Source organism: Anguilla rostrata, chromosome 16 (assembly GCF_018555375.3).
Source record: "Anguilla rostrata isolate EN2019 chromosome 16, ASM1855537v3, whole genome shotgun sequence".
In the NCBI taxonomy this organism is placed as follows: domain Eukaryota; kingdom Metazoa; phylum Chordata; class Actinopteri; order Anguilliformes; family Anguillidae; genus Anguilla; species Anguilla rostrata.
Window position 1 is genome coordinate 12,646,754 of NC_057948.1, and position 72,089 is coordinate 12,718,842.

Sequence of the window (72,089 nt, forward strand, 5' to 3'; positions counted from 1 at the left end):
GTAACCCTAACCCTAGCATGAACCCTAACTCTAGCAGTAACCCTAACCCTAGCTATTACCCTAAACCTAAACCTAGCTATCACTCTTACCCTTACCTTAACCTTAACTCTCACCCTAATCTTATGTGTAACCCTACCCCTAACCCAAACCTTCTGCATAGCACACAGGTGTGTTTACTTTAAGTGGGGATTTTGTGCTAATAATGATAATATTCCACACTGTGCTAATAGACTACTGCGCATAATTAGTTCAGATCTGCCTTTTTAATTTGACCTATCTCTAGCAGCATTCCACATTTGTTTGCTTATGATAAAACTGCCAGAACTGCGATGGCTGAAGACACTTCAACCTTTATGCAGCTGAAACACTGACAGCCAAAAGCCGTTACAGTGTGTACTAATTTGTGTTGGCAGCATGGCTAAAATAGCTGACTGTTTCCACGATCAAAATTTAAATGTCTGAATCTATTCTTGCAGTAACTCAAATCGTCATAACTTAATTTGAGATCTGAAAATGTTCTTTTAGTTAAGAACCCTGTTCCCAAAATACTTCTCAACAACTCCAGTCCTGTGTATCTGTCCTTATGCAGGGGTCTGTGATGGATTGCAGCCAGCACTACTATCTATATTGATCTTTATTTCTTTTTGAAAATGTGTGGGTAGCATGCAAAGTCACCTTGTGGTTTTCATCCAGTTCTGATATTATTTTTTCCTGTAACCTTTTTCTGTAACTGTAAACTGTGGTGAAAGACTTGTGTGTGTGTGCATGTGTGCATGTGTGTTTGTATGTGTGTGTTTATGTGTATGAGTGCATGTGTGTGTTTGTGTGTGGGAGTGTGCGCTTCTGTGTGTTTGTGTGTGTGTGTGCATGCATGTGTGTGTGTGTGTGCGTGATTGTGTGTGTGTGTGTTTGTGTGCATGTGCGTGTGTGTGTTTATGTGTGTCTGTGTGTGTTTTATTGCCATTGCTTTTTCTCTCACATCGCTTGACCAGGGTACTATTTTAAAAAGGGAAATGTGTGCTTATTGACAATTGACAGATAAATGTAACACTATTTTAGAGCTGTTCAATTATTGACGGAGAAATAAAAACAACATTGCAGGGTAATCATGAATCATAAATATAGGGTTATGTATTTTCCAGGTTTTTCCACATTCTTCATAAATAAATGTCATGCTGCTTATTTTCTTGCATTTATTTTATGTTAGTCCTTCAATAGAAATTATTTACCATCCATTTGCATTAAAGGTTTTGTCCTGTTTTGGACATAAGACCCATCAGTCTTATGTATTTTGAAACACAATTTTCATCATAAATGTCTTCAAACTTACTTCCTTTCATGTATTTCGGTGTGGTTGAATAAATGTGATTTCTCATCTATCTCAATGGGGAAAAAAGGGACATTTATTGCATTTTTTGTAACTTTTTTTTAAAAAAAAAGAGGGTTATGTATATTTCATGGTTTTCCACGGCAACACATTCTTCGTAAATCATGGTCATGAAACCCATTTTCTAGTTTTTATCTTTAAATAGCCATGATTTTCCGTCCACCTCAATGAAAAAAGAAACATTCTGGAATTTTTTTTTCAGTGTTTGACTAATAGTTAATACTCTGATGTATTTTGCTGATTTTCCACTAAAACACAATTTTCATCATGAATTTCTTCAAACCCATTTTCTATCATTTCCTTTCAGTGTTTGTCCAAAAATGCATATTTTTTCCCCATCGAATGAAGGATAATAGACACCTTTTTCATTTTTGTACCATTTTGGATGAAAGACTGTATCATGTATTTTCACCATTTTTGCTAAACATCGGTTTAGAAAAACATTTCCCCTTCCTTGGGCTCTATACTATATTTTAATAACATATTTGGAGTGAAACATTTTCAGCTGTTACACAGAGAGAGTCTGGAGCACTTCCAACATAGGTTCCTCAGGCAGATCCCCGTTGTTTCTCATACAGTCATCATTTTTCACCACTTATTGTGCCTAAATTGTCTCCAATACTTTTACGGGGGTGCCAAATGGGTGTACTAAATGGGGATTATATATTTATGTTAAACAAAACAATGGAAGTCTTTGGAGGCCTTTGTGACCATGTTGCAAAAATGCAACATGGGGACTGAGTGGTACTATGGCCATGTGTGTATCAGGAGACAATGGGATGTATGTGACAGTCTGCAATATCTGATATCTTGTCATGTTATATGAGTTTTAGTGAATTTCATGTTTGCATCATCTTTGTGTTAGGTAGTGGGAGGGTGACGAAACCTCCCGTTGCATGCTAATGCACTGGCTACAAACGGCAGTGGACAGGTCAGGGGGCTTGACGTAAACGGCTTTTCAATTATTGATCCGCCCTTCGTGAGCCCCTTGTTATTTTGCGGTACCTGTTAAAGGGCAGTTCTTGTTCTGTACTAGTGCTATAGCCCCGTGCTGTGTGTGATAGTGGAAGACCTCTCTCCCAGGTGGAATAAATACTCTCCTCCTGCAGAATAACCTGGTTCTGTCTTTTCTGGCACCTTGTGTTTCGACTGCTGAGGAAGAATGTTGTGCAGTACCTTTGAACTCTGTTTTATTCACTCACACCCAGACCTGCTAATCTCACACACTTGAGTAGATTGTTTTAGATTATTTTCCTAATTGATATCATTATTACACAAAAGCACCTGCACCTCCCCAGTCCCCAAAAATACCACCCAAACACCAACTATACCCCCTATATATACACACACACACACAATGTGCAATGTGAAGGAATTTTGAATTGTATGTTAAATTCTAAATCCCTCTCATTGTACACATAGCTTAGCACACTGGCATCGGGAGTTCATCTAAATCTTTTCAGTTGACATGAATATTTTGACTTTGCTTCTCTTATTTTACATAATCATGCACATTTAGCAACTGGTAGCTGGGGTTTTTGTTTGATTCTTTTGCACACAGCCCATGTAAAGCATTTTAATAAACCGAAATATAATCTCATGGTCCTGGGGTAACAAAGTAAGCAGTCAAATATATATGCAATACAATTTAATAGATTGACTCAGAGTATTAAACAGCCCCCTCTGCATTTACAAGGAGAAGCAGCTTCCCTAGGGATCTGTGAGAAGCATTTGTATCCTTGGGCAAAAGCAATCTACTGAGACTGGCTGTGTAACCCATAATTCTTTACATCATGTAGGATGGCATTGAAAACCGTATTTGCATATGTTTGTTTGCTTTGAAACAAAAATGTTTAGTCAAGCCTTTTTTCATTGCCGTAAGCTATGACTTATGAGAATTTTTTTTTCATTTCTACAATTGACTGACATAATCGCATGACCACAATACCTGACAGGAAAACGCATTAGTTTGCAGCTTGTATTCATGATATTTACCTTGCTTTTTTTTTTGCATCAATTTTACATGGGTTTTCTCATGTTTTCAAAAGTACCTATGGCTTCATTTAGTGTTTAAGGACTCAAATTAGGGTTCAGCTAGGGTTAGGAGAACAGTAAGTCTGAGGGTTGAGGCAAGTTTACAGTTGTGTTCAGCAGCTTGAAGTAAGGTTAGAACATGGGTTTGTTAATGAGATTAAAATCCTAATGCAATGTGGCCTAAATCTAAAGCATCTTTGTCCAGGTAATTGTTCGTTTGAAAATTCTGAAGCGCTATATTTAGGCTTCAGCCAGCACATCCATTGGCATGATTTTTACTGTAAGATATCCCATTTTATTGCCAACTTAATTTTTCTCTGGACATGCTTTACTTGTATATGTAATAAACATTAAGTTATGCTTACTTGTCGACAATGAGACAATGACCTTTTCTAGGTGTCATGTGACTTGTAGCATTTAATTAACCTTTACATAATTCCTTCAGGCAACAGCTCTCAGTTAATGATTAATTTGTAGTCAATTATTTAGCCAATAAAATTATAGGGAGATAATAAACATGTTTCCATTGTTGTCTCTCTCTCTCTCTCTCTTTCTTCCTTCTGGGTTCAGATACCTCTCGGCTTGTTGCCATGGTTTTTTGACCCATCTAATACGAAGCCTGCCCCCTCCCTCTCAGCTGAGGCAGCAGCATGTGTATTTTTTCCCCCCTACACATTTCAAGCAGACCCTCATTACCTGAGCTGCCTCAGATACATCAGCTCAAACCCACTACAGAGATGAAGGATCCAGACACAGCGCTCATCAACCCCATCCCACTGAGTCAAGCCCCCCCCACCCCCACCCCCCCTCACTCCAGCTAGCGTCGCCTACTTCAAAGAGCCCCAAAATCACTCTTGTCATGCAAATGAGATGAGGTAGGCGCTGTTTTAACAAGCAAACAAAATAAGGCGATTTTAATTCAAGTGCCTGGCGGGGAATTTTCTGAAACAAAATACATTTTGCAAATACAATAAAAATGTCAAAGTGCTCTGTGACTGAGGGGTTCATTTGAATAATTTTTTTAAAATGTCAGAAACATGAAAATGCATGAAAAATATGAGAGGGAGAACTGCAAAAGGAATTTGTGATGAATGAGGCATTAGTGTTGGTCTGTTTCTCAAAAATGTAGCAGCTCAGACGAGGAGTCATAAAAGGAATAAAATTAACACAGAAAGTATATGAGGACTAAAAGGGGGTTAAAATTATAAATTGCATAGATGAATAGATGAATAAATGTTCCTTGTTGGATAAATTTGTAGCGAATATCAGATTTAAAGAAGGACCAGTAACGGGCGATACATGAGTCACGTCTTCTTGGTACAAAGAAGGCTGCCATTCAGTGAGCGTTTCTTGATCATACAGAACACAGAGAAATGTCCTGTTTCCCTCTCTCCCCAATTATCAGCCCCGAGAGCTAATTCCTGATGCTGTGTACTCATCAGGTGAGAGCACAAGCCGAAAAATGGTTTCGCAGAAACTCAACAACGTGATGAAAATGTCATCCCTCCGGTGCTTTGCATGACTGGGATCCAATTATTCCAGTGTTTGAGGCCGACAGGAAACTCATTAGGAGTCAGTTGACTGGAAATGTGGAAATGGAAAAGTCATCCTCGTATTTATCACATGACCTTCCCCCCCAAAAAAAGAAAAGTGATAAAAATGAATGTTTTCATTTCATCTAGTGTTAATTGTCCTTGCTATTCCTTCACTACTTTGGTTTGTGTAGACAACGTTTGTGCCAAAGCACTGATGATGCCACTGATTTCAGAAGAATGCTTCTATCATGGAGTCACAATTGATCAGTCTGTTCAAGGAGACTACATCTCCGCTTCGCATCCACTTTTCTCAGTTGCTTTGGGAATGATTTGTAGCAGTTTTTGGATGGTAACGACACACCAGTTGTACCTTGGTTTGCAAAAGCAGCATACAGTAAGCTCCTGCATTTGAACCAAGGTCTGCTGCAAGTGTCACAATGCAGCCCTCTCATTTCATTCATTTCATTTCATTATAGGCATTTAGCAGACGCTCTTATCCAGAGCGACTTACACAACTTTTTACAAAGCATTTTTACATTGTATCCACTTATACAGCTGGATATATGCTGAAGCAATGCAGGTTAAGTACCTTGCTCAAGGGTACAACGGCAGTGTCCTTACCTGGGAATCGAACCTGCGACCTTTCGGTTACAAGCCCAGTTCCTTACCCACTGTGCTACACTCCGTCCACACTCCGTCCATACTCCGTCCTCTCTAGCCATCATATTTTTCCCCTAAGACATGACAACTGTGGGTCACCCAGGCTAAGACTCAACTTATTACCTGAACAAACAGTTCTTCTACCACCTTCCACAGTTGTCAGTCAGACAGCAAATCATGCTTCTGAGTTCTGTAAACATAGAGTTAAGAAAGAGCGAGAGCGAGCAAGAGAGAGAGGGAGGGGGGGAGAGAATGGGATTAAGAGTGGTAAACCAGACTGAAATATGCACTGGGAGGAACAGGAGATTACAAGTAAGCTCCATAATGATACTGATCCAGTGGTGATAGTCCTACCTTTGTGTGGACTTAAAGGAAGCTGTGCGAGAGGGAGGACAGCTAATATCTGACATAGTTAAGGAGTAAAGGAAGCCAGGAGGTTCACTTCACTACCTGTTATCATATCAGGAGATATTTCACCTGTGGAAATTGCAGAAACCCTCTGGTCAGCCAGGCTTGGACATGAACATGAACAACACTAATCCAAGTGCTCATTTTTGTTTAGTTCATGAACTCAAAGGTACTCTCAAGCAGGGACAGTGACTATAGTGTAATTGTAAACATTTTCTTCTGGGTGAAATAAAGAAGAATGACCAGAGTCTGCATGGCGGTTAATCACAAAGTTAAATGTAAATGATAAATTATGAAGAATTCCTTGGTAATGGAAACCCCTGAAACCATACGTCATATTAAAACGTCTATGATCAAACCTCCGAACAAAGATTCAAATTAATATAACAGAAAAAAAATAGTAATATTGCAGAAATAATCGAATAGAAAGTTCCAATGCATGTATTCCCAATATAAATTGGCCAGATTTATCTTTATGAAAAAGAAGAGCCCACAGGAGCATGTCTGTGAATGAAACATACTTCAGATGCATTGTGGGTAATGGCTTGAGGCCTCTTTGATCAGTCATTGCTTGGGATTAATTTGTGTTCTTTCTCCCACTCTTCTCATAAAAGAGAAGTCAGGCATTGCCCTTAATGGCTTCCTTTACCGGGTCAGTGAGACGAACAAACCTTTATTAACCGTTCATGGTGCAAAACGGTTTTGTGTCCCTGTGGTCTCAGTTTTCAGTCTTATAGATTTTCTTGGTCTCAGTTGTTCGCAATCTCCTCATTTGTTTGAAATGCAATGCATTTTAATGTCATTGTACAGTGTTGTCATTGGAAACAAAGCATTATGCTTTTTTTCTACACAATGAACCTGTTCTATTACCTACACAGTATATTATCCCACCTCCTCTTTGCTCTAGAAAATGTGATCACATTTTGAAATGGCAGATGTTTTCTGATATAACTGAACATACTTGTTTGTGGATTCCACCAAACTTACCAGCAATTTCATCTACGAAAATTCAAATGAAAAATGAATTTAATGCCACAGTTATGACACCCCAAGCAATTAAACAGCATAAAATCTTAAAGACAAATCTCATATATCATATCATCAGACACTTTGATGAGTTACCATGAGCCACATGAATCTGATTTTGACACTGATTTTTTTTTATTTATTTATTTTTTTTAAATGAGAGATTCTCTACTGCATACAGATTTCAGTATAATTTAGGAAAGTAGCTTGAGGTCTTTAAAAGTGATTATGAACAGCTATTTCAAATTCTGTGCAGATCTTCATTTATATAACAGTGTTTTTTAAGCAAAGGAACATGTTTAAGCATGCCTCTTAGCTGACTAATGGGTCAAAACAAAAATGGAAATTGAAATGCATTAAAATGTGCAGCAGAATATTGAAGGGATCGGAGGCTACGTATACATCTAATTAAGCAAGCGTGTTTGGAACTCAGTCATCTAGTCCACTTTTGAGCTGTCTGTGACCAGGTGACTGATGCCATTTTTTGCTGTTCAAAGCCACTCTTCTTGTCTCTGAGGGGCTTGAAATCCATTCCTGCTGACACTTCGGCAGTGTGCATAATTATAAATGCCTGTGTGTTGAAAGGGTGGTGCTCTTGGGTGGGGGTAAACTGCCCCTTTCTATGTAGGGCTTTAATCTTGTGATACAGTTACCACTCTTTGGATGTCATCTTAACCGTTCATAATGCTATTCATTTTAGATTGAATTCATAATTAGTCTTCTACCTTTAAAAATAAATGTAATCCAAATACAGGGGACCTTACTTTCCTACAGGCAGGAAAGAAGAATTAGATTGCTTTTTAATGGGAGTACATTCCCTGGTGAATTTCAGGTTTCCAGAACGGCATCACATTTTTTATGGGAGCATGGAGGGGGAAATGTTGTGCATTACCAAATACCCCATGTCTTTTGAATTATAATCCCCCACCAGCAAATGTACAGCATATGCCCAAGTTCTTATGCACAGAAATCTTACAGGTACAGGCAATGTTCTGCTGGCACCTGTCATCCTTAAGGGGGTTGGGGACATGGGTCAGTTTGAAGCCATTTTGTTATTCACTCCGGCACAAGACAACCCGGAGAAATACACAGCATTCCAGCCGAGTGGTGACTAGCAACTTCTCTTCACACCGTACCAAAAAACAAGGGACTCAAGCTTTTTCCCCATCACTCTCCAAGATAAAATGTGTGTGTGAATCCATCCAGCGATCCTGAAAGCAGCATTCCAGTAAAGAAAGACAGAATGAAAAAAGTTGTCGGCAGGATTAGCCACAGGGCTTTACTGACGTTACCCACAGGACCGGTCGAGACAAAGAAGGCCCGCTCTGCGGCATTGTGATAAGGAAGTAATCGAATGCTGACGCAACAGGAGGACGAAATACCCCTCCCTGAGCAACCGAGGTCCCGCCACGCCTTTCAGGAAGCCCCTCGGAGGCCGCTGGGGACCGCCCCGCTCCTGAAAGGCGGTGCTGAAAGGAGCCGTGAGAGGCCCCCGCGAGCCGCATGCTGATCAGCCTGGCTCCCGGGCTCTCCTCTGTCTCTCAGCGGGACGTCCTCCTTCCAGAACGCGCGCGGGGGGCGGCATCCGCAGCCCCCCGGGACTCGCTGAAGAAGAGGCCCCTCCTGCCTCATCTATAACTCATACCAATCTTTTTAAGAAGGTGCTAGAGCGTCTACGCTTCCTGCATAAATTCAGATTTCTTCAGTGGGGACTGGTCTAAACAAACAATAGTCATGCTTTTATAACTTCAAAAAGCCTTCATTAACAATAATAATAATAATAATAATAATAATAATAATAATAATAATGAAGAAGAACAAGAAGAAGAAGATACATACCAGTATAATGAAGAAAATTTGAACTGCAATGCAAATACTTCATCCATTTTCTAAACCACTTGCTCCTTGTCAGAGTCGTGGAGGGCGGAGGGTGGGGGCTGGAGCCCATTGCTGTGAGGCAACAGCATTTCCCACTGCACCAGCATGGCACCCTAGTACAAATACTCCTAAACAATACTGACAACATGAGCCTTAACAAAGATTTAAATGAAAAGACAAAAGGTGTCATGCACAAAGCATGCATAACCAGGTACTGAGCATGGAATTGCCTCTATTATGAAACCGTTATAATCACATAGTGCTTTATGATGGCTGAAGGAGACTGATATTCCACATGGATTGTAAGATTACTGCACAAGGCCAATTGTTATCTTATTAATATATCCGTGATCCTATGTTGTCTTTAAAATTATATCAAAGGGGCTCAACTTACGTGTACCTATATAACAGCGCATTTTAGCACCCACTTATTACCATGCAAACGAATGCTTCTCTCTGAATACGGTGCAATCTCTGAAAGTCTGTCGTTTTTAAAATGGCATCGCGGATGATTCTGTTGTAATGACCTGTGTTTTCCCTCACATTTGAGCTGGGTTTAGATTAGCTCTGGGCTTCAAGTGGCTGCTCATCCCTCCACAGCCTTTTTGACAGAGTGCTTTACTGAATAATTATGACAGTGCGAGATCTTAATTATTTTGTAAAGTGGTGTGTGACAGTGTGGGCGCTTAGTCAGATGCCAGACAGGCATAAAGGTAATTAATTGTTCCTTGTGGGGGCACGATCGATGGTGTGGCTAATGCTGCTGTTTCACTAGATCCTGGCACCAGTTTGTAGTCCAATGAAAAATACTTTTTTTTTGTGTAGAGTACTTAAATTGATCTTTGAAATTTCAAATGTATTTAGTTTTTTTTTTTTTTTTACCCCAGAGGAATGTTTAAAAGGAATTTTTAATAAGAAAGTAATTAGAGACAGACTGTATTGATTCAATGAGTACTTGATTAAAGACCAGGGCAGAGGAACTAAAGGCCCTTTCACATTGGTACACAACCTGGATTGATCTGTTTTACTCTGTGTAAAGTGTCTGGGCACCTAATGCCCGGCCTACTCTAAAAAAGAAGATGAGACTGACAGCCTTGCTCTGTCTCTATTTTTCTATCTTACTTGCTCTCACTCTGTCCATTGTTGTTTGCATTTGAGAGGACTGCTACCACTGAGCAGGTAGGAGGCGCTGTCTTCTGTAGTGAGACCCTCTGCGCATCTCCACGAAAGCCCCCCTTATGCTTTGCCTTTGGGTTTAATTGCTTTAATTTTTTGTTTTGAGGTTTTTTCCAGCATCTATTGCATGCAGGTAGGCCTGGCAAATGTTTACACATTTTGCAGAGCGATTTTATGTATTGAATTCTGAATGCCATGCGGCTACACAGTAACACAATAGAAATGAAAGAACGTATGACTCACAAATTATATCAAAGAGCTCCCTGGCAGCCAACATTAGAGTCCTTACACAGCAGAGTCCATTATCAGACAGTAATACTATCCTCTGTAGTTGGCTATTGTTTGTCTAATTTCTCACACAAATTACACGCTGTCACGTAATCCTTTAACAAAGGAACGTCAATAGATAATGTTCAGAGTCGAGTGTTAAATTTCACTGCCTCTTCGCTCTCTATACTGCGTTGGACAGAGACAGCGGTGTACGTGATCCGTAGGAATTCTCCTCAAAATAAAATGACACGACAGGACATTCTTAGATTGGGGGGTCAGATAATCATTTTTCCAGTTATTCCCCCTTTTGGCTGGATATTCTGTTTTTTTTTTTTCAATTCCCTGTGGGAAACTGACCTTGCACTATGCTGTCTGACCGTCATTGTAAAAACGCACAATAACAAATACGTTACAATTTTGACTGCACATCTGGCCCATACCGTTGCCGAATTCCACCAGACATTTGCGAGCATGTAGATGTGAAAAAACACAACCCCTCTCCAGACAGACAGACATTCTTTCCCCTGTGAATTGGCATTTATAGAGGGCCAGAGAGCGAGATCTCTCCTCCAGGTGTTTGTCATTCCCACACCCGGCTGCCAGCTCTTCTGAGAATGAAGTCGCCAGATTGCCCTTCAGATCCCTCCTTTTGTGGATTAAAGTGGGCAATTGTAGGACTACTTTAATCCACAAAATCTACAGTAAACTTTAATACACATTAAGGGTTAGTTATATACATGAAAATGTAAATAATTTTGTTATGAAATCTCTTTCACTTCTGAGTAATCAGATGAAGACATGAAACCTCTCATTTGTATTCATTCAAAATTGGTCTTTAACTTTGACTTACACTTTGATCCCCCTCACAAACTCAGCTTGAAGAGTTTTAGTGACTGCTGAACCCGCCAAACTATGTGAAGGAGAAATATTGCTGACTGCACGTTAAGGACAGATGCTGATTGAATCTCAGCCAAGGTCCCAGGACCCCAGTCTGCTGAGTGTCACTCGGTCGCTTGTGACTTAAACGGGCGTGCTGTTAGCGCCCGGCTCCCCCAGGGGGCTCGCTGCCAGGCGAGCGGGAGGTTTGGGGAGTGCCACCTCCGCCTGCCCCCGACCGTGACCCGAACAAACCTGGAGGCCGGGCGCGAAACGACGGCACCGGGCTGTGATCCGGCCTCTCTGGCCTTTCGTGTTGACTGACGGGCGCTTGCAACTCGCCGGAGGGCCCTGGAGCAGACCGGCTGGGCCCGAAATTCCTGTGGCGGTCTGGCCTCGGAGCCCTGAGAGCTCCAGGTGGGAACCCGGCTTCTCGGGACGTGAGGGGTGTGGACGGAGCCTCTCCTGCTGCTTTTAGAGCTCTGCTCCGCAGGTGCATAGGGAAAATCAATGTTTTTCTTCTGCCCAGCCGCCTGTATAGTCACTGATGTTAAGTCGCTGCCTCGGCAATGCAGAGGAAAAGATTTAAGATTCAGCATAAAGTGTTATTATTTCATAGTGTCTGATTAAACGTAGCGTGAAGTTGTCCACTAAGGTTCACCATGGGATTTCTCATTCTCTATCTGCATGTTCAGGGGTATTACACATAAACTTTAAAAATTTCCAAATTTTGATTATAAATAAATATGTACCTTTTTACCAACTGACCTTTAGTTGGTTTCAATTAATAGATTTGAATTGAACTGTGAAGAGAAAAGCAAGGTTGCAATTTGTGCAAGATTAATAAAGCTGTTATAAAGCGTAGCGATAGGGATAGTAATGAGGTAGATATTTTCCCCACCACATGAAGTTGCAACATTCAATTAAATATCAGATCATGGCATAAATATGTTCATATGCACATATTCTTATGTTTGTATGTTGTGTGTGTGTGTGTGTGCATGCATGAGCACTTGACTCGTATATGCATGCAAGTATACACAGAGAATTTTCATTTCAAGGACCGACAATAATTTATTGAAGTTGTTTTATCTCTGTCCTGCCCCATATCTCCTCAAATCCAAAACGGCGCGCTTTGACTAAGTAATTCCAGCCTGTCTGTGGCGCGATAGTGAGAGGGTTCATTTAGCAGTGTCATACTGCCCGCAGGAAGAGCGATGGCTGAGCAGGCTGCCGTTCATTAATCTGAAACACATCCACTAGCTCTCCTTCCCTCCGATAACAGCCTCCGCCTCGCCACCGCCACTATCCAACCTGCTTTCATTCCCAAACCGTTCTGTGTAAACCAGGAGTCTCGAGTGCTTGTCCTAGAGAAGCTGAGAATGGGCTGGCTTTTCTCCTCTCGGTTGAAGCCATTAGTTAGCTCACCTGGTTTATTGGGTCTGAAATGGTTGTGTAATTTACAGGTTAGATAAATAACACAACCACAGCAAACAAAAAGCAACAGCCAGCCTACCTCGTGTCTCTCTGTGGCCAGGGTTGAGGCCTACAGGTCTAAACCAAGCCAACGTTTTAATCCCATACCTTCAGATCTGTTTGAACTAAATTGTCTTTTTTTAATACTCAACTGAGTATGTCTGTTTCAACCAACCCAGCCCTTAAATCCCAAAGCTGTACATCTGTTTTGACCAAACCAGCAGCTTTTTAACTTAAGTGTCCTAAGTGTCCATTTTAACCAAACCAGCCTTTTGATCTCAAAACTGAATGTCAATATCAGGGGGGGGGTGTGCTAGAGCACAGTCTTCCATTATGGCAGTTTCTCTGACACCAAACCAGCTGACAACCACTATGGCACAATCAGTCCTTCTTTATCTCAGATGACAGTACAGAGCTACAGCCCGTGTGACCATCTGTACAGCCATTCTGTCCAAAATAATGCAGTTTCTTTCCGAAAGTCAGTGCTATTTCTTCTTTCTCTTTCTCTCACCTTATCGTGCTATAAAAAACCCTGACAGCCTGTAATGGCCCCCATTCTGAGGAAAGGGTGTGTATTCCTGCTTTTTTATTTTTTTATTTCTTGAGGACCTTTCTTTTGTAAGCTTCTGAAAAGGAGCTGCACATAGTGTGTGGGGGTTGTCTTCTGTCTGTGCGTATCTGGGCTGTCTCTTCCTGCTTGTTGTTCTGAAGCTCTAACTGCCCCCACCCCCATCACTTAATGGAGCTTTTAATGGAATTTCAGTTTTTGTGCATGTTTCCATTTGACCCAGGCAGGTTTTGTATGTATTTATGGAAGTGTCTGTAGTTTCTCTGGAGGTATAGCATTACTGTACCTGCTGCTTTAGAATTACATGAAGTGCTTTTTCTTGCTTTTAACCACCGACTCAAAAATGTCCCAATACAAGGTCAAAGCCAGATGCTTCTCCAAGTATTGAAAATATCATTCAGTGCACAGAAAAACTGTCAGGACTTGCTGGAAACTACACTAAAACTGAAAAGATATTTTTAAAAACTATCCAGAAAGCAAACTCTCTTTAAATGACTATTCTGTGAGGGTGAGAAAGAGGTTGAGTGAAAGAGGAGTAATGGGCTCTTAAGGTGGCAGCCTTAAACACCTGTCAAGCAGAAAGCCAATTGAAGCCCATTTCATAGCGCTTCGGTCAAAAAAAGGGGAACAATATGCTATTACTATGAAATTCTGTAAGTCTTTTTTTGATATTTCAATTTTATATCTCAAGTCACAACAGCCTCTTTTAAAGTTGGAGTTTAAAGATTCTTCTTAATCCTCCAATTCTCGCTGGGGTTTGTGATCGGCAGTGGAACAGACACTGTGCACCGTTTTAGCGAAATCTGAGCCAAGGGAGGGAAAGGGAGATTTGTTTCACTTTATTCAAACTAAAAGAATAATGACACCTTAAGCCTGTGTTAAATTAATCCCTGCAGCACTGCCTAGTGATTGTTTAAACAGGGAGCCTCAAGTCTGCATACCTGTACAGCTGCTTCATTGCAAGGTGATAAATATGACATCAGTCCCCATATTGGAAGGATTTCTCCCCCTTTACCTCTCTCCCTCTCTCTCACACACACATTTATATTACTTGCGGGCCACTATGTGCTACATTCCAGAAAATGAATGATTCATAAGGATTAGCTTGAGATCCAAGATTGTGTTGCAATAAAAACAACAATGACCATGTCTCATGTAAAGATTGCTTCATAATCTTCTAGTAATGGTCATTTCTTCTCTCAAGAGAGCAGGCAATCAATGGAGTGCTTTAAGTAGATGACAAAAGATTCTTATTGTTACATGATAAATGAAAAGGTGAAATCAAGTGGGTCGATCAGTTTAAAGTTAGTTTTAATTTTCTATGTTTGAATAAAGACTTCTAAAGACGGTAGGTTTGAACATGTCTCTCCGTGCATAAGCAAGTACGCATAGCTGCGTGATGGATCATTCAACCATCATTGCTCTGCTTGCTCGAAGCAGCCAATCGGAACGGCGAATGTTCGCGGCTCTAAAACAAACCAGCCGCGCACGTCCCTCTGCAGTGCCGTGCTCCCTGTGCTGTAATCTCTCCCACCTGTTAATGAAGAGCAGCTGCCGCAAGCACGGGCTCTGCACATTCCACACTTTCCCCAGTTTTCATTGGAAAATGAGACGCTAATTGGTCTGTTCATGTTCTGGAAATCATCCAGGGGTTTTTTTTTTCTCTTTTTTTTTTGCCCGCATTTCCTATGCGAGTCCTGTGGAAGGCAATTTCACGAGCGCTTTTTAAATGTTCCTACTGTGATAATAACCTGAAGAATAAAGCATCCCTATTGGCTGCATTTAATGCCATTCCTGCAACATGATTGATTAAATACAAAATGATCCATTAGCGGCTAATTTAATTTAACTTGCTGTATTTTGTTGCCCAACAGTAATAAATTAGTTTTCCACCACCTGGCTAATCAGTTTATGTCCTGCAGGTAAATACAAATAAATTGTACAAACCAACAGCATTCAAACTGCATTTAGGACAGGAAAAGTTTCTGTATTTTTCTAAAGCATTTATTTCTATTTTAAAAGGTGACTTTTGCAGCTGTGAGTGTTCTTGAAGGTCATTACTTTATTCTTGGTTTCCTTGTGAAAATCCAGAAGCTTATCAGGGCAGAAATTACCTTGGACAATTAGAAAATTCCAACTCTATCAAATTTGCCAAGTCATATTTTTACAGTATTAAATTTGAGTTCCTGAGTTATTATAATTAAAGCCTAAGTAAAAAAAAAAAGTAGGTTTTAAAAAAGGGGATTCAGTTTTGATGGTCACAAAGAGTTACCATGGCAACATCTGTTGGGGGAGCGGGAGGGGCCGAGCGGGGGCCAGATCGCAGCGCTGACCCCAGTGGGGTGTTTGCTGTCCAATTTGCCGTGCCGTGCTCGGCTCCGGTGCCTTCAGCTGCGCGAGTCTGGCGACACGCTCGGCCCCGGCGACAAATGAAGATTTACCCGCGCGGTCCTCCCCTGCCGAGTCCCGTCCCCTGCGGGCCCCGTTTTAAACGGACGGCACGGGGACGCGGCGAGCACCACCCCGACACGCCGCCTTCCTGCTTTCAGCGCGGAGAGGAAGCAGGACCGAGAGCCGCTTGGAGCTCGCACCGCTCTTTCCATCTGTCACTCCGTTCGGTTCTTCAGCATTTTCATGCGCACGCATGCGCTTACGTTTGTGTGCTTGTGCATAAGCACACAATGCCTGCATGCATAAAACGTGTGCAGGGTACACACTAGGCGTACATCTGTGCAGGCACAGATAGCACACCTGGCAGCACATAATGAAGTGTACGCTTACCTGCACTTAGAGTGTGGGGTATTTGGAGGTTAATAAATGTGCAGTGTTTTTCATACACTGTGGCTTATTTACCTTCATTTGGTCTGCGGTCTGGTGCATACGCCCGCAGACCCAAACCGCTTCATTTCCTGTGGCCTAACCCCACGCCCCCCCTGCTCACTCGCGTGCCATTTCTCCTTGTCTGTGCACTTTCACCCACTAAGATCCTGTGAATGGACAATAGCATCCTTCAGAAGGCCCTGCAGTCTACGGTACAGGGCCTGTGGCCGCCCGCTGCACACGTCCCTCACTGTGACTCAGCTGATATGCGGTAAGCGTTCTGACACAAAATGGCTGCCGTCGTCACCTCTCAGGTGGGGGCCATGCATTGGTGATGGTTGAGATGCTTCACTGCACGGAGAGATAATGAGATGACCCTGATTTTAAAAATCACCTGATATTTGTTTTTCACATGTGAATATTGCTATTTCACATATGGATTTAACATTTTCAAGTGACTTGAAATATTCACGTTAACAGAAAATGTCACATGTAAACTGGACGCAATCACATGAAAATTAAATTAAATTAAAATTTCCATGTGTGAAAAGAAAATCCTTTGCAGATTTGCATTTTCACAAAAGTCACTGACTTTTTCAAATTACTAAAATTTTCACACGTGAAAACAAAACAAGACTTTAAATAGCACAGGTTACCTTTTCCCGCTCTCATTTCATTTTCATAATTCTCATGTGTACTCTTCACATGTCGGGTGTTCACATGTGGTTTTTGAACACGTGATTTTTTTTCGTAAGGGGAAACACACTATACAATCCATTATTATTATTATTATTATTGTTATTATTATTATTGTTCTTCTTATTATTATTATTATTGTTATTATTATTATTATTATTATTATCATTATTGTTATTATTGTTATTATTGTTATTATTGTTATTATTATTATCTTCATTATTGCTATTATTATTATTATTATTATTATTTTTATTATTATTATATCTGCATATAGCCAGGCAGCAGCAGCGTGCCCAGGCCCAGGTGGAGACCATGTGCAGAGCTGATGGGGTGTTTCACACAGAGGTGTGAGCTGCAGACGGATGGCACACACGTGGAGAATCCCAGGCCCACCCCGCCCCGCCTCATCATCTGCTGACGGGGAGTTTCCAGCAGGTGCTCCGGGGCCAAGTGCGGTGGAGGGACACAAACAGGCGGGCGCCGGCGTAGCGTAGCTACACCCCCGCGGTGCGCGAGGCCACACAGCTCGCGCCCAGGCGGGGAGGCCAAAGCAGAGGTCTTCCAAGGGCAGAGGGGCAGGGCTATTCTGGAAAGGGCAGCCTTTTCACCCCTTGTACTAATTTTAGTTGCTCTTAATTGGAGTTCAGCATTGTGGGTTTTCAGTGATTGTTACGAAAAGTTAGGTTTTAACATGTTCTTTCTCTGTCTTTCTTTCTGTCCTGCTGCTTATATCTGTCATCCTTACGTCAGTTCTTACATCTGTCGTTCTCACCGGCCCTCCCTCCGCATCGCTGGCCTCACCCTCAGTCTCTTCCCCGAGCGCCCCTCCCCGCACCGCCCGTGCACCGTGGAGCCCTAAAGGGTTAAAGGCGCGCAGCCCCGCCGCGGAGAGCAAACAGCAGACGGAGCGGATGTGTGCGGAGGGCCGTGCGCCGCCCTGCCCCCTTCAAGACCCCCGCGAGTCTTTCCCCGCGTCCCCATTCAGCCAGATAGAGTGACAGCGTAAGTCAGGATGAAAGGGGCAGGCATTAAGGGCTCAGGTAGAGAGGCTGACCCCGAAGCCAGGAGGCTCACCTGAAGAACACTGGCTCTTTTCTTCTCAGGTAGCGGATTAACCCCCGCGAAACGCCCTCTCCTCTCCTCTACTCTCTTCGGCCCTGTGAGGGCGGGGAAGGGTGAAGACCAGACGCGACCAAACAGGGGATCTATAAGTTACCAAAGGGCACTCCAGTAACCACTGAGTCTCGTGAGAGACGAAATAAGGGGGTGCTATACTCCTAGGGGACGTATCCCAAATAATGACTAATAAACCCCTAAACGGGTAACTGAGGAAGAAGGAGTATATAAGGAAAATAAAGGAATAGGGAAAAGAGAAATGAAAAATAAACAACTTCGAACCGAAGCTGAGAAAAAGAAATGTCTTTTCAAAAACAAAACGGAAGAAGTTCTGAGGCCAACTAAAACCAGGGGGGAAAACTGGTTAGTAAAGGGCAGAAAGGTTTGTGCCCCAACGGTGACACAATAACCCCTTAAAACCGCCGGCCTCAGAATCTGGACCTATACCGTCCTAATACCTTTTTCCAAAAAACAAACAAACTGAAGTCAGAATTCTTTTTTAAATCTCTTTGTTCTTAAATTCCTTTTACCTTGCTCAGGAATACGACAGGGAACTGGCTAGAGCAAAACACGTTACACTCAAGCACCGTTCCACTGCCTACTGACGCTTTAAATACCCGGCCACAGGTGTGGCTGGTAATCAGCGGAAGGTGTGAGCAACCCCCAGGTGAAACCGATCAGAGGTAACCCTGCAGGAATGCATGGAATGTTCAAGCAGGAACAATCCTCCCACAGGAACCAAAAATAACGATTAGCCGAGTGGCTAATCTGCAAGCTCGAACTAATCGTCCCCACACACCAAAATAACGATTAGCCGAGTGGCTAATCGGAATGCTAACCACTGAGCCGGTGCAGGCACAGAAAAATGATCTACCTGCACAGAAACCGTGACAGTACCCCCCCTCTAAGGACCGGCCCCAGACGGGCCCTCGGACCCACGAGAGCGGAAATCCCGGATCAGTTCAGGATCCAATATGTCCCTAGAGGGAACCCAACAACGCTCCTCCGGACCATAACCCTCCCAGTCAATGAGAAATTGTACCCTACGGCCCACACGCCTCTCGGCCAGAATGCGACGCACCGTATAAACTGGTTCCCCATCCACGAGTCTAGGCGGAGGTGGGGGTTTGTCCACAGGAGCCAACGCGCTTACTAGAACTGGCTTAAGACGAGAGACATGAAAGGTAGGGTGAATTCTCATGGACCGGGGCAGCTGTAGGCGAACTGTGACCGGGTTAATTCTCCGAAGGATCTTAAATGGACCAATGAAACGAGGAGCGAGTTTACGAGACTCCACTCGTAGAGGGAGATCACGAGTAGAAAGCCAGACACGCTGACCCACCCGATAGGAGGGCGCAGGTCTGCGGTGTCTGTCGGCAAGCCTCTTTTGACTGGCTGACGAGCGTAGCAGTGATGTACGAACTCTCCTCCAGGTGGACCGACACCGCTTGACAAATGTCTCTGCGGAGGGCACCTCGATGTTCTTCTCCAATTCAGGGAAGAGTGGAGGTTGATAACCACATTGGGCCTCAAACGGTGAGGTGCCCGTCGACGCGTTACGTAGCGTATTGTGCGCGTACTCTGCCCACACGAGTTGACGGCTCCAGGAGGTAGGATTGGAAGGGACCAGACAGCGGAGAGTGTTTTCCAACGTCTGATTTGTGCGTTCCGTCTGTCCATTGGTCTCCGGGTGAAACCCTGATGAGAGACTGACCGACGCCCCCAGAAGTGAACAGAATGCTCGCCAAAAACGCGCGGTAAACTGCGGGCCACGATCCGATACTACGTCTTGAGGTAACCCGTGTAATCGGAAGACGTGGTTAATAACTAACCGGGCGGTCTCCAAAGCCGACGGAAGTTTAGGCAACGCTATAAAATGAGCCGCTTTCGAGAATCTATCCACAACGACTAAGATGGCAGTGTTGCCATCAGAGGGTGGCAGCCCAGTGATAAAGTCCAGCGCTACGTGACTCCAAGGGCGACTAGGAACGGGCAATGGACGTAAAAGACCCGACGGTGGAATGCGAGAACCCTTGTTCCGAGCGCAAACCGAGCAGGCCGAAACATACTCCCGCACATCCCTCTCCATGCCAGGCCACCAAAATCGCCGGGATAAAAAATCCTTGAATCTGTGGATACCCGGATGACAAGTCAGATGCGTGGAATGTCCCCAACGCAACACCTGGGCGCGTACCCTAGCAGGGACAAAGAGACAGTCAGGCGGACCTCCACCCGGATCCGGCTCAGACCTTTGAGCCTTCCGGACCACTGACTCAATCCTCCACATAGCAGGAGCTACAATCAGAGTGGAGGGAACAATGGGTTCTGGGGAGCGGTTGTCATCTGATTGGTCATAGATTCTAGACAGGGCATCAGGTTTGATATTTTTTGAACCCGGACGATAAGTAAGGATAAAATTGAATCGGGCAAAAAACAGAGACCAGCGACCCTGCCGTGAATTCCGTCTCTTAGCGCTCTGAATAAACTCTAGGTTTTTATGATCTGTCCAGACCGTGAAAGGATGTTCCGCCCCCTCCAGCCAATGCCGCCACTCCTCCAGAGCCAGCTTGACTGCCAAAAGTTCACGATCCCCGACGTCATAATTCCTCTCCTGTGGGAAAGGGATCGCGAGAAATATGCACACGGGTGCACCTTGTTATCTAAAGGGGACCGTTGAGATAAAATGGCTCCCGCGCCAAGCTCAGAGGCATCCACCTCCACCACGAAAGGAAGTGCCGGGTTAGGCGTGATGAGAATGGGCTCAGAACAGAACATAGACTTTAAAACCCGGAAAGCCTCGTCGGCTTTGGGTGTCCAAGAAAAATGAACACTGGCCTCCTTTTTGGTCAGCACAGTGATCGGTGCGGCTACTGCACTAAAATTGCGAATGAAACGCCTGTAAAAGTTGGCGAATCCCAAAAACCGCTGCACCTGTTTAACCGATGTGGGTGGGGGCCAATTCTTAACCGCAGAGATTTTATCAGGGTCCATTTTAATAGTACCTTCAGAAATGATAAACCCCAAAAAAGAGACAGATTTGGCATGGAATAGGCATTTCTCTGCCTTCACGAACAGTTTAGCCTCCAAAAGGCATTTCAAAACCTGCCTGACATGACTGACATGCTCAGCAGGAGTGTTGGAAAAGATTAAAATGTCATCTAAATAGACAAACACAAATCTCTCCAACATCTCCCTAAGAACGTCATTGACTAAGGCTTGAAATACCGCCGGGGCGTTCGTGAGGCCGAAAGGCATAACTAAATATTCAAAATGCCCGTTATGCGTGTTAAATGCCGTTTTCCACTCGTCCCCCTCTCGTATTCGCACTAAATTATAGGCATTCCGAAGGTCAAGTTTGGTGAATATAGTCGCCCCCTGGAGACGTTCAAAAGCCGAATTCATAAGGGGTAAGGGGTAGCGGTTCTTGACCGTGATATTATTAAGACCTCTGTAATCTATACAGGGTCGCAGACTCCCGTCCTTTTTCTTAACAAAAAAAAACCCTGCCCCCGCCGGCGAAGTGGAGGGTCGAATAAAACCATTGGCCAGGGACTCTTGAATATATTCCCTCATAGCCTCGCTCTCGGGAATCGATAAAGAATATAAGGAACCCCTTGGTGGAACCGAACCAGGAAACAATTCGATAGCGCAATCATACGTTCTGTGCGGAGGTAAAGTAGTGGCCTCTTGCTTGCTAAATACCTGCGCAAGATCTACATAATCATTGGGGACATTGACTGGTAATGGAATAGTGGCCGTACCCACTGTAACCAGATCCTCCATACTGGCGGAATAAGGATATTCCATTTCATCTTCCGTATCTTGTTCGCTATGGCTTTTAAAAGAACCCCCCTCACCCGAGAATTCCTCTGTGGCGTAATCGCAAGGAGAGAAAGAGTCAAAACACGGATCCCAGACTAGGCTCTCCTCCCTACCTGAAGAGGGCGATGCCGCAAACTGACTGATGGGAGTAACGGTCTCCTCATCACAGTAATCAAAACTGGGCTGGGAACTAGAACCAACCCCAGGAGCCTGCGTAGTCTCCTGCTGACAGTGAGACATGCATTCCAAACCCCACTGAAGGATGGCCTCCCCAGTCCCGCCCCAGTTGATGTAAGGTTTATGCCTAACCAACCAGGAATGCCCCAACACAAGGGGAAAGGTAGGTGATTCCACCAAAAAAAATCTGATATGCTCCACATGTTCACCAAAAGGGACGCGCATCTGAATAAAAGCGGTGGTTCTTTCCACTAGGCCTGTGCCTAAGGGACGACCATCAAGCGCAGTAATCACCCGAGGCTGTGGCAATAGACGCACAGGTAATCCGCGTTTCTTTGCCCATTTTGTGTCCATAAAACAATCCACTGCGCCTGAATCTAAAAATGCGTTAGTGTTAATGATCTGTTTATTCCAGGAGAGTTCAACGGGGATACAGGTGCGAAAGACTGATAACTCACGTCTCGCCAGTGGCTTACGCTTCACCGACGAGACTGATCTTTTGCTGCTAGCACTGGACAACTCTTTATGCGGTGCCCTATCTGTTTGCAATAGTTGCATCTCTTGGTTCTTGATCGAAAATCAGCATCCCTGCGAACGTCCACACTGTCCACCTGCATAGGTTCTGACCTGATTCCTGAGTCTTGGGAACGAGTGGAGAAAATGGGCGTACCCAAGAGAGGTGCGATGTAAGGAGTCGTTCGACCTCTCCTTTCATCCTTATCTCTCTCTCGTTCCCTAACCCGGTGATCAATGCGGATAGCTCTCGCAACCAATGCCTCGAAAGTAGCGGGTGGCTCACTCGCAGCCAGTGCATCCCTGACCGGATCTGACAGGGCGTTGGTGAATAGTGTCATAAGCGGTAGTTCGGGCCAGCCTGATTCGCCGGCTAACGATCGGAATGCTATAGAGAATTCTGCAACACTATTCCTTCCCTGCCGAAGACGGGTTAACCTAGTGGCCGCCTCGCTGCCCGTAACATCGTGGTCAAACACCCTTTCCATCTCCTCAATGAGGCGGTCTGAACTTGTCATTATGGGCGAGTTTGAACGAAAAAGTGGGTCAGCCCAGGCCAGGGCTTGGCCCTTAAGGAGACTAACAATAAATGCCACCCTTGATTCGTCCGTAGCATATCGTGAAGGGTGAGCTCGAAACTGTATAAAACATTGCGTTATGAACCCCCGGCATTTGCCGGATTCACCTTCAAACGGAGCAGGGAGCTGAAGTTTAGGTTCCTGATTACTCGTGAGTGCTGGTGTGTATGTCTGGGGAGGAAAGGATTGTGCTTGAGTACTGGGAGCGCGAGCATCGAGTCTCCGAAGAAACTCAGTTTGGAAACGCCTTGTCTCCTCGCGTTCAAGACGTCGCTCCTCCTCTACCCGGACCCGGTGTTCCTCGAAACCTCGCCTAAACTCCTCAGAAGCCACCTGCTGGCGACCCATAATCTCTAGCAGGCCGGTCAGTGTAGCTTCCTGGCGGCGTGACGCCTCCTCTTGTAGGGCCAAACGCTCGCACAGCTCTGCCTGTTGTGTAGTGGTGTTCACTTGTTGACTGTGCAACATTTGTAGCCCCTCTGTATGGGCCGTCAGGATGGCTTGTTGAGCCGTAACAGCCTGATCCAGGCCGATGGTCGCTGGTACTTCCATTTGGCTTGAGTGTTCTGTGAGGGCGGGGAAGGGTGAAGACCAGACGCGACCAAACAGGGGATCTATAAGTTACCAAAGGGCACTCCAGTAACCACTGAGTCTCGTGAGAGACGAAATAAGGGGGTGCTATACTCCTAGGGGACGTATCCCAAATAATGACTAATAAACCCCTAAACGGGTAACTGAGGAAGAAGGAGTATATAAGGAAAATAAAGGAATAGGGAAAAGAGAAATGAAAAATAAACAACTTCGAACCGAAGCTGAGAAAAAGAAATGTCTTTTCAAAAACAAAACGGAAGAAGTTCTGAGGCCAACTAAAACCAGGGGGGAAAACTGGTTAGTAAAGGGCAGAAAGGTTTGTGCCCCAACGGTGACACAATAACCCCTTAAAACCGCCGGCCTCAGAATCTGGACCTATACCGTCCTAATACCTTTTTCCAAAAAACAAACAAACTGAAGTCAGAATTCTTTTTTAAATCTCTTTGTTCTTAAATTCCTTTTACCTTGCTCAGGAATACGACAGGGAACTGGCTAGAGCAAAACACGTTACACTCAAGCACCGTTCCACTGCCTACTGACGCTTTAAATACCCGGCCACAGGTGTGGCTGGTAATCAGCGGAAGGTGTGAGCAACCCCCAGGTGAAACCGATCAGAGGTAACCCTGCAGGAATGCATGGAATGTTCAAGCAGGAACAATCCTCCCACAGGAACCAAAAATAACGATTAACCGAGTGGCTAATCTGCAAGCTCGAACTAATCGTCCCCACACACCAAAATAACGATTAGCCGAGTGGCTAATCGGAATGCTAACCACTGAGCCGGTGCAGGCACAGAAAAATGATCTACCTGCACAGAAACCGTGACAGGCCCGGCTCCCCGTTCCCGACGACACCGCGGGGCTTAGGGCACATCCTCATTCGCCGGCCGTTCAAACCGAAAAAGGAGCAGGAGAAAATGCCTCAAAGGCCCCTGCTGGGGGAAAGAAAGAAGACGATGTTGATTTTGCAGCACGGGCGCCACTTACCCTGAATCTCCCCGCCGGCGAATTTCGCGCTCTCAAACACCCTGTAAAAAGGCACAGGAAGCCACCCTGGAGAGAAAGGGTGGGGAACCGCACTGAGGCAGGGTTTTGAGGAGAGGGGGCAGCGTTGGTGTTCTCTATGCTGCTGTGCTGTTTAACTCCGTCAAACAGACGGAACCTTTCCCCGTTCATTATCTGATCTCTGCCGACCAACGCAAACAGGACGGGTGTGAATTCTGTACTGTGTGTGTATGAGTGTGTGTGTGTGTGTGTGTGTGTGAGTGTGTGTGTGTGTATGAGTGTGTGTGTGTGTGTGTGTGTGTGTGTGTGTGTGTGTGTCTGTGTGTGTGTGTTCCAGACTGCTGATATCTGTGTGTGCTGTTCCCCGATACCGCTTCCGCCCTGACAACAGTGTGTTCAGTCTCTAGCTGGCGATGTCGTCATGCTGTTTCGGGGGCCTGGTCAATACAAGTTGCTGTTCTTATCTTAATAAGAGTCACTTGGCTTTGTGCGCTGGCTGTCACAATACATTCCAGCTGAACCGTGTAACCCCCCCACCCCAACCCACCATCCCCCACCCCTTCACACACCACCCACAACCCCCTCCCCAAACCCCACCACCACCCACCATCCCACAAATGGGACATTATTCCCTTTCCAGACTGAGAAATTTCAGTTTCAAAAAGAAGGACAAGGTTTTAAAAATTGAGTATTTCTAAATCGTTTACATTAGGGTTTTTCTTATTTTTAATAATTAGTTGTACTTGCTGTACTTTCTCCACAGCTTGCCTCTAGAATCAGTGACTACTTTCCACAACTCAGGCAACATGATACCAGGGGAAAACTAGAAGGGACCACGGGGAGATCTTAGCACGCATTCGACATCTGTGCTTCCATACACACGCCTACACAGTTGCTTCCAAATGGCCCGCATTATCATACGCATACGGCACACTGGGGGTTACTTGTCCACTCCTTCTGTCTAACACCACCGGGAAATGTAGAGGTCAGCGGGTTTGTTCATGTTTGCCCAGCAATGTGAAGAGGGGTGTGGTTGATTCACAGGTGAAATATTCTGTGTCTCATTTTGACTATTCAGTCAAGCAGGTGTGCACAGACGATACTCTGAAAAATGACCTACAGTCATTCGAACTATAGGTGATACCTTTTCCATTGTTTGTTACCAACAAAGATATTGTATAGGTTACATGCATACACTTACACTACCGACAGTAGCACACACTTATCCTGTGCAATTGTATTGTAGAGCATAAATTTGACTAATTACACTATATTTATGTTATTTATCTGTTCGTAAAGCTTGGGGGGTGGGGTGGGGGTGGGGGGGGGGGGGGGGGGGGAGCAGTGTGGGTTTGTCTAAAACCACATTAAGCCAAAGTTTAAAACCACATTTCCCCACCTGGGATTCAAACCTGCAACATGAGTCATAAGTTCTGGGGCATCATTTTTAAATTCTGGCAATTCATCCTAAATGTCAGTGCATGATCATTTCCTAAAATTTCTTGCAAACGGTTTATAAAAAGTTCATGTGCACGGACACATGTTCCTAAATCATTCCTACGCATGATCTGCTTATAAATCACAGATCGTCCTAAAATGTGAATGACTCCAACCACTGAATACCTTTAAATATCCTCATATGGTCGGGTTTTCTGATGTATAGCCCTGAAAAACCATTGTCAGATTGATATATAGCTATTTATGCCATTTTATTTATTTAGTTATTTATTTATTGATAGTTTACAGCATGCTAAGGAATCATTTCAGGATTGCATAGCTTAATATTTGTTATAATTGTTTTATTTCAATTGAGTCATCATTGACAGCTGTCAATACCAGCCTTCTGTTTCTTGAATTTAATACACATCTAACGTCTCTGTTCTGCTTGTTATTTTATTTGTATAACACAATGTTACTATTGTGCACAACATTATTACATTTTAGCTTTAAAACATATTTTAGTGCAAGTGAATGACAAAACTTGGCCATGATCTATATAAAATTTCATAATAAATCATATTTTATGTACACAACCAAGGGACGAGACGATGTGCATTTGCCAGACAGTACTGCTTCCAGCAACAAGCCCTGTGGACGAAAATATTAATTATGCTGCCAATTGTTCTATCTCCATTCACCTCCGAGGGAAATTAGAGACTTCTATTCTCTCTAACGATGTGCATCCAGATGAATTATAATGAAGAGCTGGGCTCTTGGTGATTGGCCAGGTGAATCATTTCCTGACCCCGAGGTCTCACATTTTTAACAAGGCGTCAGCAGAATAATTGTGAGCGCTGCCTCATTGTGGCTTTTTTCCCTTTTTTCTTCAAAACAAGCAGGCGAGTCAGTGGGCACATCCAATTCATTTTAACTGCCATGCTGCGCAAAGGGGGATTTGCCAGTCATTATTCCATTGTAGTCGGGCAATGATTTGCTCTTTAGCTTCTGTCCGAAGCTCCCTGGATTATTTTTACAGCTATAATGGGATTTTGATTCAAGCCTGGACAGTGTACCGTCGCAGCATGACAAAATATACAAATATAAGCATGTGGGCACGGTCATATTTTAAGGCTGTTTGTAGCATGCCCTATTGATCTATTCGTCAATACACACACTGTGTTAATCATTGTATTTCAAAGTACTGACACAAGACAGTTTTATGACACGTGCGTCGTGTGTATTTGTTCATCTGGAAACTGTGAAGTTATCTGATTGGTTTTAAGGATTTTTTCCCCCGGTGACTAATACAGCCAGAATACCAACGTCAGGTTTGAGGATTTGAAAAGACGGCTTTTGTGCTCTAACCGGCTTGTCCCTCAGAGAAATGTGCCATGTGTCCTCAGAGTCCTGAGAGAGGAAGGCTGTCTCTCTCTCTGCAGGGCACGGCGAGCTAGCAGGCTGTGAACTAGCCAGCCGGCGGGGAAATTTGTATTCGAGCGCGGTGCTCGTGGCCGTACCTGGCGGGCCCCCGCTTTGCCTCTCCGCGGTGCTCGCGGTAATTGGAATTTTAAACGATAATAACAAATACAATGCAGCAGAAGACTCCAGAAATGTACAGGGAGGGAGAGACGAGGAGGGGGAAACGTTGTTAAAATTCATGTGTGGTGAGAATAAATATGTCGACATCTACTACTTCGGCAAGGATACCAGGGGTCACAGTTTTGTCAGGAGGAGTGTGTGGCAGAAGGTGCACATTATAATTCATGACACTGAAGCACTACACAGATTTTTTGTATTCAAACCACATATACCCTTGGTGGTGGACTATTATTATACTGAATTATTTGATGTGGGTGGTTTCATCCAATCGCACTCAGTTTTTTATCTGTGTCCCTGGCAACCAGACCTCTACCATCCTGGCAATGCTGATTACCGGGCCATACCCTTTCCTCTACTGATTAGTGTAGGTGTTGTCTCAAAGGGGCGTGGCCTGCCAGCTTTCCATACCAGGTCATTGTCCTGGATTACATATTTATGAGAAGAATTTCTTCCTTCTCCAGTTTCCCAGCCTGTCCATGGGTGTGGAAATACAAGACGAAAAATTGGCCCCCAGTGATCAGGGTGGAGGAGCCCTGGTCTGGACAAATATTCCCTCCCCAGGGACTGTTCTGGGACCAGTTTCAGATTTGTTTCCATATAATGGTTTAGTTTACGATTAGGGTTGGGTAAAATAATTTTTGGTTGGGTGTTCAAAAATTGTCCCAGAGCCCACAGATTAACCAAATGACTTATTGTGAGAGCTAAATATCAATTCAAATGAAGGTCTGTATGGAAACTCAACTGGATCCAGTGTTCACTAATCAGGTCCTGACTGCCCTCTCAAACACCCGCACACACAGGCACACACACACACACGCGTGCACATACACATGCGCACACTACTTCCAGTGTTCGCAGGAAACATTTCCCCAAACTTTAGACGTTCAAAATAAAACTCTCTTTCTGCCTCAGACATTTTTTCAGTGCCAAGTATGAGCCCCACCTCCACCAGAGAGCCTGTGCTCCGCCCTGCAGCTGTTCTCCCCTGGAGCTGCTCCCATTCCTGCTCTTTGCTGACCCAGGACGACTGCCTGCACCTGGGACAGGGGCCTGTCCCTCAGGGCGAGAAAGGCCTCCCAGCCTGTCACACCCCACCCATCACCTCAGCAGACCCACAGCAACTCAGTCGACAGGTGCAAGTCTGACGGGCATGCCAGAGTCACACGAGACCAGCGACTGACAGATCCTTTTCCCGTGTGTCCATGAGTGTGTGTGTTTGTGTGTGTGTGTGTGTGTGTGTGTGTGTGTTAGGGATGGTGCCGAAAACAAATACCATATTCAGCAACACTCGGATAATGCGTTTACCCTGAAAGTATTCTCCTCCTCAATTTGACCAATATTATTGAGATTCGGATCTATTTTCCCATCTCTTTGATGCGATTTGCTCAGAAGTCAAATTGTACATACTACTTTGTAGAAACTACTTTACGTTGTACATACAACTTTGAACATACTACTTCAATTTGTACATACTAATTGGTACATACTACTTTACTTTGTACATACTAGTTTACTTTGTACATAGTACTTTACTTTGCAAATACTACATTGTACATACTATTTTACTTTGTGCATACTAATTTGAACATACTACTTTGTACATACAACTTTGTGTGCATACAACTTTGAACATACTACTTCATACATATTACTGCGCACATACTATTTTACTAAGTATATACTAATTTGTGCATACTACTTAACTTTGTATATGCTGCTTTGTACATACTACTTTACTTCGTACATACTACATTACTTAGTATGTACAAAGTAGGATGTACAACGTAAATAGTATGTACAAAGTAATTAGTATGGACTAAGTATGTTGAATGTACAAAGTAAGCAGTATGCACAAAGTAAAATAGTATGTACATAATAGTAAGTACAGATGAAGTAGTATGTACAAAGTAGTATGTACAAGGTAAGTAGTGTGTACAAAGTAAAATAGTATGTACAAAGTAGTATGTACAAAATAATTAATTCTAAGAAGTATGTAAAAAACATAATGGACAAAAATAGCATTACAAAATATATTATGAACAAAGTAGTCTGTTCAAAGCAATATGTAGAAAATAAAAAAATATGTACAAAGTAGTATGTGTGTACTTAATGTGCGCTTAAAAGTATGTACTTAAATGATATACTAAAAAATAAAAAAAAACATTTTAAAGTTCAAATTATGTATGTACTTAAAAGTATATATACATATATATACACACACACATATATATATATATATATATATATATATATATATATAAATAAATAAATAAAAATCTTGCAGAGTCCCTCAGAATGGGGAGGCTGCTGTGTTTGAGCGCAGAACTCAGGATTAGTAAGGAGTGTCATTACTGAAAGGACCAATTAGAGAGCTGTTTGCACTGCCCTGGCTCCTGGGGTTTGTTTTTCCCTCTCTGTGTATGGTGCCATGGGGGTTGCCTAGCGCTGTTGTATTCATCACCGTTGTGGGGAGCTCCCCGACATCTTTGGCCACTGCTTCTCACGGATCCAGGGACAAGGGATCCAGGGTCTCTGGGATAATAGGGGCCCATGGATGTGCATCCACATTTTTGTCCTACCCATTATTTTCCAGAAACAAGTAGAGTGGGATGAAGGCCTTTTAAACAGACCCCACATCAAAAGTGCCCATGGTCCTGTCTAATTGGCTTCCTGATGTAGCTGAGTGAGCGCTGCCCTGTGCGGACTTCTAACATTCCAGTTCTTCTGTGCACATGTGTACGCACATGTGTGTACACACACACACACACACACCCTAGAGGATTTCAAACACAAGCTATGACACTTGCTTCCAATCTTAGAGAAGCAAAACCATTCCTCCACACCACTGACTGTGGTTTTTGTTCTCTTTTAAGAAAGGGTTTCATTTAGAGTGAAATTAGATGCATAGTAATGGGCCACGTCAGAAATAATGTGCCTCTGGCAGCTTTGTTTCCGGATGGTCACAGGTTTTAATTGAAAGCAATTGAGAACCTACTCTGGCCTTAAAATAATGCATCCATGTCTGAGGAGCACTGAATTGAATATCCTTGAATTTCCTGAATTGAAATTTGGTTTGAATTAAAGCAGGGTGTTGGAGAAAGTGACTCATTTTTGGGGCAGAAATTCAGGAGGTCTCCTTTGTGGAACTGCAGCGCATGACCGGGGTGAAAAACGCATGGGGGAGTTTGAAAAGAGAGGGAGGAGGAAAAGATGGTGACCTTTTACATTCCTCAGGAGGGAATCTCTCAGACGGTGGACGTGGAAAAAAAAGAGGAGAAAAGAGCTTTTCCTTGACCTTTGAGAGCACTGAAATAAAGAAAGGCCTTTAAACGGCCCATCTGTGCAGTCTTTGGGGTGTCCGGTCTCATCTGAAAAGGGCCGGTGTGGGTGCTGCGTATAAAGGTCTCGACTGAATACCACGATTAGTTCATCTGTTGAATCAGGGCCCTGTTTCACGAAGCAGAATTACAGAGGTAGTTGGATAACTGCACTGAGTAAAATCTGGAACCCTCCCAAATGTGGAACATGGACTGAAGCAAAAAAAAAAGCCGTTCCAGGTTTTACTCATCAGCAGATTTATCCAGCTAAGTCAGTAATCCTGCTTTGTGAAATACCTCCCCCCCGCCCAGGTGTCACAGTGTTGGGCTAAAACAAAAACTCACACTGGCCCATTTCAGATAAGATTGGGCACCCTTGGTGTATGCAAATGAAACCTGGGAAGCCCAATCACATCACGCTAAACCATTACACCCAAAACTGAACTGCAGTATGAAGGCTGGGCGCTTTTCGGACGCTTCATTGCAGCATACTGTCAGCCTGCTCCCCCATGCTCATAAATGTAAAAGGTACGCTAGTATCCCTCTTGTACAGTAGCGCACATGTCCGTGCATGAGCGTTCATCCTGATGAATTCTTTCATCTGCGCTCGTCGCTTGACTCACAATAACACACTCCTCCGGGAAAGTTAATCTTTCCGATTTATCTTATGAACTGGAATAATTTAACCCTTTCACTCGTTTAACAATGACTATTTTATTAAATAACAAACTTTAATAAAGAGAAGTGGGGTTTCCTTAGGAACCAGCAGCACGGCTGAAAAAGATTAGAATCGGGCGACCACAGCTATTATGGAGTACCTGCAATCCTAGCCTCTGATATTTTAAATTGAATTGTGTGCCTACGACTCACAAACCCCTGATAACCGCACGGTCCTGTATAGATATGCAAATATATTACAATAATAGAATATTAGTCTCTGGAAACTGACAAGAGTCATTTGTTTCACATGAGTGCTTTAAAAACATTAAATGAAAAATATGCGTTGACAGTAAATTAGGCTAGGGAAATGTGATGTGTTTTAATTTTTCATTTTCGCACTGTAGAATTTTTATTAGGAGGGCAGCCTCCAGTTTCGATATAAGATATTAAGCACCCATGCAAACATGAAAAATGTATGCACAGGCAAGAATGGCAATCATTTATGGTGGAAATAATCTATAATTCAGCTGTTATGCCTAAAAATTGAAAGAATGACTATACCTTATGATTGTCTGTATCCAGCACTTTGGGGAAAAAGCATTATTATTATTATTATCATTATTGTTATTATTATTATTATTAAAATGGTGTTCACAAATAAGTGTTTATTACTATACAATGTAAATACATTATACTATTGTACTTATTTGGCTAAACTTCTGACCCACAAACATACCATACATTATTGGGGCAAATATTTGTGGATAGGTTTGTATGGTCCAATATTTATTTTATGAGCCTAAATATTTGTATTTATTTACACCGCCCCCCCCCCCCCCCCACCCCCACCCCACCACCTCCAGGCCCCCTACCCTGGTTATACAGTAAAGTATTTTAACAACAGTACACGTAAGCAGACTACAAAGGATTAACCCCTAAGGTGTGAAAACATACGCAAAGCAACCACACACATATTAATGTGAACATGCATGTGGACATACAGACATATGCACACACACGCACACATGGCCATACCCCTGTATCCATGTACACAAAGCAATCGCACACATATTAATGTGAACATGCATGTGGACATACAGACATACGCACACACACGTGCACGCATGGCCATACCTCTGTATCCATGTACACAAAGCAATCACACACATATTAATGTGAACATGTGGACATACAGACATACGCAACACACGTGCACACATGGCTATACCCATGTACCCACATACACAAAGCAACCACACACATATTAATGTGAACATGCATGTGGACATACAGACATATGCACACACACGTGCACACATGGCCATACCCATGTACACAAAGCAACCGCACACATATTAATGTGAACATGCATGTGCTCGTAAATAAGCACGTACACAGTTCCCAGCTGCCATGCGTTCAGCCTCTCGTTATGGAAAATCAGTTGATGCAACTAACATTTCCAGAGTTTAACCTCTGCCATACAGTCACATCAGCTTGTAAAGCAAATTATCTCTGGCTCCACAGACTCTGCCCATGTCTGTGCATAATGCTAACGTTTGCCAAAATTGAATTTAAGTAAGCACTGATTCGGGTAACAGAGTCTAAGGAGAAACACACGTACGAATAAACATATGGCCCGTGTAATGTTGACTCCCCAATGCAGTTCTCTAGGTTGGCCATCCATAACATTTCTTCAGCCAATTATCCTCCATTAAGCTTAACAGAGGGGTGTGCGTGTTGGGAACATAAAGCAGTGGTATTATAGGCACCTGGAAAAACACAAACCCAGGAATCGATTTTTGTTGGACACACCAAGCTGTTGTAAAGCACTCTTGATTACAGCTGACCAAACACTCTCCTTGGGTTCAAGTTAATAGCGTGCATTGGCATTTTAAACTGAACTTAAAAATAGTTGATAGGAGTTGTCTTTTTTTCTTGAAATAACATTGTGAATTGGCTGTTTACCTGAGAAGATCCTTTTAAAGTCCAATGGTTATAGCTTTTATAGAGCACTCAGGTGGCATATTAAGCACTGGGTCTTGGTGCAGCAATGAAACCTGTGGACAAGAATTGGGATTGAACAGGCTGGTCAATGCATAATAGATTGTTGACTGAGCCAGGGAGGGAGGGGTTTGGTCAGCAGGGTATGGCCAGCCCCATTGTGCAGTAGCGGCTTCCCTCAGACAGACTGGGCCCCCGTAGCACGCTTGCGGCAGCTGCGTTAGCCACGCAGTCCTGCAGTGACTGCGCAGTTAAGCTGAGGGTTGCCACACCCACTCAAAGTTAAACAGTGAATAAAACAGTGGTTTTAAATTTATCAGTTAATTATTTATTTATTTTATTTTTTTTAATGGAATCAGGGATGGTAAATGTTTTGGAGTGTTTCAGAGAGTGCTGGTTTTCTTTGCCCTGCCAGATCTCCGACTCGCCCGGTTGCTGTGCTTATAATTCTCCCTAGCCACAGAAGCTTTTGTCACGCCAATCTTTGCGCTTCGTAATATCTTTATCACGACTGGACGCAGATTAAAAATAGGAAGAGAAATGGAAGATAAGCCAAAGATGTTAAAGTGAAAAAAAAAAGAATCCTTTCACCATCACATCTGAAAGGCAAGATAAGGATCTGGCAACACATCAACATAGATTCTGCCAGAACTTTTATTGTTATTCATTCACCTGACTGCACATGTGGAGGCGGGCCTTTTATAAACACCTGGGGCAAGTATTTTTTTTTTTTTTTTGTTACCTCACAGGTCGGTCACAGTGCTGATAGCCTAGTAGGTGTGTACAGGAAAGACTGAGAAAGAGGGAGGACTGACAGATCCCCTATGGGGTCAATAGGTTTTCTTCTTCCCATTAGGAAGTGTCTTTTCACAGACAGATACCAACGGCTTTCAGCTCTAAATAAGCACAAAAGCACTCCTCTTTTTTTGGGGGGAATGAAGCGGGCATTCTTGTGTATTCCTGTATGAATAAAAAAAATCAGCATATCTATAAAATTCTTTCAAATCACTCTCGCCTTCTCCACAGCAACAGCCCAAGCCCTGGCTCTGGCTCCGCCCCTCTGCAAACACTCACACTTTTCTGTAAAGTTCTGAGAGTGTGAGAACGCCGGGGATTGTGGGAAACGCTCGGCTGAATAGAGACGCTCAGAAAGACCGGAGGTCCTTCTGTCAGAGGAACCGGACATTTTCCACCCTCCCCCTCCTCCCCCCACCCCCCTGCAAACTCCGGGGTTTTTTCTGGAGGCGTTCAGCACAATGGCCACCTGTCACCAACGGAAAGCTCAAGTGTGAAAACCCAGCCTTCAGCTTATCCCTCCCCATGAGCGCCAGCCGCTGCCTCCGACATCGCCGTTGGCCTTTTTATTCGCCCCCCCCCCCACCCCCCGCATCTCCTCTCTCCAATGTCTCATTGTTATGGCTTTTTATCGGAAGCGGCGAATCGGTTGGGGAGACGGGGCAGCGATGGGGGGGGGGGGGGGGGGGGGTCGGGATGCTTTCTCCTGCGGCTGCGGGTCGGCCAGGCTGCTGCCTTTCAGCTCTGAAAGGAGCGGAACGGCGTTCCCACAGTGCAACGCTGCAGGACCAAACGGCCACTCTCACAGTCTGTGCAGCGTGCCATTGATCTCATCCACTGTGTATAGATGTGCGCTTTATAAAAGTGCCAAAGTGCACCCCCCCCTCCCCCCCCACCCTTTGCACCCCAATATTTGTCAAAAAAACTAAATAATGAAACACTCACTCCTTTTTGCTCAAGCTCAATTGCTTGGCATTACAAGAAGCAGCAAAAGCCTGAAGACTTCTTGTAATACCGTTTACTCATTTGTCAATGTTTTTCCTTTCTATGGTCTTCCTCAAACATCCCGCTTCTCTTCCTCCCACAACTGAACCTTGCTGTTTTTTCTGGATTATACATTTATTTTTCTGCGATGACCACAGTATCAAAGTTTCATCAAACCCCCTTTTCAAAACGATATTAAAGACTGAACTGATCGGTTCTCTCTATCGCTTCATCTCCCCATGCCTCTCCTTCCCCCGACGCTTCATGTAACAGCCTTTAATAAGATCCTGCACACCCTCCCAATGATATGAATAATGCATCGTGGAACTCTAGTCTTCAAGTCAATTTGTTGCCCTTATCCCCCCCCCCCCCCCCCCCCGATTTAATAATTCATAGAAATTTGCATTTCCAATATAGAGTTTGAAAGGCCCTCATCCACCGAGTCGACTGGAAGTGCATAATTTTAAATATTGTTATGATTTTTTTTGGTGAGATTTTTATTTCCTCCTGATTGCAGTTTCGCTGTTCGGGAACCCACCGCCGTGCCGTGAGGAGCAGGTCCGCGCTGATGAATCTCTCTGAGGATCCTTCCTTCCTGTGAGTCGCTGCAGAAATGACCTCATCAATCACTCTCGCCCGATCGTCGCCTGGCCGGTGACGCGGCGGCGGGGGAGACGCGCCCAGCGGCCCGGCGGTTTGGGGGTGGTGACCCCGTGAGGTCATCCGGTGCGAGTCATGTCACATGTTTCCCGGCCGGGGTCCGTGCGGTGCCAGTCACCGGGAACGACGACGCGTCGCCGCGGCGATCGGGAAGGAGCTGTCGGCATAAATCACAGGAGGGCAAAGGTCACAGAAAGTGAAAGAATGTGACTGTAAAATGAGAGGAAATCATGGGCAGAATTAAGATGAAAGCATACATTCTCTCCTATATGACTAGGCTGTGGTCAAAAGTAAGGCCTGTAATTTTATGCATGCAGACAAAGATATACAGTACCCTCCAATATTATCGGCACCCTTGATAGATGAGCAAAAAGGCTGTATAAAATTAACACATGCAATGAGTTTTATTGTGTGCTAAATGTGTGATATTACATCTTATACCAAAACAATTGCTCAGAGAGTTTTTTAGTAAGTAATAATTTAACATGCGTGTCTGTGTGTCTCTGAGTGTCTGTATATGCATCTTGTCGAAGAAAATGGTGTCCCAACTGACACTCTTTTTTCAGTACTTTGCGCCCCCTCCCTTTGCAAGGATAAAAACTACTGATATGTCTTCTATAGACAGATTAGGGAATATATGGGGGGGGAGTATTTAAACATAAGCGCACACAATACATGCATAGACACACATTTCTACACTGCACACCACAGAGCACCACAATTCACACAGCACGCCAGCCAATTCACAGCACGAATCTGACCCTGTATGTCCTCCAGCGGCTAAACAGAGAGCCCACCCTGCAGGAACTCCCCCCATTCAGCCACGAGGAAAGGCCCCAGCAGCGTCTGCCTCCTAGATCCGCTTCCATTCAGCCCCTAGGAACGGCCAGTCAGCCCAGCAGGGGTTTCTCCAGCACGAGAGCGCTGCTATTAACATTGCTGGTTCATGTGGGAACAGTGTTCAGCTGGGGTATGTTTAACTGGCTCAAGGAATTTATTTGAATCTCTGTGACATTAATCCTCTCAGTAATGTGCAGCAGAAGGGGGAGTAGGGGAGTGGGGGGGGGGTTCGTAAATTGCATGTGCCCGAACAGGCAGCACAGGCGGTAGAATGGCGAGAAAATTATTTAAAGATCGCATTCTGGTTGAAACACCATCCACTGTCCCTTTTATATCCATAATACATCCATTTCGAAACATCTGCAGACATACAGGAAACAACAAATTGGGTATTAACAGCTATGGAGACACAGTGGAGGGAGTGGATCTGAGCTAAATGTTCTGAGCAGTAGGTAATATTGGAGCTAATCTGCAATAAATCAAAACTGATAAACCATCCCTAAACAAAAAACAGACTGTTCTCCAAATTCAATTTATGAAGAACATTTTGAAATTCTCTTTCTTTAAAACATAAGTTAATTGCATTTAAATTAGTCGAGCATTTTGATAAAACTCAGTTAAAAAATCATTATTGGTAATAAGTTAGTGTTTCTGGACCTAAAATGGTAATTACGTCAATTACCCGCAAAACATTTTCCGCATTAGTCTCAGCCCCTTGTTTGGATATTAGAGGCTGTGTTGTTGGCTCTATATTTTTTGATGGAAATTCGCCTAAATAGATGCATTGAGTAATGTTGACTTCTTATTTAGCATTCATTAAGAGGACCTTACAATAATTAGCAAATATTTAGTAAAAGTAACGGAAATAATTGTTTATAGGCATGCATGTGCAAGCATACAAAATATTAAAATCACAATTTCCCGCTCATAAGCGGTAGGCCTAATGACAACGATTTCTCCGGAAGAAGCCATTCAAATAAAACGTGCGTGCGCCCAGCACTGGCGTTTCAGAGGTGGTCACCCAGGAAAGACGCTCGCGTGGCTTGCAATTGATTAGATCAATGAGGTGTGGCTGACGCTGGCTGGTTTTGCCTAACGTTTTAGTCACAGCAATGCGAGGAATTAGGGTCTCGGGAGAACCTGTTCTTACAAATCCAATACCAGACGCGCCGGGCTATTTGTTTTCTCATTTCGTGCCGTTATGGTTAATTTGTTAAATCTACTCGACTCAGGCATCGGATTTTCCCTGCTCATTGCCAGCCATGAGCGAATCTATGGAAGGGAAAAAATAAGAACACGTTAATTGGATTGCTCAAAATTGGTCTTCCGATTAACAGAACGGTAAATGCGATTAACTCGTCAAGACGATAGACTATTGGTGTTTCCCCCCTTCCCTGTCCTTCCTTATTTTCGTCTTTCGTTATTTGTGGGTATTTATTCGGAGCAGGGTCTAGATTCTCAATACTGTTGGCTCCTGCAGCTCGTTCGCCTGACAGGGACCAGGCTAATTAAAGTTTTTGGCATGGATTTGGTGGCTAAAAAAGTAACTTGGTCAGAGATGTGGAATGTCTGTAGTTGCCCGGCGTCTGGGCTGGACAGCTGTGGACTCAAGGAAGCGGGTGCACCTGGGGAAACGAGATAACTGGTCTCCGACCAAAATCCGTGGAACGCGCTGCCAGGGCGACGGCACCTTCCAGGCAAGCGCAGCAACATTCCGCGCTGAAACGTGCGTCGTCCAATTTATTCCTTTTCCGCGGTCCGTTACGCACGCAGAAACGTATTCGCAGATTAAAATCTTCTCTGCCGTTCATGATCGCACAGAGCGTAGCGCTCGCGGTAGGTTTTCACAGGTAAACAGTTTATTCACGGAAGGCGAGCCACAATTAAAAGCAGATTTATTTCCGTGCATTTGCGCTTGCGTCTCGGCCCCGAAAGGAGTAGGAGTCGGTTCATACATCTTAAAGAAGAGGAGGCTGTGAAGGTACTGAACCCGTCGACTCACTAAACAGGCGGTAATGACACTGAATCGTGCCGGTGAAACAAGGTGCTAATTTGCACTATTGATGAAAAGAATTCCTGTCCTGTTGGTTAGGCTGGTTACTAATGATATGCAGTAATGCTCTTCTCTGTCCAATGCGGGTGATATATGGTCAGGCACCTCAGGTCAACCCACACCTCCAAAGGCCAGAGCTGTCTAACACTTTTATGTAAGCCATTTACTCTCCTTGGTTGTTGTTGCTGTGACATTGCAAACGTTATTAGAGTCTCTGTCGTGTATACAGGACACGACGTTTTAAGGTGCCCAGGTTTAAGGCGGTTGGATGCGGTGTTCCTAATAATTTAGAAAAGACAAGCAGCGCTGCTGCATCTTATCGTATCCCAGCACTGCTCAAATAACGTCTTCCAGATAGGAGTCTGTCTCTACGTGTGGGCCTAGATCAATAAAAAGGCACTGATTTGCCCCTGTGGTGTTGGTGCTTTATCATGTACACTGACCCTTAGAACGACTGCTTTCATTCCATATTAATTCATTCATGGTTTATCGTTACAGAAAGATTAAAGTGTGTAGGCTATATATATAATTTTTGTGGATTATTTTTCATAAATCAGAGTCAGGGTTATTCTGGCTATCTCAGTGTCCTCCTTAAAAACTCACACATTAATGTTTTAGTGTTTGACAACCAGCCACTTTATATTGTTAGCTTCTTACACTACACGAAAATTCACTGAAGAAAGCTAACACTGAAACGTTCCTCATGGTCTTCTATTAAAACATAAAGCTTTAAGCGTGTTTGAGGCATCTTCTGGTGTGCGGAGCCTTCCTTTCTTACGCCAAACAGAATATGAAGCATACTTTGAAACGTACAAAAATATATATTTCTCAGAAGCCCCTGCCTCGGCTTGTACGTGCACAAGTGGCTGTTATTGAGGTTGGGTGTGGAGCGCTCTGTGATGGAGGGAATGGTGTTTTAGTCACGCTCGTCTCTCACTCTCTGTCAAACAGCCCTCCTCCTCCTCCTCCTCCTCCTCCGCTGGCTTCCTGCCCTGTGGGAGTGATGGAGCGATAGCACCGCGGGGTTCTCTCGTTGCAGCGCAGGCCGGGGCCCTGGGGTTTCCACAGCGTTTAGGCAACGCCGGCCCTCAGGTGCCGGCATGTCAGCACTCACCGCCTGCAGCGGGCGGGGGGGAACATTTCAGATACATGAAGGAAAGATGAGTCCGCTGAGTGATGACTTCTTTTAGAGAACGGCGAAAAACGCACGCCTTCATACACACGCAGACACACACACACACACACACACATGCACACACCTTTTTCTTTTAAAATCTTTCTCTCGCACACGTGAAAAATGGTACATGCATATAAATGTGTGCACACACACACACTCATACCTGCATGCTCTTTGTCTCCCTCACGCTCACACACACACACACACACACATACACATGCATGCTCTTTGTCTTGCACACACATACAAACGTAGCCACTGGAGGATCATTTCACAAAACCACAAGAGGAGGCGGAGGAGTGAATGAGTGAATGTTACTTTGATGTTTCCCATCATCCCTCTGGTGGTCTCTCTCAACGCCCCCCCTTCCCCCCCAGGCTAAATGTAGGTGTGGACTGCACAGGTGGGGGAAGCCACGGGTGACTGCAAACCCACACCTCTGAGGCCCGCGTGCATCAGGAACTGCTTGTTTTTCACAGTTGGTCTTTCAACAGTTTCATTTTCCTTGCTGCGGGGGAGAGAAAGCAGACAAGGTGAAGAGGAGATATTTTGAAAAGCATTGTGGGAAAAAAGCCGCCAACCTTTTCTACCTCCTGTCAAACCCCCCCCCCCCCCCCCCCTTGCCATGAGTCACATTAAAAATAACCTCTTCATAAAAGTCAACTCTTTCTACAGCCCAACACAAATACGGTAGAGAGGGATGCAGTAAATCAGACACCAGGCTCACAGTGGACAGAATGTACACACCATGTACAGAACACCTGAAAGCATCCATTACAGGATTATGACGCATGTTGATGAATGCGTTATTTCAGTCGCTCATGTTCATCCATGATAAACCACACAAGCTACAGAACTTGTAGTAAACCTTCATTATCTTATCCTATGTTGTTTCTTTGTATCTATCCCCTTTAGAAGTACGTCTGTGTATAACTGAAGACAGAGAATTGAAAGTGAATCGCACACGTTCTGTAAGACTTGGCCGGTACAGCACCGTGTGAAACAGTGAGCTCATTCCCCCCCGCTCGGCCCACAGCACCAGCATGCTTTGCAGAAGTCTCCGGCGTAACTCAAGAGCGTCTCATCGCCGCGGTCTTCCTGCGGCGCCGAAGGCCCGCCTGCCCGGGCCTGTCCCGCCAGCCCGGGACTCCGGCGCTCACAAAGACATCCGTAATCGACCTTTTGTGCTCGGGATTACGCGGGACAGATACGCCGAAGCTGAACGCGGGGCTAAACCGACATTATTGTTTCCGATTTTCCTGAACGCCCTTAAAATTTTGCCTTTTGTTCCCTTTTTTTTAAAACTTCAAAATGTTTCCTATAACTACGTGCTGAAACTTTTTATTTTTAACCTGAGGCACAGCAGGAGAATCCGATGTGATAGTTTTGTCATCCATTTATGGAATTACTGCTGCCTTCCAGACATTTAACCCATGAGGCATACAGATTTGTGTGCTTCACCAACTAATCACCCCATTCAACTGTAATTATGCAAATTTCTAACGATTGCGCTCTGCAATGCAGAATATTTTTTCATTTCAAATGTAATCGATGATTTATTAAAAGATTTGTTTCAGGCAAAAGATTTTAAAAGATAAGATTTAGAAAAGACATTATTTCATGCTATATGAAAAAGGGACAAGATTACAACAGTGGAAGAGCATACACATATCTTCCTTTGTCTCCTTAAATTGTACGTCGTGGACAGTTTATGGGTTGCACGCATGTGTGCTGAAATTACAAAGCCAGGACTGATGAGGAAAAGGAGCAGATTGTAATCTTTTGTCCGCCGATTGAAGATTATTTTGGTGTTGATTGAAAAGGTACAGATGCGTGTCTGATATAGATGTTATCCGAAAGGTGTCGCATTCATGCATTACGGTAGATACTGAATGTGTTTTATGCCGCAGGATTCTCATCAGTGTCACAGAAAGTTTGTTACTAGGCTTTTGCATATCTTAGATAATGTTGATCATGTGTAACAGTACTCATATTTCCAGAAAAACCGACGGCATTCCTTTTTTTATCATGTGTTTTGTAAGTTGTAGTTCAAGCTATTAAATAAAGGCAAGAGAAAAGCCATATTTAACACTATGGCTGTGCATTGCCAGTTCAGTGGCTACACATGATTCATGATCAGATGATATCATGCAGTGGTTACTCCTTCTGGTCTTTCAAGATCTTGAGATAAATGTTTTTTTTTCTTCTTTCTTTCTTTCTTTAATCCAGCCAGAATACAAAAATACAGTGTGTGGCCTGGAGAGTCGACAGTAAAACACAAACAGGTATTGTATCATATTCCGAGTGACACTGATCCTAAAATGAAGGCTTACAGCTAATTCCCCTACCCATGTACACTACAACCTACACACAGTGGTGAAATACTGGACATTAGCTATGCTATACAGGCGTAGCGTACTTCAGAGTATACAGATGTTTCAGGTGTGCTATACTGGAGACGGGTCTGGTATACTACAGATTGAGGTTGTGGAGGGGTATATGGTTTACTGTACTGGAAAAGCAGGTATAGTGAACTGTCATGTAGAGGCAAGTGTATAGTGTGGATTAAACTTGTCAAGGGATTTCAGGTTTACCGTACCGTAGAGGCAGGTGTTGTACACTGTACTGTAAAGGCAGGTGTAGTACACTATTAGAGATGCAGGTGAGGTGCACTGGAGAGGCAGGTGTAGTAAACTGTATTAGAGATGCAGGTGAGGTGCACTGTACTGGAGAGGCAGGTGTAGTAAACTGTATTAGAGATGCAGGTGAGGTGCACTGCACTGTAGATGCAGGTGAGGTGCACTGTACTGTAGATGCAGGTGAGGTGCACTGTATTGGAGAGGCAGGTGTAGTACACTTTATTAGAGATGCAGGTGAGTTGCACTATACTGTAGAGGCAGGTGCGTGTACAATAGTTAATAGAAATATTTGGGGTCTGGCTGGACTGGAAGACCAACTTGTCAAAATTCAAAGCTCACAGCAAGGAGGCAGAGTGCACGATTTTTTCCCCAAATCCCTGCTTTTGCATTAAAGAATGAGGCACGAACAAAGGAGATCAGCCAATCAGAATCAGAATTAATTCCCGCAGTCTTCCATTTGGCCATTAACAGCTGCGTTCTGTGACCTTAAAGTGGACGTGGCTCCAGATATTTCATAAATATCAGCACTTTTACCTGCCCTTCAATCAGTCAGCCAAACAATCAGTTCATTTTCTACAGCGACATCTACAAACAAATTGTCACACAGATCGGCAGAATGGGAATTTTAGAAGTGGGAATAAAAAAAATAACGAAAATGATTCCTTGCCCTCTTTAAAAGGGGTGGGATGTGGAGAAGAAAAGCACATTTAGGTGCTGAACACTACGAGAGGGAAGACAGGCCAGCATTTAGCTGAGCAGGTCACTCAGGTCCTGCGTTCGCCAAAGTAAAGTGAGCTATGAAGAAAGCATATGCAATGCCAGGGTAAGACCTCAGGATCTCAGCAATGAGGCCTTAGCAGCGACAGCCCTGTTTCTGAAGCATGGCGCCCCTCCCCATAAAAACATAATAGGCAATAGTGTAGAAAACATACAGAGTGCAAGACAGTAACTTCATTTACAAGACCATCATGAGCGCCATCAGTGTAGCTTGTGCAATATGTGTCTAGTTTCATATCATTCTCTCTAAACATGAATAACCGTTCATTATACATTTTATGGTCCCCTGCTTTTTCCAAGTTCAACGTTGTTTAAAGAGTGAAAAGCAAGCACAGCTTACATTTTTTGTGTGGAATATTTACTTAATATGTAGGCCAGAAGCAAACTGTATTTTGCTTGACCGGCCAGCTAATTAGTCAGTTCATTTGGAAGGCTGCATGTACAGTACAGATGATTAAACAAACAAAAAGCCAAGAGAAATTTATCCAGTCTCTTGGGTTTAATCAGGCCATGAGACCACTCAGGAAAGATAGCAGGGATAAGAAGAAATATTAGTGTTACCGAGTGCATGATTATCTTGCAGACTGTTGTTGTTTAATCAAACATCACTCTCAAACAACTGCATTTTTTCATTTTTGGAGAAACAACTGCAGGAAGAGGAGAAAGTTGTTTGGTAATAAGCTGCAGGACCTGTCTTCTGTCATCTCTCCCTGTCTCACTCAGTCTCTAAATCGCGCTCTAGCCATTGCCATTCCTCACTCGTCTTCTGCAGCTTCTCGCTCTCTCTGTCCCTCTTTTATTCTGTCACCTCCATCTCTCTTATTTAGATTTAACTGATTTCATGGTAGAACATACCAAAGCAGCTCTGACAAAAACACCTTCAGTACATTCAATATAAAGTTTCTATACAAAAAAATCACTACAGTATCATATTGAATGTGTGAGCAGAAACACGCGCAAAAAAGAAATTCAGCTAATATATTTAAGAAAATAAAAATCATAATTTAAAAATAGCAACAGCAGAAAAATGAAACCACCATATTGCAATTCAAGTTCAGAAGAGGTTTTTCTGCCCCTCCTTCCTTCTCTCTCCCTCTCCCTCTCTCATTCTCTCTTTCACTCTCTGTTTGCTTTTGCGGTTCTTTCCTATGCCAGAAGGAATTTCTTTTCTAATCACTATTGTGTGTGCAAAGCCCTGGGTGGCAGCTCGCTCACTGTCACGTACAGAGATCCAGCTCTCTGGCTCCGTCGTGTGTGTCAAAGGATTTGCAGGTGCTAAAAAGCAGATTGTGTAACTGAATGGAAATATGGGAGGTGGATGCGGGAGGAGACGGCCGGTGTGCGTGTGTGCGTGTGTGTGTGTGTGTGCATGCGTGCGGGTGTCCGTGTGTGTTTGTCTGTGCATGTGCGTGTGTGTGTATGCATGTATGTACGTGCACTTTTTTTTAAAAAGTAAACAAGCCAGCGAAGACTCATTACTCATTTTAGTTCTGGAACCTGCAGATGAGACCAAAGCCCAAAATAAGAAGCAGCAAGTCCGTGCAGGAAAGTTGGAAATGTTTACTGCTGAGTGCGAAAAGAAAAGGCCATTGGCTAAACTTTCAGCACTTAATATTTTCTCGTTAGGCGCATTCAGAGGAGCTGACTTACTCTTCATTGTCTGATGAAAACTAAAAAAAAAATTAAATTCTTTTTAAAACACACAAATTGACAAGCTGGCACACGAAACGGCACACAGGCGTTTGACGGAAAGAGGGAGGATAATGTTGAGAAGGATTGAGCGAGGCAGCTCTGTTCAGTCGTTCAGTCACAATCCGACCCCCCACCCCCAATGCTACAACTGCAGCCAAAACCCCACCGCTTCATCCCTCTGTTTGTGCAGGCGCTGGAAGATTCTAGAACTGCGTTGCATCTTACTTCTCAAGGCTTCTTAATAAATCTCAACTGCCCCCCCCTTAATAAATAGTTTTCCCATTTTGTGTTGAGCTGTTTTCATTTCTAATGGTCTGTTTAAGAAGGCCAATTTCAAGGTCACTTTTATCATTGTATCGATTCGGACTGTATCGCATTACTTTTTTTTCATGCTTGTTAAAATTCTGCAGGATCACCTTTGATGTTTTATTTATATTTACAGATATGCCTTTTTTCATGTATGCAGAAAACATTTGCATGAGCGCTCTGCCAGACAAAGTAAATTAAGCTTATCCAGAGCCAAACAGCTCTGGCATCTTGGCGGGGAGTGCTTATCTGAAATTGCCTCTGTGTGATCTGAAAATTCTTGCTTGTGTTGTCAGCGGCGACCGGCGCTTTGTTTTAAAAAGCTCCTTGCCGAGCCGGTGCTGGCAGCAGTGCCAGCGTGTCACAGGGACAGCTGTGCACACACTCTGTGGGAAAGCAAGTGTGCGCACAACTGGTCCCCTTATTGTTTTCATTCTGGCCAGCTTTCCCCCTTGTGAGAAAACACACAGGGATACATACACGCACGCATGCTTGTGCACGCGCACACACACACACACACAGGTACAGATACAATCACGCAGTCTCTCTGTCACACTGTCTCTTCCTCCCATGCTCAAACACTCAGTTAGTGGTTCTCTCTCTCTCACACACACACACACACACACACAGGTACAGATACAATCACAGTCTCACTGTCACACTGTCTCTTCCCCCCATGCTCAAACACTCAGTTAGTGGTTCTCTCTCTCTCACACACACACACACACACATAAATACAGATTAAGACAACCACCAGGTCTCTCTCTCAGTCTCTGTCTGTGCCCCCCCCCCTTTATTTTTTTTGGTGAGGAGTCAGAATTCTGTTCTTTTTTTTCCCCAAAGGGATGCAGAGGAAGGCAGGCCTCCCCAGGCCAGATCAGGCCGAAGTCGGGCTGAGGGAGATCTATGGAGTCCAGATTAAGACAGGCAGGGCACCGCTGCAACACCATAACTCTCCGTACGGTCTCAGCAGGGCTGTCTGCGGCAGATCCCCTTACCGCGTGAAAAGACCGATAGCAGCAGGAAAGCGAGTTAACGCACCGCCGCCGCCGTAAATCAATGATGTACGGCTTCATTTGAGACAAAGGAGCCCTTTAACGGTCAAAAACATTTAAACATTTGCTCTCTTGTTCATGTGCATAAGTATACAGTATGCTGTAAGTACATGCATCATTCCTATCGGTGTTCATGTGCATGGTGCGGTCTCAATTAGACCCCTTTCAGAGCCAAATTAGGCCAATTTTAGAAATTACAAATTACATTAAGCAAATCTATCCATTTTAAATGGTTCTTTACCATTTAAATTGCAGTTAATTTCAGCGGCAGCTAAATCTATGAGGCTTACAATGCATGTGAAAGTCGGTGAATGATCAGAAAAATGTGCGTTAGCTAAGACTGAACAGACGGTGAATGGTTTCTGCACAACAAGAAAACTATAAAGGCAATCATGAGGGATAATGATGGCTATCATTTAAAGAACATTTAAATAGTCTTGTAATGACAAAATATGTTTTACCCATCTGTCCTCTACTGAAAAACTTGAACAGTTGCTACGTATCCGAGAAAGAGCGCTTAAAAGGAATTAATTGACAGGCGTATTGAATCCTGAAACGTAACAATTATTAATTTCTCACATTGAGTAAGGACCATAAAATTGTTTAAATTGGTTCAGCAGGTCAACCAGCTTACAGGAAAAAGTACATATGTCTCACCTCAGTCTGAAAGGCAGTGGCTCGATGCATTTCACTGCAGGGGCAATTGGAATTGGGCAAAAGATGGTCCCTCCAGCTCATTCCTTAAGCTGGCTGATGTTTTGGGGTCTAAAGTGAAGCGCAGAACACTGTACCAGTTTGCAGAAACCTGTTGCATTGCTCAGCTGTGGGGAAACTTTGTTTGTATAGTGATGAGGGTGTGATATACAAACAGTTGTTTGTATATCACACCCTCATCACATACAAAACACTAGCAATTAAGAACCAGCCGGCGTGAGGATGAACACGGAGCAGGACACGACATCAGCAAAATCTGGGCCCCAGTTTTCTCCTCTGTGTGAATACTCCAGTGTAATCCAATTGGAGGAAACAAAAAGCTGTTTAAGGGGCAAAAGCAAAAGTTTTCTGTGGGAGAAAAGGCGAGGATAGTGTCGTTTTACATGCACACATACATGCATGCACATATATACATCTACGTGTGTGTTTAATTAAACTTGTGTGTGTGACGGGGGACGGGGACGGGGACGGGGGGGGGGGGAGCAGACAACCTGTTGGAACAGGAAGGAGAATGACAGTGGAGCTGGAGGGCACCTGTGAGTCACTGCTATTACTTATTATTTTGGCATCAGGACTGCAGTTGGCTTCCAGTCTCCTCTTGTTTATTAATTTTTTACTTTTGGTTTGGTGGTGGATTGTATACCTTTTTAAAAATCTTTCCCAGGCTGAATCCAAGGCCACACATCAGATGAAAGCTGTGGAACGGTTGCAGGAGTGAGTGTTGTGTTCTCTGCTCTTGGGACTCTGCCTCCATTTGCTTTGGAGTTATAGTAGCTATGTTTCCATAGGGATATTGCTGGGGGTTTACCTTGAAGCTACACAAACAATCACTTTAACCTCAGCCCAAAGCTGCTACTGAGACAGGAGTTTCGGTTTTGCTTTTTCTTACAGGAAAAGTGTTATCATGTCATTGAAACATGACCCACATTAAGTCACACCTGAAAATGAATAAACTTTTTATAATAGCAACAGACTACACGCATAAATTAAACATCAGATAAGTGTCCATATTTGCTATGGACACTCATTCTGTATAAACAAACACCAAGATAGACGCAGTAGTTCTACAAACACAGTTGAAAAGGAACTCATAATTAAGCAGTAAACATTACTGCAAGTCATTTCAGTCATTTTGCAAAGGAGTGAAATCACCTCCATACAGAATAGCATCTGCTAGTCTAGCATTTAGCCTTTCCACTGTACCTGTAGCCAGTTGCATGCAGTTCAAACCTCAGGTGGCTCCACCTGTCACCTTTGAGGTAGGCACTTAACCTGAAGTTCTATGTCAAACATACGCCATGCACAAGTGTGCGAACCGTATGCAACGCAAGTCTTCCCAAATAAGGGCATCAGCAAAGCAAACAATGTCCACTTCTGCGTCTTCACTTCAAAGACTGCAAGCGTCGGTCTCTGGCAGCTGGACTGTAGCTGAAAGCACGTACACCCACAGTGGGCGGGGCCTTCCTGCTTTCTGGGCGGGATGATCTAATTAAGGGCACACGACCGTAACCACGGCGGCGGAGTAATTACAGTAGAATTTTACTGGAAATGGTCAATGGCTGCGTAATTAGACTCAGAGGAAAGGACTCTGTGCGAGAGCGTGGAGGCGTGTCTCAGTAATTTACCCTCAATCAGGGGTCTGTTGGGGGGTCCCCTGTTAGCCCCGCCCCTGTGCTGGGGCTTCCTTCTGCTTCAGTAGCTGTCCTGGGGCTCATCTTTACTCATTTTATTAGACTAATTTATCCAAATTCTTTTCCTCTCCATTTTGGAATGCCCAGTCATATTAAGGGCGGGATAGCGTGTCAGACAAAACAGTGTAACGACAGTCCTGTTGGGAGAATTCAGCCCTTTTTGTGGACTTTCTCCACCTCTTTTGTTTTGCTGTTCAGTGAGCTTTTCTGCTCTCAAAGTCACACTGGACTTAACTGGCTGAAAATGAATCTGAGCACTCGAGCTGGGTGTCGTCTATATGCAAATGTTCTCTCTCCTGCACCTGAGTGGCTAAATTAATTTACTGTGTTGACACAGGCTGGGATTACTTGCCAAACTGCAAGTATCAAGCAAAAGGATCTTGGAATTAGGTTTATTTTAATGCATGCGAATAATACACACTCAAGCACATTTCCTTGCCTAGCACGTGTCCATCGTCTCAAATACATAGCTTAATATAGGCTTGTGAGTATACATAATCTCATATGCATTATGCATGACATGTGTGTCACATTATTATGACAGATTATTCTAAGGCTATGTCTGAATGTAGCCTCAGAGCACTACCCAGTTATAAACACCCCACTGTACAAAGAGCATACAATTGAAAAGTTGCAAAGAAGGGCAACAAGACTGGGTCCAAGCACAAAAGTTATGAAGATTAACTTCTGACTTCTGATAATGGGCTATTCATGGGGCAGCTGCAACCACCATGTGTATTCTAGTTCATACAGATTGGTGACCAGGGCTTGTTTAGTGTTTGTCTCACTTCCAATTCAACTAACAGAACATGCCCATTTTTACATTTGCATGCCATGAGGGTGATTCACAAACTGCAAATGCAAAGATAAAAATACCACCAGCACCTAAGGCAAGCAGATATTACCACCATTTCATGAATCGATGTGAAAATGGATACTTTTGTGCAGCTGGGTTGGAGAGAGATTAATAGTGTGCTTCATCATCTTGAATCACTTTTTGAATTGCTCAGAAATCCCTTCACAGAGAGCGATTTGTCCCTGGCGAGGCATTATGGGGCTCGAATTGCAATTCTCAATTAGGTTGCGATAGAAGAAGTGTTATAAAATAAAGGTGCTGCAGTATATACATTTCCCTCTTCAAATATCGTGTTCCACAGAATTTTGACCGTCTCGATTTAATTTTCACAATCCCTTGCGCACGCAAAGTTGGGAGCAGCTGGCAGGTTATACTCATTTCGTCTGTCCTTCAAGATGTCACCTACAAAACTCCGCTGCTCCTCTGATACTTATATAAAACAACGGCGTCCTCATTCAAGGGTGCACTAACTGTTGTTAGCTGAATGGGTTCTGTAATAAACCTAGGATCCAATGGATGTGATTAGGCTACTGGATTTCTCAAGCTAAAATGCTGCTATCGCTTTTTTTCTCGGTTAATCCAGAGTCGAAGCCTCTGACATATTATCCCACAACACCAGGAGGCAGAAAACTATATTAATTTATTGATGAAGCTTGACATTAAATTCAGTTAGATAAGAGACATGAGCATATGAGCAGTAACTAGGATTTCAGGCTGAACATCGATAATAAGCTATAACCCCAGGAACAATCCTCAGTTACATTTTTTTTTTTTAATAAAATGAGATCACAAGAAATATTCAATCCTCTACAGCCTCTATGTAGGCCACAATGCATTTAGTCAAACACATTAAATGCAGCATGTCTAAATAGTCTCACACCCCTTCAGCACACCAAGCTGAAGTCAATTATACCTCACCCATGTAGTCTCATTTATAATTCACCCCGAATCCTCTCATTGGCTACTCACACCCCGCTGCCCCAGCACTGAACAACTGAAATATGTACAATTATACAGACATTTAAAATGCACCACCATGCACCCAGGCAATGAGACCCTCTGTGGGGCTCAGGTGTGTTTACCCCGTCTCTGGTAACAAGCCACATTTCTAGTCCCGATAGTTTGCCACAAAAACATTGAAGGGTCCAGGCAAACAACGAAAGTCAGTAGGCCATGCAAAGCACAGTGTATGCTTCTAATTGACAGTAGGGGAAACAGCTCAAGCATCAACAAAGGTGTCTGTCTAACCTTAGTCAGACTGTGAATATCTTGGTCAAGCACCAAGGTATCTACTAAGACGAGGCCTACTGCTCTCTATTAAAGATTACTAACTGCACATACCCTTCTGTTCATTACTCTTCAGCTCTGTTCTTGTCACGGTTGAGGAGGGTGGGACGCAATTGCGGACCGAGGGGATCTAAAAGTTAACCCTGAGGGATAACCACCAAATCGCTGAGCGATAGAAAGGGAAGGGGAAAAACCAATAATAAAGAGCGAAGTAATCGCTCTCTCCACTCACTGAAACTTTGTCAGCGGCTCAGAAAACTAAAAGAAATTAAACACCGCCGCAGCGTAGCTGCCAAAAGAAAACCCCCACTAGAAAAAACAGAGTGGGGTCACTTACAAAAGAAAAAGGATATTCGCAGCCCGGCGGGTAGAAAACAAAAAGAAAACTAAGAGACGAGGGCAAAATGTCCTCCACAGCGCAGAGAGATAACCAACTCGAGAAGAAACTAAACGGTGATCAAATCAGGCAGATAGGATCAACACGGTAACTTCTGCCGATTCTCACACCCCTACACACTAAGAGTCTGACAAACAATGAGTCTGCGCTGAACCCCAGAAATCAGGGGCTACATATAGGCCTCCTACACCTGACCCTCATCAGGGATAATTAGCTCAGACAAATACCTGTGAGGTGCTATCACCTCACCATAGAACTCATACACCTGCCCCTCGTCAGGGTCAATTAACCCACAGAAATCAGAGAGAGAGGTGCCACCACCTCACAGTTCTTCCTCCTAAGAGTTCAGATTACTGTGAGAAACTCATCAGGCAGGAGTCTCTAATTGTCTTAATTATATCACATGCTCCCTCAACACTCAGGATTAGTGGGAAATCCACCACAACACCATGACGAACAAGGCAATAATTCAGTGCTGCAGTAATTCTGAAGAAGCTACCTGGACGAATCCACTCAAAACTGCCGACACGCAAATTCTGCTCAACTTTTGTGAATAAACCAGTTACTCATCGCTCTCAGTAAAACAGCGACTTGCGAGGGATTTGACTGAGGATTTTACATTTTTACAAGGGATTAATAAAACGTGTTATAGACGACATGTGAAGTTGAGGTCTGTCAGCAGAACACAAAAACCTAAGGGGAAATGAGTTCAATGTGAATTTCACACGGGCACTAACTTACTTCAGCTGGGAACCAGAGACCTCGGGAGTGCAGGAGACCAATATTAAACACATTCCTGTTTGTAGGCAAATGATGAGCCTAGATGGGTTGAATTACAGCACCAAGCTATAATACAGAGGAATCTGTACAAATTAAACCATGACTGAGATAATACTTTTGCCTTAAAAGTCATGTATTCACAGATAGATAGAGTCTGACAAAGAGACAAAACAAAGTGTCTGTGTTTTCTGTCTAGGGAGTCAAAGTCCTTGCGTGAGTGTCTGAACAGCGTCTCAAACAATGGCTTAAATTATTCCACTGTGTGCAGAGGTGGGATGTTGCCAGAGGACTCTGAGGCAGTGACTATTGATTTGCAGCTGCGTTAAATTCAGACTTTGCCAAAGCTGGTCTTATGGGAAAGAAAAATCAATCAATCAGCCAATCCATCAATTAATCAGCCAATCACATTTTGAGTTATGTAGCACTTTTAAGACGTCTCACAGACTGAATTCATTATGAACAATCCACAAATGTCCAACCAGAACACCATATATAGTAAAATATAAAATACAGCATAAATAATAAATAATACATCGATATGAAAAATCAGACAAATTGCAGCAAACTTTTTTTTGCATTTTAAGAGCATTGCTTTCCCCCTCAAGTAAATTCAATCGCCACCATAATCTTTAAATTCAGTAAAAAAATGTTAACAGATGTCCGAATTACTTTGAGTGACATTAGAATTTATCTATGTTTGCCAGCACTTAATAAACTGCCATTTTACATTATTGTGGAAAGTTGTGAGTACCGGTAATGTATGGTTTCTTCATATCATTTTTTCCAAGCAAAAAAAAAGCTAACAATGGAATTTGTGTTAGACTGAGAGCTTGGTGATGACTGCCATGACATCACACACTGCTGCTAGCCTGCACTGCAGTCACTCTCTATGTCATGTGATTCCACAACATGGCAGCCCTTCTGTGCCTCGTGAATAGGGCCGTTGAAATGTTTTAAATTACTTTCAAGAATATTTTCTTCATGCATTATTCACTACACCGACACAATGTCAACATCTGCGTTGCTTTACAGTGTGAAAACTAACACTCATATGTACTCCAGTTCCCTTGATAATTCTGGACGGCCTTTCAGTACTTGTGTCCCATGTTTGCTGTGTGATGAAATATGAGGTTTCTAGATTGAAGCTTTGGAAAGCCATGATTTTTAAATTTATGACATTGTTGAATTGCAAAGCTTTGCAGTGGCAGAACATCAGCATTCTGTCAATGCTATTATATCTATAGCTGAAGGGACTGTGCCCAGGTTCTGGTTGTTTGCATTGTGAATGTAATACTTCTCTGATAAAAAGGTAATAGGGTTTTTCTTTCCATGACCCTGGGGCTACTGACACTATCATTCAATAAATGTGTAAAGGAATACCTCATTTTGGAATGCACGCTGAATAGACACACATGCAGGTGTGTTGTTTTCCATTATGAGACAAAATGACCTCTCATCACATTTTATTGCCTTAACAGCCAATGGCATGTTTGCGGAGAGTTAAAATGCGATTGTGTGACTGCAGACGGGCAGTGCGTTATGATGTGTGTGTGATGCATACATAGTGGGTCTTGGCTGCCTCTGAAAGTTGTGCGATTCACACAGCAGCACCTGGCCACAGGGAACGCGAGCGACCCTATGTCTGTTTTTCCTCCTTAAATGTTGCGTAAAAGGGCACCTTGCATTGTTCTTCAGAAAGACCAAAAACACATTGAATTCACAATTTTAAATCAATTCATCTATTTTGGATTATGACATCCTTTTCTTTCTCCCCATTTTGTAATAACTGCACTGAAACACGTTTTCTTCCACCCCTCTCATCTCTAGTGAATAAATTGCTTTTACAAATGCAGGTCCAATCAGCGCCTGGCAAGAGGATGCGCAGGATGGAGGACAGCTGGATCAAAAGCCAAACTGTCCGACTCAATGACGGACATCTGGCCACCCTAGTCTAACTCAAGAAACCCTACCTGGTTTAACAATTCTGTAGAGGCCTGGCTTACCAAGCTGCTGTGGGCTAATGATGTGTGGAAGAAACTGGCTGGACATTGCAAGGGACACGAGTGGACAGTGCAAGGCTGATTATTAAACAATTGGTGAGTTCAAGGAACACTTTCAATAGCTTTTTTTTTTTTTGCCCTAGAGGGGATAAATATTGTGTGTTTTGATCCATCAAGGCAATAGCTTCATCTGTACTCATCCAATAATCAGTTCTACAGTGATTAGAAATGGAATCAATTTTACAAATTATCACAGTACAATTTGAAGGAGTCGGGTTGTTTATATTATGCATGTCAGACAATCCTTTGATATGAAAACAGTCAGTTGCCAAGCAGACAGTTACTATGGTAACAAAGCTGAACATAAGCTACCAATTTGCTTTCAATTATTTCTTCTTAATTTCGGAGTTCCAGCGGCTTGATGAATATTTATCCTCCCTGTGATAATGCTCCAGTATCACATTAACACAGGGATGGCCTCCGGAGACCTTTCCCCCTCCCCTATCACAGAGCGAGACGCTCGCTGTAGCAATAATCCTCGGCCGCTGTGAGTGTTAATAAATAGAAATAGCTGACATTTTACCGCGTGAAAAGAATTATGGTGCCGACATGTTGTACTATTATTGGGTTGTGGTCTTCACAATACTGCAGGAATTCATAAAAATAAATAAATACACCGTAGGGCAGTTGTATCTCCCTGCAAATCCAGGAGGCGCCTGTTCTATAAGGCCACTTTAAGACCTGATGCCCTCCCAACATCTGGCCAGGTGATTTATGGTTCTAATAAGGATTATAAAGCGCATTGACCCTGAGGAGAGACTGCCTTTTTTACCCAATTTTCAGGTTAAGGTGTAAAAATATAGTGTGACATTCCCACTCCTAAGCTTTGGGTATGCCCTATGGCAAGGCTACTCAAATCAGGCCCTCCAGGCCAGTATTACTGCTGGCTTTCATTCTTCCCCTCTACTCAAGACTGATTTAAACCAGGGACACCAGGTGAGCCAAATCTGACCAATCAATGGCACAAATCAATCAACAGCAGAAAAACAGCAGTTTCAGCATGCCAGTCCTACAGGGAACTAACAAAACCAAAACACCACTGACTGGGTTTGTGTAAAGAGAGGGGTAACTCAACAGCACCATCCTAGTGTCCACTGAATAGAGATTTTGGGGAATAAGACAAAGCCAGAACTCAGCTCTCAACCAAAAGTAAAGAGAAAAAAGAAAGAAAAAAACAAGAGGAGAGCTTAACTGGCCTCATGTAACATACCTCTGAATCTTTAACTTAAATCTGCCACTTTGGGCTGTTATTTCACACACACACAAAACCTCATTTTTTCAAGGAATCAAAGAACTCAGGATACTTTAGCTAAAATCACCCATTTTAGGGCTTTTGCTAACATACAACTTAAATGCTGACACACAGTTCTTTTGCCTAAAACGTTTCATTTCCACAAAACTGCTTTTCTGAAACCACTTTCTTTCAAAAGAAACACAAATTACCAGGAGACTAAGCTCCTCACCTCACTCCAATCTCATCTCTTCTGAAACTGAAAAAAGTTTATAAACCCTGTGGCTGATTGGCCACAGATGACTCTAATCAAACAGGCTCTGCTCACTGATTCCAACGAGGAGGTAGCTCCACCCACCAGCCTCAGCTCTGAACACGATAAACCATTCACCGATTTCGGTCTCACTTTGGAATCCACAGCCAACCATAACAATAGGATAGCACTCTCAAGAATTTATTTTAAAAATTGCACACATTATTATATGAAATACAATGCTCTGTATTTCAGATTATGCTCTATTGGTATTAAGGGGCTTAACATCAATCAATCCAAATCACCCATTTTAGGGCTTTTGCTAACATACAACTTAAATGCTGACACACAGTTCTTTTGCCTAAAACGTTTCATTTCCACAAAACTGCTTTTCTGAAACCACTTTCTTTCAAAAGAAACACAAATTACCAGGAGACTAAGCTCCTCACCTCACTCCAATCTCATCTCTTCTGAAACTGAAAAAAGGCAAGTTTATAAACCCTGTGGCTGATTGGCCACAGATGACTCTAATCAAACAGGCTCTGCTCACTGATTCCAACGAGGAGGTAGCTCCACCCACCAGCCTCAGCTCTGAACACGATAAACCATTCACCGATTTCGGTCTCACTTTGGAATCCACAGCCAACCATAACAATAGGATAGCACTCTCAAGAATTTATTTTAAAAATTGCACACATTATTATATGAAATACAATGCTCTGTATTTCAGATTATGCTCTATTGGTATTAAGGGGCTTAACATGCGCCAAGAAAATATTGCCCACGCCATTCCGCTACCACCACCAGCCAGCAACCGTTCAAACAAGGCGGAATGGATCTGTGGATTTATGCCACTTATGCTAAATTCTACATGCCTACTGTAGTCCCCACTGTTCTAAGCTGACAGGAGCAGAACCTGTCAAGATCTTCTGCTGGTCTCATCTGCTTCCTGGTTTGACATATTTTGCATTCAGAGACGCCCTTCTGCACACCACTGTAGGTAACAGCAGTTATTTGAGCATATGCCGCTTTTCTGTTAGCTTGAATGAGACTGCACATATTCCTCTGACCTCTCCCATGAACAAGGTGTTTCCGCCCACAGAACTGTCACGCACTGGATGTCTTTTGTTTATCACACCACACTCTCTGTAAACTCTAGCCCAGGGCTGCCCAACCCCATTCCTGGAGCTCTACCGTCCTGTAGGTTTTCACTCCAGCCCTAACAAAGCACATCTCATTCAACAGCTAGAGATCACGTTGAGCTGCTAATTAGTAGACTAGAAACACGGTTGAAATTAAATCCTACAGGAAGGTAGCGCTCCAGGAACAGGGTTGGAACAGCTCTACTCTAGGGACTGTGATGCATGAAAATCCCAGGAAGGCATCCGTTTCTGAGATACTGGAGCCACCACATTTGGCACAAACAATTATAATGTGCTCAAAGTCGCTTAGATCACACATCTTGCCCATTCTATTGTTTGGTGGAACAACAATTAAACCTCTTCATCATGACTGCATGCTTTGTATATTGAGTTGCAGCCACATGATTTGGCGTTTGGAGGAGCACGCTATTTGCGTTAATGAGCAGGTGTACCTAATACACACACATACATATACACAAATGGTAGATGGTCTGCACCAGATGGTCTGCAAAGCTATGCATCTTGACATTAATGTTTAGAGATATGTGAGCCTTGTTCCAGTAATGCGTAACCCTGCTGAAAGAGTTGGGGCAGCCTTTCGCCCCATCGCCGCTTCATAATTGTCATAAGTGGTCACTTAGAGGGCATGACTCGAATGCGGAACGCGGATTACCCCCGAAACCCGCGGTGCTGCGCTTCCTGAGTGCGCCGAGGACGCATTTATGAGTGACCCGCCATTATGTTCTCTCAACCTCGTGTTAAAGCTTTGTCAGATGCTGCACATGCTCCATGCCTCCATCACACCTGCCGCTCACGGTGCAGTAAACGGTAGGAGCCGCCACAGTTTCCCAATGTACGCATAAAACACTGCAGCACCTAACAGGCAGCACCAATGTGTAACATCTGCTGACAGAGAGAGAGGAAAGGGGGCGGGGCTAAGAGCATAAACTTATTGGTCCTTATTGCACAATGGGAAAGTCTGCATCAAGACTGACAGCATGCTCATTTATCCCAGACTCTTATACGGGATTTGTCAGTCACGCTAAAAGGGGTCAGTTATTTTTTTTATTATTATCATTAATAATCCTCTATACCAAGCTTGTGGACAAGGGCGCTAATAAATCTGCAGCATATGGATAAGATTTGTTACAGCACGGTCAGCAGAACTAAAACCTTTCACCAAATGTGGCAGCCAGTTCTCAGTTTGGGGATCAGTAGAAATTTCCGTCTGCATTATGGGGGGTGTATAACCCCGTGCTTTTGTCACTGTTAATAATTCCAGACAAAAGCATCTACTCTAACAGTTTATATGAGTCCGAATGGGATCAGCTGCTCTCTCTCAGAACAAAATGTGCTCTATCCGAGTTCATTCAGACCATTTCCCTACAAGGCGTATACTCTGTCTAAAAATGTCCATAGAACTGTCTGTATGCAAATTTTGATTCACCTTTCAACAGGAAAAAAAACTCATGAATTTAGAACAGACTGTTTTCCATTTTCATGTGCCTTCTGAAACAAAGAAAATTAGTTTCTGCACTCTACAGACCTCAAGTAAAGAGGTTTCGAACTCTGCTGTTTGCATAAAAGAGCAGCGAAAACTGCTGAAAACATGTTTCTTTGGTGTTTCCTCTCAGATAAGGTTTAGCTTAATTTCTTACTTTGGTCATTTCTGTGTCGACATCCCCATTGGCTGAAAAAAAGAGAGACATTTCCATCTCTTCTTTTGACTTTTGACTTTGGTGCTTCTTGGTTAAGCAGTAGTAGTACTGTGAGTTCAATATGGAGAGAATGGTATAGAATAATGAAACATGGTGACTAAACTTCAGTCAAAATGGCCACCCCGGGAAAGGCCACCTTCCCCACTGATAACGATGCAGGCCATATGCAGGGCATTACAACCGGCTTATAATGAGCTATGGTAACACCCATCAAAAATCACAACACTTCATGTTCCCTTGCAATTACAAGGAAAATCCAGCCAAACACTTTCCCTTTGTATCACATACTGACCAAATCCCTGTGTGCGCAGTATGTCTATGCAATTGGTCATTAAATGTATTCTGCAGGAGAAGGGATTTTCTTGTTAACACACTGCAAGATGGAAAGACAAATGAGCCAAAAAAAAAAACACTAGCAGTTAGGTGAACCAATCAGAAAGGTCAGTTATCTCTCACTGATTTAAAGTGTTCCTGATTGGCTCCGCCCTCAAAGGTCTTGTCCTTTATCCCCAGCATCGCATTAAGCTACTGTTACTTTCACTTTGGTATCAACTGCTTAAGCATGGTGAATTTCCAAATCGGCAAAACATGTCACTTATTACTTGCCATTCACTGCAAAAAGCCCATATAGATAAATAAAACTTGCAGCAGTTTTACCAAAGAATTTGCATTTGCTTAGCAGATGTCTTTTGTCCAGAATAACTACTAAGCTGACATTTGTCATGTTGCTCACATTCCTGCAGCTGGATATAAAAGAATACAATGTGCTAAAGTGCCATATTCAAGTTTACAATAGCCAGAGCCACAACCCGGATTCAGGCCAGGAACCTACCAATCACAAAACCTATGTGGTAATCACCATTCCATGTTTCTGTTTATAATACAAGGCTTGAGAAATTGATGACAAAGAGACAAGCTCAGAATGATAAGGTGGGTGTTTAAATTATGGCGCAGGACACACTCAGTTTATCCTTTCTTTATACTTTGCACTTTATTTTGACACGCTTCCCGAGAAACCACATAATTACACCCACTATTTACCAATTTGCCTTCCGGGCATTTTGCCGTTCCAGTCAACAAAATGGCTGCACGGTAACCGAGGCTCGCTGTGCCCAATGAGCTTTCTAAATCTGTTTGCTTACCCTCGATACATAATGCTAGCTGTGGAATTTTCCCCCGAATGAAATGAAAAGCTGACACAGAGAATGTAAACAAACCTGAATCCTAAGGCGGGCTGTCATCTGAAGAACTGACTTATGAGGTTCTGACAAGCATTAGCAATCAACTGAAGATGTGGGTGCTTTTTTTTTTTTGGCCGTGTGAATGAGACCATTTTGTTTTTAGAAAGGAGGAATTATAGTTGCTCTTTGCAGTTCAGTGGTTAGTGATAATGACTAATTAATGTTGCCAAGGAGAGGTATCATTACTGCGGAAAACAAAGCTCTGTGAAAAGCCAGAATGGAAAAAAGACCTCAAATGTTCTTTGATTTTGACCTTTGACCCGCTGAAGACAGTGATTGGTTTCTGGCAGTCATATCCTCTTTCCTTGACCCTGAGAAGAGGTGAAATGAGCTCCAGGCAAGTCCATTGTGCTCGTGCTTTAAAAGCAGTACAGGTTTGAAAAAGGGGGGAGCGTGTTTGGTCAGGGTGGAAAATTCAAGATGTAGCTGTAAATCGCAATATTCCGTCTCAAATTTTCCCTCCGACTCCTCAGAAGGCTGCGTAAAACAGATTCCTGATATCCAGTTCCATTACTACCTCGGAACACCCGGCAAACGATTTCCTCTCCTGGCCTAACAGCCATTTGATAGGTTATAGTGAACTTAAAAAGAATCATTCCCGGTAAAACAGAGACCTGTTTACGAGACTCGTTGTTGGTTAATTCACACACGCGGCAGAGCAGCGATAATGTCCAATCTGCCTGACGGCGGGGAAGCAGCGCACCGGAGTGTCATTCTACCCTATCTGCCTAATTACACCTAATTCAAGGGAAGCGAGATAAGCCTGCCTCTGAATGCTGGGTTCTGATTTATGTGGACCCGTGGCTTCTCTGTTTGTTCGTATTTGTCTTTCTTCCCGCCCCTCGGGCTGTGTGGAGAAATCGCGCCTGAGAGAGAACCTTACGTAGCGGCCCTCTTTCACTGTCTCTTAGGATTGCAAAATACAAAAAAATAAGAATCAAAAATGTGAAAATGAAGGGGCTGAGAAAAAAAAAAAATGTGGCCCCTTTTTAAGCCTGCTAATTTTGAGCAAAATTAAAATGTAAGTGGTTTCAATCTTGATTAGTCTTCGATCGCTAGTCCTGACTACTATGATTACCAAATTGAACCCCCCCCCCACCCCACATACACACCCCCGAGTCTCATTCCATCCCATATTACTGTCATAGTTGGAGCCCAACGAAGCCTTTAACGGCGCGCTTCTGACACGCTAGCTAGGATCCACACAGCTTCAGACTGGACACACTGGGTGCAGTGCATTAAATGAGAGTTAATGAGATTCTTCTTTTCATCATTCAGGAGTGAGGCCAAATTAAAGGAAATCAGGGGGAACTGGCTCACTGTCTCTGCTTTCCAGACACTGACAGCTCAACCGCTTTGAGTTTGAGGTCTTCATCTCCACATTGCTAAACATAGCAAGGTTTTATTTTCGCATTGCTGCCGTTGTTGAAGAACTGCTGGATTGGACAGAATAAGAAACAAAAATCTTAAGAAACAAACATCATTGCAGAAAATTGCCTCTTCGACGAGATTCTATATTCATTAAATAAACACAAAAAAGGCACAAGCTATTTACATGATCTTGCTTTTACTTGGTTTTCTTTGCTGATATGTTTTTAATAGCTGTTCTTATGTGAACCGTGGCAAATACATATTTTGAACCAATGAGCCTGCACCATCAACATAACTCACTCCAAACACGTGATCCATTTCTGTTTTGTTCTCACATGCAGCATTGTGTGAAAGCTTGGGAAAGTGTTAAGAATGTATAACCTCACTTCCAGATTTATTTTGATTTGGAGAATTATGACAGCTTCCTGCTCACGTCTGACTTCATTGAACTATCAATATTTACCCTGTCCCCTGATCGACAGTACTGGGCGGTAACTTCCAACTGCACGTTTTGTCGACTGCACCCTTTTGTCACAACATCCTAATAAATAAATGAGTAAATAAATCAATAAAAAAACAGTAACATTTAATAAATAAAGAATGAATGCAAATATAAAGGGCACAAATACACACCCCAGAGATATGATTTATTCCCACCCATGGTCCTTTTCTTTTCTGTTGTGCTGTTTCAACAAATTCATGAGCCCTTCATAAATGTTTTTTTTCATGTTTTCCTGATTTTTTCTAACTCCTGTCCCTGACCTCCACGCCCCCCACCCACCCGCCCAAAAAACCCAGCCTGCACTTAAATATTTGCACCCCCGCCTATATAGGACCCACTTGGTTCAATGTGCGGCACCTGTGTCAACCGACCACCCTGTTCCAAATAGTCCACCCCACTACCCCCCCCGCCCCAACCCACCCACTCAGACCCACTACCCCTCACCTCCCGAGCAGCTGTGTTTGACTCCCAGGCTGAGTTTCCGGCATTTTCTTTAAAGCCATTCTTTTGGCAGGGTGGTGGCACCCTTTTATGTGAGAGCAGTTACGGCTACGTAACACTGAACTTCAGCTTGTCCATTCAGGAAGAGAGTGTGCCTGTGTGTGTGTGTGTGTGTGTGTGTGTGTGTGTGTCTGTGTCCGTACTGGAAACACACACACCATAGGCACACAGAGAGCATGTAGGCCTTCATTTCATCTGACATTCCCAACACAGCTGCTTGATGGATTATCTGTTGGGTGTTATGCATTGCTCTGTCTCAGGGACAATGATGCAAATGCCAGTGTGTTTTTCGGGGGTGGGGAAAGGGAAGTGTTGATTTGATCTGTGAAGGGGGGGGGGGGGCGGCAGGCGGTTAGAGAAAAGGCTGGATTCATCTGTCTCATCCATTATGTTAAGCCCCCCTCCAAAACTACAGTTTGTGTATGACAGCTGCAATTTTTCCTCCTTTTTTTTTGGTACTGAGAATAGCACTGCAATTTCCGGGCTTGTCCACAGGTCTGTAAAAAAGTGCTGCTGACTTGCTAAATTGGTCAGGGCAAATCACAACCAAGAAATGTGACAGTAATGAAAGCAAATGGGGCATTTGCCTCGCATGGAGAAAGTCACAGACTGGTGACACGGTGTGGAAAACACCAACAGTCTGTGAGTCACACAGCGACTCTTGTTTTCTCCTCAGGCCGAACCGGGCGGTTAGCGCAGGGGCCCCGTAGTTAGAACAGAGAGACATTGGCGCGCGTCCACGACGTTCGGCTCTCTCCCTGCCGCGCCGTGACCCCTCTGATGTAGGGCTGAGCGGCAGGGGTTCTGACCCCCCACCCCCGCGGGGGAGGGGGAGGAGAAGGCGGCCGCTTTCATGGTGTCAAAAGCTGGAACACAGGTGCAGGAGCGTTACACCATTTGACTTCCTTCATCTTCTCATTCCTTCAAGTACTTCAGCACAGCCAAAAACTCCCATGCGTCTACGGGCCATATTTAGGGAGAACGCCGCAAATTATCGTCAGTGCTGCAAAATTATGAGCCTCCGCATGCGTTCAGTTTAGGGGGTTATTTACTAAGACTGGTTATGTAAATGAGCACAGCCGCAGAGCATTCATTTAAATGCACGGTACTTTAGTCTTGCGTATGGCAGGAAAGCAACATTGTTGTTCCATTCCGTCGCTGGTGAAGCTGGGCTTTGGACAGGTGTCAGGATCCATGGATGGAATGGATAGGCACTGTCACCTTCATGTTTTAACACGTCTCATCAGTAAAAACTTCAGAACACATTTTTCATATTTCAAGTTATTCAATTCCAGAGTCACCGTCTCTCAACTTCTCTAACAGGCAACGGTTCCAAAAGATGACGAAGTCACGTGCTTTAAAAAGATTTTCGCAAACGTAGGGAAGGGTCGCCGTAAAGGTAACACGATCAATAGCATAATGTATGATGCTGCTACAATAGCCATTTCAGGTTTGTACATGTGCAATTCAGTCCTCTCCTCCCAAAGGAATGCAGCAATGTGATGATAACCTTTGCGGGAAATATTTCCAAATAATTGTTTTTGAGCGGCCAAATAAAAAACTGTTCTGGAAGTAATTTTCTGGTATATGGCTTTATTTTTATTAGCAATAAACCAAATCATACATCATTTGAAAAAGTTAGCTGTCCTTGAAAAGACTTTTGAGTGCATTCTAGCGGGAATTGGATGCTAGGTGACCAAAACACACGATAACCCCATCTGTATAAATGTAGCAGCTGTAAGAGTTATACCGCCTCTGACTTGCTATAATAAAAAACATGCTTTTTTGCTGTTATCTACAGAATGACATCTAAAGAGAAAATGAGAGGGCTGGTGCCCAGAGAGGTCATGGATGGGGCTTCAGATTTGAAGATTCTGGACACTAGATAATGTTGAAACCATCTACATGTAAGCCTAGTGTCCTTTTGGGGGTAAATATGGGGGGAAAAGGCATTTCATTTTAAATGGTGTTTCATTTCTAACATTTTTTTTACTCATCGATGTGTTTGACCTTTTAAGCTAGTTCGGTGTTTAATGTTAAATGTGTTCAGCTAATTTCTTTGCTGTGTTGACACAGCCTCATCTTCTGGATGCTGTGTTAATGGACAAGAAACAGCTACCTGGTCACAGGCATTTATAAGCACACACCAGATTGGTCCATATGGTTGGCTATTTGATTTGCAAAATCTTGCCTGGGTGTTAAGAAACAAGCAAAAGCAGCTTTCCACATCTCTTTGGACATTACCAAAACTCACTTAACGGTAAGTTACAAAGCTGCTTGTGTGTCTGTTTTTTTATGTACAGTCTTTTTTCATGAATAAAGCCCCATGCTTCATAATCTGAGGATGTGGCTGGTCGCACGTTACCAATGGAAATGGGTTTCCTTTATTAACCGTATGTGTTAGAAAACACCTGCCTATGCACATCATGGGGCATTTTCATTTACTGTTACAATTATTCCGCACCTATAATACAAGCATTCGGAATAGGTGGTATGAATCTAACATCGGACGACGTACCTTGGTTTTGTATCCAACTCAAATAACTTATGAATGTCATTGAAACGACTAATGACTACTGACATGCCAAGGCTGTTTGTAGTAAAATTTCATAGTGCTGGGCTCAATATTTTCTGAATAAATGAGCAGAATCCTAAAACCGTTACATTTATGGGACTCTCCCTTACCGTAACACGCTGAGGATGTCTTCTCTTAAAAATGCCCATTCTGACCTGTCAGAAGTGAAGACTCGCTTTTCGCAGATGTTCAGAAACAGACGCAATTACCTTTGCTGCAAGGGCCACCAGCCTTGATAAATAACCTGTAGCAGGTCATATGCATGAATTTTTGCAGTCTACCGTCAGAACGCCGTAAAATACATATTCATTAACCCAAACAAGCAAATTTTAGGGATGCCACATTTTTCTCGCAAATCTCCAGTGCAGCACCTCAGTAAATATGGAAAAAACGCTATTTGTCTCGTTAGCGTCTATAAAAGCACTGCAAATCCTTAGTAAATATGGCCCTACGGTTCCTGCCAGCCGGCATTCATGAGCATTGCATCATTATCAGCACTGATGTCACAAGCATGGCCCGAAAGGCCTCTTTCGTTGACTGAAACCCCATGAAATGGAACTCTACAGAAACTGAAAACTTGTTTGCTCCGCTGAAGTATTCCACCAAGAGGAAATGAAGAGATGAAACACAAATGATAGATATACTGATGTCCCACCAAACTCATTTTCCCTCAAATGCAGATGAAAGCAGGGTGTCTGGTGTCAGGCGCAGCACTTCAGTGTGCTTAAGTTCTCATGTGCGCAGACCAAGCAGGTGACCCGTGCCGTGTGTAGGTAATGGAGCTTGTCTTGATAGCCTAGGAAGGGTTCAATCACGCCATCTGGAGAAAGATTATTCCCTGTGGCTTTAACACCCCATCAGGTGACTGAGGTAGAATGTGTATATTCAATAAAAACTGCTAAAGGGTTACTTGTTCCGTGTTCGGGATATACCTGCAAAGGCAACCAAACAAGCCAAAAAGATACGTTCTGATAAATCTTCTCCTTTAGATGTGAACAAGGGTTAAGCCTTGCTTTCTAAATAAAATATATACCTAAACTAAAAACAAACGCATCAGCATATGAGCAATGTTCATTTCTCCCACAAAAGAAAACTACTATGTGCAATTATCTTTTGATGTGAAGTCAAAGTTCTAGTGATATCACTAGAAGCATTGGGATTAGGGATCATTTCAAGTTTGTGAGTGTGAGTGTGTGGGGGTTGGGCTGAAACTGAGGGTGAATACTATTTCCAAAAAATGTTGAGAGATTTCATATCAAATAACTGCACATTGGCAGCAGTGCGAAGCTGAGGGAACAGGATTTAACTTAAAGCTTTATGGGGATCTTTCTCCGGATTGGACACTACTAAGGCTGTGGGATCATATCCTAGATTGGGCACTGCTACCTAAAACTTTGGGATTATATTCTAGATTGGACACTACTACATAAAGCTGTGGGGTGATATCCTGGATAGGGCAGTACCACATAAAACTGTGGGATCATATCCTGGATTGGACACTACATAAGGCTGTGGAATCATGTCCTGGATAGGGCACTTCATAATGCTGTGAGATCATATCCTGGATTGGGCACTACTACATAAAACGGTGGGATCATAGTCTAGATTGGGTACTACTACATAAAGCTGTGGGATCATATTCTGGATTGGGCACTACTGTATAACTATGAATAATGTGCGTAGACTAAATTATTGAATTGCATTACCCGTATTGTACCTGAATAGTAGAAAAGTACTTCTGTACATAAGTAATTAAGTGGTTAATTAATCATCATTGAAATGGATATAATGTATTTCCTCAAGGCATTTAACAGAGATGAGCACTCCAGTCGGTCATTGATTCACACACCGGGAACAGTTAGCGAGGTGACTTCACATAATAAATTATTTCAAGTGCAGAACTGCGAGGCAAGACACTGCTAACCCCAATGGATCGTTTGAATTTAGAAGCCTGGAATTTTCCATATCTGTCGTTAAACCTGGCAGACTTGACAGAAAACGGTGACGTCATTAGGGTCGTGCTTTGATACTGTCAATAATCTTGACTTTATATAATAGACTGTCAATAACTGCGTATCTCACGGTCTTTCGGTGTTTCTTTACTTTGTGAAATGCAGTTCTGCAAGTTGATCTGGCTAAATGACTAAATTGCAGATTGTAACTGTAACGTTACAATTTCCAATTTAACTGAACGCTCTAAAAGCCAATAGGCTACCCTAATCAGTCTGTGAACCATATTAAAGACTAGTGTAATCATTACACGATGACACACGATGGAATTTAATAGAGCATTATTATAAGCCTGGTAGTAGTAGTAGTAGTAGTAGTAGTAGTTGCAGCAATAAAAATAGTAATAGTAGTAGTATTGTTGTTGTTGCTGCTTCTGCTGTATTTGTAGTTATTATTACTGTTATCATTATTATGCGATTGTTTTGGCAAATCTCACTCCCACTCTAGAATATTTGATACGATATGTCATATAGACAAACTGCGTCTGAGTCCGGGCGGCGGCGTGCTGAGTTGCTAGTTGGCGTGTCTTCACATTGTCTAACGAACCATTTCACAGCGTTGAGGTGAGGAAACGAGCCAGCGATAGCGATAGCAGCCCATGTGGAGTGAACAGCAGCGCCCCGAGGGTCATTCCTCTCAACATCTAAGAGCTGCACTGGATACAACAACCAGACTACACATATAATGAAAAAGATACTTGAGATAAGATCACATATGTATCCATTTCTCGAAAAATCGAATCGTGTGTTCCTATTGCTTTCAAATTAAGAAATAGTCTAATCACTCATCGAGACGAACGAACAGACACTTTGGACCAAACGACATCCCTCGTTGTATCAGATTAAGAGTTGACGAGACCTGTTTCACTATCTGAAACTATCGGGTTGATCTGGTGAGAAATCACTTTCATTTCGCGCCCCACTATCTGCGATACTTTCTCGCCTGCCTGCAGCTGAAACCATGCAAGAACGATTGCAGTATTTTTCGCCTAGCTGAAAACGGACTACAAATTTAATTGTGGATTACGACTCACAGAGAAGCATTTTTGGTAGGCTGCACTTCGGGAGTTCGGCTTCCCCTTGCCGTGTCAATTCCCTCCCGTTCCGCCGCCGAGCTCCGTTTCACGCCGTGGTGGAGGGCTCCATGCTGCCGCAAAGGTAAGAATGTATGTCTTGTAGGCTACATTCATGTTTCTATGTGGAAATAATATCAAATGTTATTTTCTTTCATTGTCAAAGTAACATGAACATATAGACGACCGGTTTGCAGGCATTTTAATTATGACACGTTACAGTATTTTGCCTTGTAACCTACAGTAGAGTAGGCATATGGGTGATGTTTCAGTCCAGGCATAAGCTCTGCATTTCAAATCGTAAAATAGTTCGAACGCAGGTTTTAGAGACGTGACGAATATCTTTAGCCAAGCAATATGTAGCACGGAGTGCTAAATTCAACACAACATAACGAGTGTTATATCAACTTATTATAGGAGCCTGATGATGACATGTGGACTGAAAGATGCAAAATTTTGCAGAATAAACGAAAAAAACGGGTAGGCTACATTTGATTCTCCCCCCGAATATGTGTAAACTTTGTAAATAAGCTCGGGAAATGTGCGTTTATTAGGGACACATAAGTTATCGTGACTTTATTTGGGTATTTTACAATGCATTACGATTGACAATTACATTGTTGCACTGAATATATTGTTTTTCAATTTTTCATTACGTCGTGTCTGGCATGGGTACGCGCTTAATGCCGTTGACTTGAATTAAAATGTTGTATGGGAAGGTAGGGGTGCTGTGGCAATATTTGGGTTTTATGTGTGAGGGATCAAAGTTAAGTAAGTTTTTTATGTAGCCATAGTTTCTGACTGTCGATGTAATCTTATTTAAATTGTTTTGAGGAGAATCAAATTGGCCAAATCTTTTTCTTTCTTTCTTTCTCTGTGGCAATTGTACGTGTCTGCTTCAAAACGATGTGTATACCTACTTGTTAGGACGTCGCTTTGCGTTCCTGAAGCTGGTACCCAGAGCGCCATCTATTGGAAAAATATTATAATTTATTGTTCAACTTAGGAGTTGGACATTTTCTCAGAGGATTTCTGTAAAGCAAGCTCTGGTCATTTCCGGGGCTCTTTGTCGTCGTTGGGGTGTAGCGTTCTCAGTAAGTGGGATATCTTCCTATTCAAACATATATTTTGTATGCCGGTCTGTCAAAGGTATCGTTCTGAACGGTAATGTTTAGTTTCATCATATTTATTTTGTTCGTGAAGGATTCATATTGAATGAAAAATCAGTGCATTATTATTATTATTACTATTATTATAATAACACTAATAATAATTGTAATTATCAGGAATAATAATAATAATAATTTACATCTAATTAAGAGTAGGTAAAGGTCATTTCCTTGAAACCCTTCATATGACATCATATACACATTTAGCATATTTTACTTTCCCCTTTCTAAACTCCTTTCAGTGCCGAATTCAACACATGACTTTGGACTTGGGACCGAGTCCTACACAGTAAAATGTTCAGTGTTAAATTAACTCTTACAGTGTACATGTGGTCCCAATTTGAGTTGAATTAACACTGGACGTTCTACTGTGTACCCTGGAGACAGTAGCTGCAAACCACTTGTTAGTTTTCGACATAAGCGTTTATAGATTTAATTCTGTGCACGTTTCGGGTTTAGAATATTCAGTGTCAACTGTGACACAGATGGAAATTAACATTAGAACGGTAAAAGCAAAAAAGTTAGTTTCTGACCGCAATATTTGCCTTGTTGATAATGAACAGATTTAGTTTTTGTGATAATAAGCCAATGGTAGGCTATGTGTAGCCTATAAAATTGGTTTTACTGAATGAGGTCAAAGAAACATTTTTGGTAATCCAACTTGATGGACCAGGCTACGTGTTTCTTAACTGTGCGCTCGTACGGTTTTGACATTAGCTAGCATTTGTAGGCCTCATTTTCGCGAAGATTCGGTCTGGCCGTATTTATATCTGAACGTCCGAAAATGCTTTCAACACCTGTTGCTGCTGTCCACGTTGTTTTGTGATTATGAGAACGATGTAGTGAATAATGTTAGTAGGAAGGAATTGCAAAATAGATGTGGAAGGGCTAAATTAATGAGATTTTCTTCAGGTCACAATTGTAGCTGTGTTTGAGTGTTTTTTTTTTTCTTTCTATTATTTTATTAAATAATTTGCAACATATAGCCTAGGGCCATCATATCGTGTCGTTTTCATGGTATACTTTCTACAATTGATAGGCTACATTTAATTTAGCTGTAGCCTATTATTTAATCTTTAAAAATCAAAATCAGCATATTCGCATATTATACACTGTAGGAGATCTTTTATAGCCTACCCAATCGGCAGCACTCAAATTATTTGTTGTGGTAAGAAGAATCCAAAGCCTTTAATTGGTTTGTGTATTTGTTCCAGTAACATGTTAAAATCAATGTGAATTCTTGAAAAGTGGTAGGCCCGCAGTGTTTGGTGTAATATTAAACTTGTAGGGATTGGAGGCACAGTACGTGCTTCTGATTGGTGTAGAGTGGATTGTAGGCTGTACCTTTTTGACACCCCCGAAATGCCAAATTCTTCGCTGTTGCTTGTGAGTCTTTCAAATCGAGAAGTGGTTCTAGTCGGTTTGGAAAGGAGTGCACGTTTGAGTTTTTGAATTTTTTTATTCCAATCGTAGCAATGGTTCATAGCTCAATTTAGTCCGCACCTGGTTTCATTTTTAAGTTTTATTCTTGCAGTCACGACTACTATGCTCTGCTGATAGCATTTAATCACGACTCCCATTTGATTTAACCAGGGAGAGGAGAGAAGTGCGATCCCGTGCTGGATGGATGGTTATGGGGAAAGGAGCAGGACTTTCGGCGCTAGAAGTCGGCAAGATCCTCACAATATTTCTTTACCTCTTCCCTGCAGGTAAGTCTGGAGAAATTGACATCGCCACACATTATTTTACTTAAGATGTGCGACGTGTGTGTGGCACCCTTTCAACTTTGTATTTATTAAAGGCTGGCAGCGTCAACTGAAATTTTAACATGTGAAGGTTACATTTGCTGCATTAGAATATATAACCATGTTATAATGCATTGTATCCATTAAACATGTTTTAGGCTTTGTGTTTTGTTCCTTGGTTCCGTATTTCGTCCGGATGTGTGCATAAGGGTCTCTCACTGTAACTTCGTGCAGGTAGGAGTACGATGTAGCATATTTTATACAAATAAAAGGCTTATCCTATGCGGAAGGACTACCATTGGTGTTATAACATTTAACTACCAACAGAAACAGTTCCCGGTTAATTAAACATAGTTGCGTGAGAGTAGGCTGGAGTAGGCAATTGGTAATTGAGGTCTTACGAAAGACATCTGAATTTACTAGTAAAAAATTAGAACCAGGGGAATTGTATGCGGGATAGTTGCATAGTACCGACACTGATGTTTCTTGCGGCGTTGGATATTGTTGTGAGTGTTCGGGTTTTGTATTTTTCCTTTGTGGTAATTGCTGTAGTTTTATGGGGTGAAAGTAATCTGTTCAAACGAAAGCGTGTTTTTTTTCTTCTTCTGAAAGTTGCTGGCCGAGTTCCATGCGAGCATTCCGTCTTATTTCTTAAGCTCTGTTTTGATAGGGGGAAGGGAAAACCACACATACTCGTTCCGGAGCTTCGTTGTTTGGTTGTTGTTTTTTCCCAGTGCTTTTAATGCTTATTTTAAGCAACCCAGCACATGATGCTACTAAATATAAACTAAACGAAATATACGTCTTTAGTACGAAGTAGGCTTCGTAGTAAACCTACTTCGATTACAATAGCTTGGTTTGCAGATAAGTTGTTTGCATCTCGCTTCTACAAGTCCCACTCTTAAACTGGTGTGTACACTTTATTGCATATGCGTCTACTCAGTTTCAATTCCGGAATACTAGCTACGATGTTTATACAATCACATATATGGAATTTCATTTGTAGTGACGAAGTGCCCGCTTTTCTCCCCATTGCGCCCGGGGGGAGGGGGGTCGTGGAATGTAATTTATCACCTAATAAAACTTATCAAGAATTTTCGCACTTGGCACCTCTTATCGCTTTCCTTTCATGGCACTTATCGTCAAACAAAAAGAGATAATGCAT

General features: G+C 43.1%; 1 protein-coding gene and 1 pseudogene across 1 annotated transcript in view; one reads left to right on the forward strand and one right to left on the reverse strand.

Moving 5' to 3' along the window:
• Nucleotides 1-11,394: 11,394 nt before the first annotated feature.
• On the reverse strand, nt 11,395-23,025 carry LOC135242628 (uncharacterized; annotated as a pseudogene).
• A 44,446-nt stretch (nt 23,026-67,471) lies between these two features.
• rgma (repulsive guidance molecule BMP co-receptor a) overlaps nt 67,472-72,089 on the forward strand; it is a 17,712-nt gene continuing 13,094 nt past the window's right edge. The window contains exons 1-2 of the mRNA XM_064312738.1: nt 67,472-68,095; nt 70,773-70,888. Coding sequence (XP_064168808.1) covers nt 68,082-68,095; nt 70,773-70,888 — 130 coding nt within the window. The 5' untranslated portion in view covers nt 67,472-68,081. The remainder of the gene's footprint in view (nt 68,096-70,772; nt 70,889-72,089) is intronic.